Genomic DNA, 72,089 nt, shown 5'->3' with positions numbered 1-72,089 from the left:
GGAAGTGGAACGTGGGTACATGTCACCGGTGCAAGAAGGGTGCCCTGGTAAGAGCAGCTTCCTCCTGCCACGCTTACCGTGTTCCAGCAGTCCTGCCACAACCACATCACAGAGCAGTATTATGTGACTTTGCTGTCATTCTAGCTTTTAGCAGACTATAAATTCTCTGAAATGCAGAATGCAGATTTTAAAAAATAGATTGGGGAATAATGTTGTATGGAATGGAGATACAAAGGAGGAACTTGAAGATTGCATTGCTGGAAATATTTCCCTGAAACATTAATAACATAAAAGTTTCCATCAACTTATCTCTAGTTTGCAGTTATGGAGTACACTGTATTTCGTTTGTATCTGATTTTAAACAAAGAGATCAATTAAAATATCAGAGTGTGGCCTTGCTTGAGTATTTTTCTATTAACAGATGTAAAGCACCAGGAGATGATTCATTGTTCCAAGCATTTCCATATTGTTTTGTGGTTTCACTTTTTTTTCCCAAAATAATTAGCAGGCAGATGTTTGCAGTCAGGGTGTGAACGTGGAAATCCGTCCAGTATAAACTGGGTGCAGTAATTGTTTTTTTGTATTTAATCAGCTGCTGTGTAGATGTGGAGAAGCCTTGTTTATTCAGAAGCCAATGTTTAACCCTTTATTGTGCAATCAATATCGTTTTGGCTCAGTATCAGTAATGAAGCTAAGCCTCAGCTGCTTAACTGATGCTTAGATGTGTACATACAACATGTCATTTGTCCAGCATTCAGTGAAATGTCAAGGACTGCATTTATGTTACAGGGAAAACATGTTAGCATCCATCTCTCTTTAATCAATTGAGTTGGCTTTAGACAAAACTCGTTCCTTAACTGTATTGACAGGTCAATAATTTGAGAAGCTGATGACTGAATGAAGCAAGTGACTTATGCATGGGTTGGATGTAAATGCAGGGGCATAAATACCGTGGGTGCAGCCCTACCCGGCATTCTTTATTTGTTTGCTTTTCTTTTTTATTAAATCCAATACTTTCTTGACAAATGGGCCATTGTCTCATTCAAAAATTATGATCAAAAGCATGCCTGCTATAGTGCGTTTCAAACAATTATAATATGCATGCTTCAATTTGATAGTTTTTAGAAAAATGTTCCTACTCCTGGCAAGGCCTGTAATCATCACACTTACCATTTAATTAACACTTCATGTTGCTTGAAGGCTGCTCTATTTATAAAATGCCCCTCCCCAGGTATTTAAACAACCCCAAGTCATGTCATCACCCCCCTTCCCAAACCATTGCATGTCACAAGCAGCTGCACTTTAATCAGTGCTGGATTAGGGGGAAAGGGGGGGCAAATTAAAAAAAAGTAGGAAAATCAGTCAAAGTGGGCAAGCTTATGTAGTGTACAGTAAGGGTGTGTTCACATAGATACAACTAAATTACAGGTAGACACAGTCACTGATATGCTTGTCGGGAGACATATTTGTTGTGGGTGCACGACTCCTGGTGCAACGATCTGTGATAATAATGATGATCACCTTTGCTGTGTTAAAAAATAATTAAATACATTATTAAAATACTGTGCGCCACCCCCTCCCCCCCCCCTCCCTATAAAGTAATTCAAGCACCTGTTCTAATAGCCTGGGCAAGCAAACATCGTAGGGTCCCCGTGCAAGAGTCACATCCAGCACCAGGCTATGATAGGCATACCTCCCAACTGTCCCAATTTAAGCAACAGTCCCGATTTCAGACATTTAGGAGGTATGTGTCGTTCACATACACAGCGGTGACCACGTCCCACGAATGGTGTTGGCAGGGGAGGGGATCACGGGACAGCCTAGCATTTCAAAAGTGTTAGGCCCACCACCGGTGGTGAGACCACATCAACACTGTGATGCGGCCACGCTCCCGTCCCATTGAAAGAGAGACAAATATTGAGAGTTATAGATAGGCTGGGCTTGTTACACTATAACATGGACACCTGAAACATGTGGTCCCTCTATTATAGAGGAAAACAGCCCCAACCTATACAGCACATGGCTAAATTCCCTGGTAAATTGGGCCTGCAAAAAAATACGGCCGACCACCCCTCCTGTGCTGAAAGCACTGGAGATCCTCCCAACACCCATATGCAGTGGGTGTTAAGATAGTAATGTGTTAAAGTTGTTAGAAACCCTCACAGCCAGCAACACAAAACCCGGGCTCTACTCAGAAGTCTGGTTTTCGCTGGAGCCCCTAGTGGTGGGGACAGACTTGGCCGCAGACAGCTGAGGGTCGTGAATTGTGCGCAGACTGGGGAGAACCCAGCGAAAGAGGATAGGAGCAATAGCAGAGTGAGGTCCAGGCAAGGGTCGAGGCCGGCAGCAGACAGAATATCCAGTACACAAACCGGGGTCAGGGGTCACAGGCAAATCAGCAGCGTAGGAGTCCAGGCAAGAAGGTCAAAAGGGCACAGGCAAACAAACGAAGTCAGGAGTCAGGCAAAAGGTCGGCAACAAGAAATCTATCCAATGGTAACAGCAACCAGGAACAAAGCAGGCTAGTCAGCAGCAAAGCAGGAACTATAACCGACAGGAAGGCTTTGCCCCTTCCTGCCTTAAATACCTGCATGGTCCAATGGGAAAAAGGCAGCCCCAGGATGCACAATCAGCCAGCTGGCTTCTCTTGCCTTTGCGCACGCGCCCGGCTGTCCTGAAAGCCGGAACGCGGCGCAATATAGTGAATGCGTCCCGACCATTGCCTTGGCAACGGCCGGGACAACCCAGAAGTGACGTCCCGGTCGTCATGACGACGGCCGGGACGTGAGGGCAGAGAGGCGCGGCGGTGTCCGGAGCCGCCGCGGCTCATGACAAAAGTTAGGAAAAAAAAATTCTAAGTGGCACTGGGCCCAGCAAGCCTTGCAGGCAACAAGGTTCATTGATAAAATGTATCAAGGAACCTCAGTGGTAATTGTTATTCAATGTGTTTGTTATCATTGAGTAACCATTACCCTATGTTGTAGAACTTCTTCCCTGATAGGATAGGTGTCTTCCAGGATGATAATGTATTTTAGATCTAGACATCGTCAAAGACTTTGATTTATATTGTGAGCTGAGCAACTACATTACATTGACATTGAACTCATGTTCCTCAAACCATTCCTGAATTATTTTTGCAGTGTGGCAGGGCGCATTATCCTGCTGAAAGAGACCACTGCCATCAGGGAATACCGTTGCAATGAAGGGGTATACTTGATCTGCATCAATGTTTAGGTAGGTGGTACGTGTAAAAGTAACATCCACATGAATGCCAGGACCCAAGGTCTTCCAACATCAAGAACTGACTGTTCACTTGCTGCCTAATATAACCCACCACTTCGAAAGTCCATTCTAATGAGCAAGTTGTTCCCTTCACTTCTCAGTGGTTTTAATGTTGTGGCTTATCAGTGTATGTTATTTGGTGTTTCATCTTGTTCCATCAATAATGGTTTCATTGTTCTAAGAATTTTTCTGACTTCCACCATAAAAAAAATATTCTTGACCAGTATTGATATTGTAAAAGTGTTTATTTAACAGTAATTTCCTTGGAAATAGGTATAATTCCTTAATGCTGCTGAATTGGACATTGAAGAAAATGCTTTACCCCTTTTCTGAATGTTAATTTGTTTAGCTATTACTGGTATGTCAGAAAGACTTATGACCTCCAATGTATTGTGTTTACTGCTTCTTATCTTTTTTTCCTGCCTTGGTAATTGGGTATATATGGCTATACATTGTTTTTCTATCACCTAATAAGTGTCTTTCACCTTAAGCTAGGTACACACTACACGGTTTTCATCCAATAATCGGCTCAATCAGCCGACATACGACCGCTCGTTCAAAAGTCGGGTTAGTGTGTGTAGTGACACGATGGTCGAAAGTCTGCCCAAATGGACGATTGTCGCCTCATTTGGTTGGTCGTACCGTTTAATATTTTTGTTCCAATCTCGTTTCCGTTGTAGTGTGTATAAACTTCCGTCCGATCCATGACAATCCTCTGATACTTCCTCTACCAGGGGGGTTCGTGTTTGTAAATTTTTGATGTCTGTCCCAGTACATGTTTTGTATAGATGTATATGCACCTGTCTGGCTGCAGACCATTACACTTGTATAAAGCACGTGTGTTATTACCCTTTGCGTCTATGTTGGCAGTCTATTCATATTTACCCTTTATAAACTTTAACCTTTATAAACTATTAAATTTATAAAGTCATATTAACTTTATTTTACTAATATTTGTGAAATACCCAGAATAAACCACACAGGTTTCATGCAACATTTTTATTGCAGGAAAAAAAAGTACAATTTTTTTTACATACACAGGTGTCTGAAAGATCCGTGTGAGACGTGAGCGCTCCCATACGTGCTCAGAGAACCAATCAGAGCGCAGAGTATTGCAGAGCACTTCATCACAAAATAGTATTTTTAAAGGTGCTACTGGTTTGTGACAGAACAGGTCTTGATGTCGCTTGGGTTTCTATTCCCTTTGATTTCTTTACCTACGAAACAAGGACATAAAAAATGTTTACCATTTAACTTCTATATCTGTAATTTATATTCAACGACATAAATACTCTCATTTTCTCACCTTGCACACTGCTCAAGACCAGTTTATGTTTTGGTCCCTGTGGAGCAATCGCATTAATAGCTGGCTTAACCTCCATATATTCTGGAAAACAGGCACCATTTTGGTTATTATAACAGTGAAGGTATGTGCCCAAAGCATTTAGCTGTCTACACATGTTCACTGAAATAACTTTTGTGTCAAACTTCTTTTATATATTTTTCTTTTTCAGTTTTTTCTTGTTTGATAACAGGTGTAACATTAGTGGTATCAGTGGTATCTAAATAGGCCTTCTCACCATTAATTCTTCGTTCTGACATAAAGCAATGTAAACGCCTAATTTGTAACATAATTTTTTTTATGTGACACTAGAATGAAATAAAGTTCTTCAAGCAGGTACACTACATGTGCTACTACTTTTTAATGTCGTTGTCGTCCTGGTCCAGTACTTTGACCATCATCTCCACCTCTCTTGGGCTCAATGGATTTGCTCTTTGCTCTTCTTGAGCATCTTCACCCCCCACCTTAACTTTTTCGACATTTTTTGGCCCTTCCAGCACCATCTCTGACTCTGTTTCCGTCTCCATAGCTGCAACCCCCACTGACACCTTCTCCTCACCCGCAAGCCCCACTGACACCTTCTCCTCACCCGCAACCCCCACTGACACCTTCTCCTCAACCTTAACACCCACTGACACCTTCTCCTCAACCTTAACACCCACTGACACTTTATCACTCGCCATCTTCTCACACTTCTCGGCGCCAAACAGGTTCCTCTGTCATTTTATACACTCAGACATGGGCATTCGTTTCTGCTGTGGACCAAACAGCGATGATGCATGCCGAGAATGGAGCATTCCATTACATACGAAGGGATTTTATTATTAGGGAATATTCATTGCATTGCACTTTAGCAGTTAAATGTTTTTCTACATTTTATGTATGTTACTAAACTTCTATTTTATATGAATGAATGAAGAGACAGTGTAGCCTTCTCTTTTTATGCGACTTTGGGTGTTAACTATAGTGAAAGCTCTGCCCCTTTAGGCTAATGTCTTTGGTATATCATTACATCCCCCGCAAATGATGCTTCAGTGTGTACGAAATTAAAATTATTGCTCACGGCAAGATGGCTTTAAAAAGTCGCTAAAGGGACGTCCGCTCTTCCCTTTATCGTCTTAAACAAGGCTAGTGTGTATGCAGTCCATGGACCGAGCGATCGGACCATCAATCGCATGTTAAATCGATCGGCATAAAAAGTTGGTGGAAAATTCTGTAGTGTGTACCTAGCTTAAGGGATACCCTCTTTAATGTAAGATGTTTGTGACCAGATAGAGGACTGTCTAAATTTGGTGAATATTTTTATATGCTCTATTATTTTTGAAATCTTGGAAATGTGCCATTTTTATTTGTAAGTATTAATTTGTTTTCATTTCATCTAGCCCAAGGTATAATTTTGGTTACAAAAATTATTAATTTCTTTATGATAATCTCTAGTTTGTTTCCATCAGATCCAAATGGTAATTGCAGTTACATGCTATATAGCAGTGGTTCCCAAACTGTGTGCCTAGGCTCCCTGGGGTGCCTCGGAGATCTCACAGGGGTGCCTCGGCCAGGGCCTGTGGTAAGCAAGGCGGGGGACTACTTGGTAATTATTTGGCTTAGGGGTGCCTTGAAAAACATTTGGAGAGTCTAAGGGTGCCTTGAACTGAAAAAGTTTGGAATCCCAATCACGTTTAAAAGCAAACATCGTCCTCTGGGTGTGAAAGGAACACTTCCCTACTGAGGACTATATTTTGTTTAAAATTGTATTTCTTGGTACATTTGCATATCTCATCTTTCAGAGATGGAATCTGGCTAAATACTATTAGTAAACTCATAGTAAAAATAAATGCAGTTTGTATAAACAAGCCAACATCACTTGGAACCAAATACATGGCAGACTAATGAAGATCTAGTAAACCTGGATGACCAAACAGCACAAATTAGAAACACAATCATCTCATAGTAAGGATACAATCTAATGGCAATATATCATTCAACACAAAGAACATCATGTAGCCACCCAAGGCAGACTAGTTTCATGTTAGATTGTCATTAACAGTGTTAGAGCTAGAGATTTCAGCACCAAGGTATGTCCAAACAAATGATAACTTCACATGTTTTGCTGGGTCTTATTGGTCTGATTGAAAGTCAAGGTAGTCTGGACTATTTCCTAAAACACCCAATCCTGACAATTATCATTGGGCAGGAGATCTGGCACTGCTACTGCTGTTCTTGCACAAATTTGTGTGGCATTAACCTGAATGAGTCAATCCGAGAGCTTCCTAGAGTCTGCTCTCAATATGCTAATGTTCTAGTATCGGCAGCCGAGGTTTACCTTCTGCAACCCGAGGGGTTGTGCATCTAGAAGTTTTGTACTTTTAAAGAGCATTTAGTTGCAGTTTATATTCGCTGCACTCATCTTAAACATCTAGCCTGAATATAACATATCATCACTCTTTTTTATAATAATCATTAATATGCTTCTATTGTGCTTTACAATGGGTAGGCAAAAAACTTGTAAGACTTAACAAGGAAGAGTGACCAATACAGGATGAAAGGTCATGGTGATCAGGGCCTGATTAAGGGTTCAGGCCACCCTAAGCTGATACCATTGAAGCTAATACACTTGTGGTAATAGTTTATGGCAGTGGTTCCCAAACTTTTGCAGTTCGCGGCACCCTTAGAGTCTCCAAATTTTTTCAAGGCACCCCTCCAATATAATTATTGAGCAGTCCTGTTTTAGAAGTAGTTGGGTCAAAAAATTGTAATAAGTATTTAGCTCAGGACAGAAATACTTATTTATTTGTATGCAAAAATGCCCCCTCTGCATCCAGACACTCTGCCCCCTCTGCATCCAGAAACTCTGCCCCCTCTGCATCCAGACACTCTGCCCCCTCTGCATCCAGACACACTGCCCCCTCTGCATCCAGACACACTGCCCTCTCTCATACTGCCCCCTCTGCCCTCTGTCACGCTGTCCCCCCTCCTCTGCCCTCTGTCACGCTGTCACCTCCTCTGCCCTCTGTCACGCTGTCCCCCTCCTCTGTCCTCTCACACGCTGTCCCCTCCTCTGCCCTCTCACACGCTGTCCCATCCACTGCTCTCTCTCACGCTGTGTCCCCCTCCACTGCCCTCTCTCACGCTGTGTCCCCCTCCACTGCCAATCTCACGCTGTGTCCCCCTCCACTGTCCCTCTCACGCTGTGTCCCCCTCCACTGCCCTCTCTCACGCTGTGTCCCCCTCCACTGCCCTTCTCACGCTGTGTCCCCCTCCACTGCCCCTCTCATGCTGTGTCCCCCTCCACTGCCCCTCTCACGCTGTGTCCCCCTCCACTGCTCCTCTTACGCTGTGTCCCCCTCCACTGCCCCTCTCCTCTGCCTCGCTATGCCCCTCCTCTGCCCCACTGTCACTCTCCTCTGCCCCGCTGTCACCCTCCTCTGCCCCGCTGTCACCCTCCTCTGCCTCTCCTCTGCCCCACTGTCACTCTCCTCTGCCCCACTGTCACTCTCCTCTGCCCCGCTGTCACCCTCCTCTGCCCCGCTGTCACCCTCCTCTGCCCCGCTGTCACCATCCTCTGCCCCGCTGTCACCCTCCTCTGCCCCGCTGTCACCCTCCTCTGCCCCGCTGTCACTCTCCTCTGCCTCTCCTCTGCCCCGCTGTTACCCTCCTCTGCCTCTCCTCTGCCCCACTGTCATGATCCCTCTAACTCCTCTGCCGCGGGCCAGCCATATAATAAAGAAAAAAAAAAGAAAGAACACAGTAACTTACCAATCCGCCGGGCGTCGGGACCCAGCAGCCTGCTCTCTCCCGCAGCTGTCACTGAATATCGACGTCAGTGACAGCTGCTGCGGGAGAGAGGAGTCTACTGGGTCCCGACGCCTGGCGGATTGGTAAATTACTGTGTTCTTTTTTTTTTTTTTTTTTATATGGCTGGCCCGCGGCACCCCTGGGAGCCGCGGTGCACAGTTTGGGAACCGCCGGTTTATGGAGATTCCTCCTGACATCTAACTTTGTTATATTCCTGTTTTTTATTTCATATAATATTGATAATGTGTTTCGTATTTTGCAAAACATTGATGTGAATTTGCACAATCAAAACACCAACAGATAAAGAGAAGAAAAAAGGGAAAGGAGGCTGATACTTCTGGTTTTCTATATTTGGAAATACTTAAAAAACATGTTGAATATCAGATAAACATTACAGGAAAGATAATATATATAAATACAAGAATAGGACATTTAATTTGGGAACATGGCATGCAGAAATTTCCAGAAACCAGATAGAAATAAAAGTATATAATTACTGCTGCTTAATAATAATGCAATAAACAAAGATATAATCACCAAACGTCTTTAAATTGTTGACTTTTTTTGTTATCATTGGTGTTTAACCACATCCTTCACCATGGGAAAGGAAATAACTTAGCAATATTTTTATTTTATATGTTTTTAACATTGTTTGTTTACGTTCCGACCTCCTATCCATCCTGACATGTGATGTACTAATGACATGTCATCAGTCTGGTTAAATACTTCACTCACAGTCACACAAATAACTGCTCAAACAGAGCCACACAATGCACTCCTGTCAGTAGCTTGCAGTCACCCTAAGCCCACACAAAAGCAGTCATTCCAGTGACTTGGTCCCTTCAGCCACTATTATTCTTGCTTAGAGACATTGCATACAGGTCTATGTTCGTATATCACTTGTTCATTCCAAGGTGTGCAATGTTACACCAAAAGTTGGAGATTTATAATTAGAAATGATATGAGGGAATGCTTTTATACAGGTGACAGAAATGTGAGGTATCTTCTAATATCCATAATAATTTACAGTAGGGGCTGCGTTATTCAGATTATAAGTAATGACATCAGAACCAACACGTGACATTTTGCATGGATTCGTGTCAATTTTTCCTGCTTGTTTCTGCACAAAATCTCACTTACGTCTATAATATAAATATACTCTCTGTAACAATAATTTAATTACTCTTTGCACAAATATCTGACTAACATTGTTGTGACTGAGTAAGTCCACCCGAGCCAGCTCTCTCTGGCAGCAAGTGTTGGGGACAGCCAGGGCCGGATTAAGGGAATGGAGGCCCCTGGGCTAAGGGGCCCTCCATTCCCCGCGAGGCCCCCAATGTGAGCCGTCCGCCGCCCCCCACCCCCCGCGAGGACCCCCCCAAGCACTTACCTGTCAGTGCAGTCCTCCGTCCCGGCGCGCTGTAAGCTCCTTACTGAGGAGATCTCGCGAGAGTTCATGAACTCTCGCGAGATATCCTCAGTAAGCAGACTACAGCGCGCCGAGACGGAGGACTGCACTGACAGTACTCAGCAGCATCGATCGGGCCGACAAATTAAGAAGCCGTCAGGTAATGATGACGTCAGTTTTAAGCTGCACATTATGTTTGCTTTTCTTAACCTGGTATTTTAAGGAGCCGCTGCCTGTAAAATGTTATTTAGAAAGCCTAAGACTTTGTACAGGTCGCGCCTCCTTAAAATACCAGGTTTAATTTTTTTTACATTCTCAACTATAAGGGGGGGGCCCCATGAAGTTGTTGTACCGGGGCCCTGAATTCCTCTAGGCAGCTCTGAGTAGGACAATGCCCCAGGATCAATTTACATTGCTTTCACCCCTAAGTGCAACTTTCCGCCATACTTGTGGGGCATTGTAATGTTCCCAAAATTCCGTAGTAGTGGTTCATTAATTGTGCACAGATCAGAGTTTAGCAGTAGTATGCAGAGTATGTAGTACACTGCTGTTTGTTCCAAGGCTGGAAGTGTTCACCTTTTCAAAGGGCATGAAGATAATATATATGAATTATAGCTTCAGAAGGTCAACACTTATGACATAAATCTATATTCAGGACTAGCAGCTTTCTAGTGTACAATGGGAATAAAGTAATAAGAAAACAGCAATAAACTTAGCCCTTGACAGCTGTAACCTCTGTTGGCTGCACGAGGTCGCGGGAGGATTTGTGTCAGAAATGACAATTAACTTTGGTTGCCTTAATACCAATCAAACATTAAAACATATTTGTAAAACAACATATAAAGAATAAATATTGAATGCAAAATCTGATTTTAAACAACTAAATATTAAAGCTGTGTCATAATTATTTTTTTAAAAAATGTAGTTTTATGTTATAGACACATAAGCCTAATCCCAGTGAATAATGAATCAAAATGCAAGGTTTGAGGTTAGCAATGATATCATTAGATTAGATCATCATTTTGGTGCATCATTTCCAGTCAGAATAATATATTGTGACATGAATATAATAATTAGAATGCAATTGGCCCACGGAAAGTCTATGTCTAAGGCATGCATTTATCTGGTGACTGAAAATTTGGTTATAATATTAATTGTAATCATGGCAATTGCAGTGTCAAGATGGGTATATCTTATTAAACTATGTTCCATGTCTCTGCATTTGTCCCCTGAACACCAAATAGCCAGGGTATTGTTTGCCTGCTTACTCTTGTAAAATAATTATCTTTTATAATTTGAGGCTCAGATGTATTATTAGAGCTGACAAGCCTCTCTTCTTTACGTGCGTTCACGCCATACTGTCTGAGTGAACCCATTTAGTCACATTAAGGCTATTTAGCTATCTAAAGTTATAATTAGGGATGTGCACCGGCGACTTTTGAGGTCTCGTGTTTTGTGTTTTGGATCCGGATTTTCGTTATTTTTGAGGTTCGGATTTGTCTCGCAAAACACTTGACGAAAGGTCTCGGTTCGGATTTAAGGTATTGGATTCGGATTTTTTTTGAAAAAAACATAAAAAGTTTAAAAATCAAGTTTTTGGGCTTATTTTCACTCCTAGGCTATTATTAACCTCAATAACATTCAATAACAAGCATTTCCACTAATTTACAGTGTATTGTGAACACCTCACAATATAGTTATTAGTCCAAAACGTTGCAACAAGGTATCTTTCTGGACTGCGTAGAGGAGTGGGTCACCACAATATATATTAAAAACCCTGAACTTTTATGAATCGCACCAATAAATGTACCTGGACTGCGTAGAGGAGTGGGTCACCACAATATCTTAAAAACCCTGAACTTTTATGATTCGCACCAATAAATGTACCTGGACTGCGTAGAGGAGTGGGTCACCACAATATCTTAAAAACCCTGAACTTTTATGATTCGCACCAATAATTGTACCTGGACTGCGTAGAGGAGTGGGTCACCACAATATCTTAAAAACCCTGAACTTTTATGATTCGCACCAATAATTGTACCTGGACTGCGTAGAGGAGTGGGTCACCACAATATCTTAAAAACCCTGAACTTTTATGATTCGCACCAATAATTGTACCTGGACTGCGTAGAGGAGTGGGTCACCACAATATCTTAAAAACCCTGAACTTTTATGATTCGCACCAATAATTGTACCTGGACTGCGTAGAGGAGTGGGTCACCACAATATCTTAAAAACCCTGAACTTTTATGATTCGCACCAATAATTGTACCTGGACTGCGTAGAGGAGTGGGTCACCACAATATCTTAAAAACCCTGAACTTTTATGATTCGCACCAATAATTGTACCTGGACTGCGTAGAGGAGTGGGTCACCACAATATATTAAAAACCCTGAACTTTTATGATTCGCACCAATAATTGTACCTGGACTGCGTAGAGGAGTGGGTCACCACAATATATATTAAAAACCCTGAACTTTTATGATTCGCACCAATAAATGTATCTGGACTGCGTAGAGGAGTGGGCACTGGGCACCACAATAAAATATATAAAAAACCTTCAACAGATCTGCATTACACTACACATACGGCTGCTCCTCCATCCTCTCCATCATATACATGTTGGAGTTTTAGCGTGTGACAACCTCTTGTTTTTGATAATGTCAGTGCATTTGGAATATTTTTCAATTTGCCCCACACCACTGAATGTACTTTATCTATGATACGCAATACGCATCTATCTATCTTGACTGCGTAGTGTGGTGGCCCCGGTACACAATTTGGTACCGAGGCCACAATATAATTAAAAAACCCTCCACGTGTCGGAATTCCACCAAACAAGTATCTGGACTGCATAGTGGGGTGGCCCCGGTACCCAATTTGATACCGGGGCCACAATACCTCCTCCAAACATGCTACAGACAATTCATCATTGAGAGACCCCAGACAGACAGGGTCGAAGTGTTATTGTTTGACTTTGTAAACCCAAAAAAATGTCCCTGTTGCACATAGTTGTGCAATGAAGACTGACTTTTTCATTTAAAGGCACGATCTTTAAAGTGTAGTGTTTGTAAGTCTAAGTCATATTATACTTTTGGTAAAATTGGTTTTTTTTGTTCCTCTTTATGGTAATTAATTAGTAATAGAATTAAAGTAGGAAATAGAATTAAATAGAATTAAAGTAGGAAATAGAGTGGTATAGAGTTGTAGTGTGGTATAGATAGAGTGGTCCACACAATATAATAATAAAACCCTCAACTGGTCTGAATTCCACCAAACAAGTATCTTGACTGCGTAGTGTGGTGGCCCCGGTACACAATTTGGTACCGGGGCCACAATACCTCCTCCAAACATGCTACAGACAATTCGTCATTGAGAGACCCCAGACAGACAGGGTCGAAGTGTTATTGTTTGACTTTGTAAACCCAAAAAAATGTCCCTGTTGCACATAGTCGTGCAATGAAGACTGACTTTTTCATTTAAAGGCACGATCTTTAAAGTGTCAGAAAGAGAGAGAAGACACAGGAGAGGAGAGTTGTAGCTGGGGACCTGGGGTGGAAGCTCCCAGGCTCCCCCAGCATTGCCTGGAAGTCTGAGCGTGGTGACTGAGCCAGGGCAAGGAATGTGTGCCCTGGATGAGGGGGAGAACTCCATGCCACTATAGTGAACCCAAGAGAGAGGGGGACACTGCACATGGAAGAGGCCCTGGAGTGAGGGCTGCTACAAGAGGCATGGTAGCTGTAGTGTCAGATCCTGAGGCTGAGAGTACACAGAGTGACGTGTCAGAGCACAGGAGACATTATCCCCGCAGAGGAGGGATGAGCTGCAGTTGAGAGGTATGTTGTTGAAATAGGACATGCACACTTTAACAAACCAATCATTTCAGCGACAGGGCCTACCAAACAACTTTGACTGAAATGATTGGTTTGTTTGGGCCCCCACACCAAAAAAGCTATTCATCTCTCCCTGTACAGACTAAACAGGCTCTACTGAGGCAAGATGTCGTCCTCATCCTCAACCTCTGATTCCTCTCCCCCTACAGTGTCTACTTCCTCCTCATCACACATTATCAATTCGTCCCCGCTGGACTCCACAACCACAGGTCCCTCTGTAGTATCTGGAGGGCAGTGCTGTACTTCATTGAGGAATTGATTATTCATTTTTATAAACATCATTTTTTCAACGTTGTGAGGAAGCAACCTCCTTCGCCGCTCACTGACCAGGTTCCCCGCTGCACTAAAAACTCTTTCCGAGTACACACTGGAGGGGGGACAACTCAGGTAAAATAGAGCCAGTTTGTACAGGGGCTTCCAAACTGCCTTTTTTTCCTGCCAGTAACAATATGGACTGTCTGACATGTCTACTTGGATGGTGTCAGCAAAGTAATCATCCACAATTTTTTCTATTGTCACAGCATCCAATGCAGCGAGAGTAGACATGTCTGCAATGGTTGGCAGGTCCTTCAGTCCGGACCAGATGTTATCAGCATCCCCGCCAGTGCCTCTTTTGGGAAAACTGAGCTTTTTCCTCGCAGCCATAGATGTGGAAGAAAATGAGGGTGGAGCTGTTGGCATGTCACGGTCCTCTTCAGAGGACAATCTCCTGACCAGCAGGTCTTTGCACCGCTGTAGACTTGTGTCCGCCGGAAACAGAGACACAACATACGCTTTAAACCGAGGATCGAGCACGGTGGCCAGAATGTATTCCTCTGACTTTAAAAGAGTGACCACCCTCGGATCCTGGCAAAGCGTACGAAGGGCTACATCCACAAGAGCTACATGCTTGCTGTAATCGCAATGGCTTACCAGCTCCTCCCTCACTTTCTCCAGCTGCTTCTGCAACAGCCTGATCAGGGGAATGACCTGACTCAAGCTGGCAGTGTCGGAACTGACTTCTCGTGTGGCAAGTTCAAATGGCTGCAGAACCTTGCACAACACGGAAATCAGTCTCCACTGCGCTTGACTCAGGCGCATCCCCACTCCTTTGCCTATGTCGTAGGTGGCTGTGTAGGCCTGAATGGCCTTTTGCTGCTCCTCCATCCTCTGCAGCATATAGAGGGTGGAGTTCCAGCGCGTCACAACCTCTTGTTTGAGGTGATGGCAGGGCAGGTTCAAGCTTTTTTGATGTGCCTCTAGTCTGCGGTAGGCACTGGCTGAATGCCGAAAGTGTCCAGCAATTTTGCGGGCCACCGCAAGCATCTCCTGCACACCCCTGTCACTCTTGAGGTAATGCTGCACCACCAAATTAATGGTGTGGGCAAAACATGGGACGTGCTGGAAATTGCCCATATTTAATGCCCGCACAATGTTACTGGCATTGTCTGACACCACAAATCCCCATGAGAGTCTAAGTGGGGTAAGCCACTGGGAGATAATTTCCCTCATTTTCTCTAATATGTTGTCAGCGTTGTGCCTCTTATTAAAGCCTGTAATGCACAATGTTGCCTGCCTTTGCATGAGCAGCCATTTTGTAGATGCTGCTACTGATGCAGCTGTTGCTGTTGCTGCGGAAGGGGATGCATCTACCCAGTGGGCTGTCACAGTCATATAGTCCTTCGTTTGCCCAGAACCACTTGTCCACATGTCCGTGGTTAAGTGGACAGTGGGTACAACCGCATTTTTAAGAGCACTGAGGACACTTGATCGTACTTCTCTGTACATTTTTGGTATCGCCTGCCTAGTGAAGTGGAATCTCGAGGGGATTTGGTACCGGGGACACAATACCTCCATCAACCCTCTAAATCCCACTCCACTGATGGCGGACACCGGGCGCACGTCTAACACCAACATTGCAGTTACAGCCGCAGTTATACGCTTTGCAATAGGGTGACTACTATCGTATTTGGTGGTCATGGCAAACGACTGTTGGACGGTCAATTGTTTGGTGAAAGACTTAGCGGTCTTACGACTTCCCCTCTGGGAAGATGACCGACTAACAGCAGCAACAGCAGCAGTGGCAGTAGTAGGCGTACCGCTGCAGGATTCCTCGGATGAATCCCGTATTGAGGAGGACTCAGTCTGGCTGCTGACTTGGGCTGCAGGACTGAATCTGATGGAGATTGTGGAGGAAGTTGACGAGGAGGGTGTTGCTGGTGTGTATCCAACTGGACCACGGGATTTAGGTGTCCCTGTACCGATGAGGGTCCTAGCCCCAGTTCCTGAACTAACCACTGAACTATGAAGGTTATTCAGGTGACGTATAAGGGAGGATGTTCCTAGGTGGGCAAGATCCTTACCCCTGCTTATTTGAGCTTTACATAAGCTACATATTGCCATACATTGGTTGTCTGGATTTGGATAAAAATAACTCCAGACCGAAGAGGTGCATTTTTTGGTCTTCTGACCAGGCATGACGATGGGCTTTTTCATCCCATGGACATCAGCTGTTTCCCCCCCTGGTGCCTCATTTACAATAGCCACATCACCATCCTCATCATCAAGTTCCTCCACAGCGCCAGCTACATCATCAATAGCCTCCTCCCGAGCCACCTCTTCCCGTACAGTGATGGGAAGGTCAGGCTTGACAACCACCAACACCCTTGGACTCGCCTTGGGGATTTGTGATAATTTCTCTTTAGAAGGCAGAGTTGTTTGCTGTTTTGTTGCTGACAGCATAACTCTCTTCAATTTTTTGTAGGGGGGGGGAGGAGGAGGAGGGCTAAGATCCGTGGGTGAAGCTGAACCACTAGTCATGAACACGGGCCAGGGCCTAAGCCGTTCCTTGCCACTCCGTGTCGTAAATGGCATATTGGCAACTTTACGTTTCTCCTCAGATGATTTTAAGTTTCTCTTTTTGCTACTTTTTCTTAACTTGGGCTTTTTGGATTTTACATGCCCGGTACTACGAGATTGGGCATCGGGCTTGGAAGACGACGTTGATGGCATTTCATCGTCTATGTCATGACTAGTGGCAGCAGCTTCAGCATTAGGAGGAAGTGGGTCTTGATCTTTCCCTACTTTATCCTCCAAATTTTTGGTCTCCATTATATGTAGCACAAGATACTGCAGAATGTGTGAACTTGGTAATATTGCAGTACCAATGGACTTATACTGCTGGATTGGTTTTGCAAATTTGGTTATAATTATTATTTTTTATTTTTTTTTTAAATTTTTTATTTTTTTTTACTTTTTTCTTATTTTTAAAAAACTTGGGAATAGTGGGGAAATAACTATGCCCTTAGAAGCACAGAGCACAGGACACAGCACCACTGGACTGAACAGGACACGGCACAGGACCCAGCAGTACTACGGAACTCAGCAGGACAGAGCACAGGACACAGCACCACTGGACTGATACTGCAGAATGTGTGAACTTGGTAATATTGCAGTACCAATGGACTTATAATGCTGGATTGGTTTTGCAAATTTGGTTATAATTATTATATATTTTTTTTTTTTTAAATTTTTTTTTTTTTTTTTACTTTTTTTTTATTTTTTAAAAACTTGGGAATAATGGGGAAATAACTATGCCCTTAGAAGCACAGAGCACAGGACACAGCACCACTGGACTGAACAGGACACGGCACAGGACCCAGCAGCACTACGGAACTCAGCAGGACAGAGCACAGGACACAGCACCACTGGACTGATACTGCAGAATGTGTAAACTTTGTAATATTGCAGTACCACTGGACTTTTACTGCTGAATGTGTGAACTTGGTAATATTGCAGTACCAATGGGCTTATACTGCAGGATTGGTTGTGAAAATTTTGTGGTAATTAAAAAATATTAAAGTAGTTTTTGGTATTTTTTAAAAAAACTTTTTTTTATTTTTTTAAACACAGGGGAATATTGGGGAAATAACTATGCCCTTAGAAGCACAGAGCACAGGACACAGCACCACTGGACTGAACAGGACACAGCACAGGACCCAGCAGCACCACTGACCTCAGAAGGACAGAGCACAGCACACAGCACCACTGGACTGATACTGCAGAATGTGTGAACTTGGTAATATTGCAGTACCAATGGACTTATAATGCTGGATTGGTTTTGCAAATTTGGTTATAATTATTATATATTTTTTTTTTTTTTTAATTTTTTTTTTTTTTTTTACTTTTTTTTTATTTTTTAAAAACTTGGGAATAATGGGGAAATAACTATGCCCTTAGAAGCACAGAGCACAGGACACAGCACCACTGGACTGAACAGGACACGGCACAGGACCCAGCAGCACTACGGAACTCAGCAGGACAGAGCACAGGACACAGCACCACTGGACTGATACTGCAGAATGTGTAAACTTTGTAATATTGCAGTACCACTGGACTTTTACTGCTGAATGTGTGAACTTGGTAATATTGCAGTACCAATGGGCTTATACTGCAGGATTGGTTGTGAAAATTTTGTGGTAATTAAAAAATATTAAAGTAGTTTTTGGTATTTTTTAAAAAAACTTTTTTTTATTTTTTTAAACACAGGGGAATATTGGGGAAATAACTATGCCCTTAGAAGCACAGAGCACAGGACACAGCACCACTGGACTGAACAGGACACAGCACAGGACCCAGCAGCACCACTGACCTCAGAAGGACAGAGCACAGCACACAGCACCACTGGACTGATACTGCAGAATGTGTGAACTTGGTAATATTGCAGTACCAATGGACTTATAATGCTGGATTGGTTTTGCAAATTTGGTTATAATTATTATATATTTTTTTTTTTTTTAAATTTTTTTTTTTTTTTTTACTTTTTTTTTATTTTTTAAAAACTTGGGAATAATGGGGAAATAACTATGCCCTTAGAAGCACAGAGCACAGGACACAGCACCACTGGACTGAACAGGACACGGCACAGGACCCAGCAGCACTACGGAACTCAGCAGGACAGAGCACAGGACACAGCACCACTGGACTGATACTGCAGAATGTGTAAACTTTGTAATATTGCAGTACCACTGGACTTTTACTGCTGAATGTGTGAACTTGGTAATATTGCAGTACCAATGGGCTTATACTGCAGGATTGGTTGTGAAAATTTTGTGGTAATTAAAAAATATTAAAGTAGTTTTTGGTATTTTTTAAAAAAACTTTTTTTTATTTTTTTAAACACAGGGGAATATTGGGGAAATAACTATGCCCTTAGAAGCACAGAGCACAGGACACAGCACCACTGGACTGAACAGGACACAGCACAGGACCCAGCAGCACCACTGACCTCAGAAGGACAGAGCACAGCACACAGCACCACTGGACTGATACTGCAGAACACAGCACAGCACAGCACATCACAGCACAGAACTAAACAGCACAGAACTAAACAGCACAGAGGACCACCTAACACACCCTCCCTCTACCCTGATCAATGCCCGAGTGAAGATGGCGGCGACTAGCGGGGAATTTATAGGATCCGAGTATCGCGAGATCCGACAACGGGATTATGAGTCAGAGCCTCAGTTTCACTTTTGAATTTGGCGCCAATACCCGGATCTGTCTCGGATCCGACTCGGATCCGCAACGTTCGGGTGGGCTCGGATTTCAGAAATCCGAGTGCGCTCATCCCTAGTTATAATCTACCGTATTTGCCGGCGTATAAGACGACCCCCAACATTTCCACTCAAAATAAAGAGTTTGTTATATACTCGCCGTATAAGACTACCCCCTCTTCCGCACACCTTCCACACACCAAATAAAACGTAAAAGAACATCAGATTTGATTTCAACATGTTAATTTATATTCGAATGCCTATGACATGCAGAAAAACTGTCACAAGGCTGTATGTTATCAAACATGTACAGTAAACATAAAACAGTGCAAGTTTATTAAACGTAATTCACTAGTCAATGATAGAAGGAAGATAACAAATAGAGGGACAGAGCAAGTGCACACTTACCCTTTGGCATAATCTTTAATGCTTTTTCATTTGATTTCCAGCCCCAAACCATCTTTTCTGTTCCTCCATATTGTCTTGCAGCACAATTATTATGTTCCATGGCAAAGTTTACAACTTTAAGTTTAAAACTTGCATGATATTTCTTTCTTTTTGCTGGTGCCATGATAGGGTTGATAGGGGTTTGACTGCTGGACATTTTCTGTGCTGTATTGTACTGTACAATGGTGCTGCACTGTGGTTGGCTGTTGGCTGTATACAAAGCCTGATTGGATTGGTCCCTGCTCCCTGTCTGCCCTCCCTGTCAACAGAACGGGCCGGTCACGCCAAAAAGGCTGGCACCCCTGTATCGCTGCTGATGCTCGACGCAGCCACGCTGATGACCCGTCGCGGCCGCACTGGATACCGCGCGATACTGGACCCAGTGTATAAGACGACCCCCCCACTTGGAGGCATGTTTTTCAGGGCAAAAAAGTAGTCTTATACGCCAGCAAATAGGGTAATTTAAAAGGATTTTTGTAGAATTTTTCTTTTTTTTCTTTTTATGGAAGAATTTTTAATACTTTTGAAAGAAATATGCACTTTGCAGAACAAAGCACAGGACAAAATGCACCGCTGGACTCAGCAAGGACAGAGCACTGGACTGATGCACCACTGGACTCAGCAGGACAGAGCACTGCCAAAAGCACCGCTGGACTCAGCAAGGACAAAGCACTGGACTGATGCACCACTGGACTCAGCAAGGACAGAACACTGGACTGATGCACCACTGTACTCAGCAAGGACAGAGCACTGGACTGATGCACCACTGTACTCAGCAAGGACAGAGCACGGGACTGATGCACCACTGGACTCAGCAAGGACAGAACACTGGACTGATGCACCACTGGACTCAGCAAGGACAGAGCACTGGACTGATGCACCACTGGACTCAGCAAGGACAGAGCACGGGACTGATGCACCACTGGACTCAGCAAGGACAGAACACTGGACTGATGCACCACTGGACTCAGCAAGGACAGAACACTGGACTGATGCACCACTGTACTCAGCAAGGACAGAGCACTGGACTGATGCATCACTGGACTCAGCAAGGACACAGCACTGGACTGATGCACCACTGGACTCAGCAAGGACTTTTTTGATTATTTTTTTTTTATATTACCGTATTTGCCGGCGTATAAGATGACTGGGCGTATAAGACGACCCCCAACATTTCCACTCAAAATATAGAGTTTGTTATATACTCGCCGTATAAGACTACCCCCTCTTCCGCACACCTTCCACACACCAAATAAAACGTAAAAGAACATCAGATTTGATTTCAACATGTTAATTTATATTCGAATGACTATGACATGCAGAAAAACTGTCACAAGGCTGTATGTTATCAAACATGTACAGTAAACATAAAACAGTGCAAGTTTATTAAACGTAATTCACTAGTCAATGATAGAAGGAAGATAACAAATAGAGGGAGAGAGCAAGTGCACACTTACCCCTTGGCATAATCTTTAATGCTTTTTCATTTGATTTCCAGTCCCGAACCATCTTTTCTGTTACTCCATATTGTCTTGCAGCAGCACAATTATTATGTTCCATGGCAAAGTTTACAACTTTAAGTTTAAAACTTGCATTATATTTCTTTCTTTTTGCTGGTGCCATGATAGGGTTGATAGGGGTTTGACTGCTGGACATTTTCTATGCTGTATTGTACTGTACAATGGTGCAGTACTGTGGTTGGCTGTTGGCTGTACACAAAGCCTGATTGGATTGGTCCCTGCTCCCTGTCTGCCCTCCCTGTCAGCAGAACGGGCCGGTCACGCCAAAAAGGCTGGCACCCCTGTATCGCTGCTGATGCTCGCCGCAGCCACGCTGATGACCGGCCGCGGCCGCACTGGATACGCGCGATACTGGACCCGGTGTATAAAACGACCCCCCCACTTGGAGGCATGTTTTTCAGGGCAAAAAAGTAGTCTTATACGCCAGCAAATAGGGTAAATTAGAAGTCAGATGAACATGGAACATGAATTTTCATAACTGTATACTGAGGAATTTTCAGGTATTTTTAAATTTTACAAAAAAATATTATAGATTACATTTAAAAGTTCCTAAACTTATACCAAGCTACTTCAAATCGACAAATAATCCCCCAATAATTGGATAGTATGTATGTCACCCCTGTTTATATGGCCACAGAGGTCTGGGGATAGGGTGACAACCAGCAGAAGAGGCATGATGTTCCTTATCTTCCATGTACACACAACAGAAACAGCAGGTGCTCAGTAGACGTGTAGAAGATAGAAAAAGTCCTTTAATGCAAAGTTATAGCTGTGACCCTTAGGCTTGCAGATCAGACCTTCACCAGAGACTGGTGCTGACATCAAAGGAGCCTGTGGGTAATATGAAAACAATGATGGTGTTTAGGATATAGGCAATGCATATCTGTCTGTATAAAAAATGCCTAATGTTTATTTACTTGCAGTAAAAATTATTTTAGGCTATGTGCACATGGATTTAATGGACAATTCCATTTGTTTTGTGGGACAATGTAGATTTTAACTCTCTTTAGAGATGTCAGTTTTGTGAAGATATTTCCAAACCAGATAATACAGAACTAGGGATAGATACATGGTCTACTTTCCCCTGACATTGCACCGCCATCCATCTTGCTACGACGGCCATGTGCACTGCACCACTGTCTCTTCATTGAGAGCAATGATCTCTATGTTAGCTTCTGTCACCTCTTTGTACACTTGTCACAAATGGAATGAAGGGTAACAGACTTAAAGCTTATTTGCACAAGCTGTTATACAGAAAGGATGAGAGAGAAGTTTAGGATCTATGGAAATGGGAGTGATGAAGGAAGAGTAAAAGGGATCAACAGGTTGAATTGTTTTATCTGGACCAGTTGCTGTTTGGCAGACCAAGTTATGGTGTCTTACACTAGACCATCCTCCAGCCCCCTTCGTCTCCATTTGCCCACTAGAATATATATAACCTGCATCTGAGCACAAACCAGGTAACGCTCCCCCCATAATAGCTGACAATCCTGACAATATATTTATTATAATGCTTATAACCCTGACAATATATTTATTATCTGACCAACACACATGCAGGGTCTGTAGAATGGTGTGGGAAGTAGTAATGTAGCTGTGAAATCTCCACGGGTAACATATGGAGGGGGAGGAGAAGGTGGATGGAGAGGGAATGGAGGGAGGTGCAGAGGAAGGGATGAGGGGGGGTGATCCTCCGCACAGTGCTTACAACAATGTTGGTGGTCCGAGTGAGGGGCCAGGCCCCAAGAAACGCAGCAATGCTCCATCCTCTCAGCCTGACCCCTCTCCTAAAAAATAAAGAACATGGAAGCAGTTAGGTTTGCCATGCCTGGGTCTGTTGCTGATAAGACGCAGCAGTCCACTAAATGACCAGACCAGGGGGCATATACCACTCTGTTCCCTGGCCCAGTCTGCACCTTATCTGGGCCTAGTGATTCTACTGACAAATGGATATCAAATAACCACCATATTATTCTGGGTATAAAAGAGGTTAGTAGAGCAGTAATGTCAGGCGGTGCCTCCGCACTGTCTCTATGTGCAAGAGGCGGCCACCTGTTTCGGCCGATCCACACGTCGCGTTGTCGAGCATCGGGATGCTGCCATCCACTTCCGGGATGCCGTGCGCTCTGCACGGTCCCAGCAGCATCCTGTTGCTAGGTTTCGACCTGATTTGATTGACTACGCTTTACTACTCTGATACTACGCTGGTCCTGTCTTGCAGAACCGCAACCTGCACACCCTCTGCAGCGAAGCCCAAACTCCCTTGCAGGGTTCCCTGGTGAATACTGGGGGTGCGTTAGACTCCGCGTCTCCTTGTTCGGCTGTTCAAATACCAGCTAGTAACCTGAACGTCACAAGTAAATTAATTGATCCAGAGTAATACAGGAAAAACTAACCCGATAACAATGTTGTCTCCAAAAGCAATTTCCCCCGGCTTCACCCTGTACATCCACTTAAAATTTACAAAAATCTTAAGTAGTCTACAGCAGACTGATAATGCATTGTGCAATGTCACAACATAGATGATATTAGAATATTGCATGGGGTTATGAATTTGGGGTTACCAGGTTTGGAATTGTCAATATTTTCTGAAATAAAATTTGAGATTCACACCCTTGTAAAATAAGGGGAGAACTGAATGTTGACATTTATGTCAGCACGAGCTCCTGTGTGCTGCACATGGATCAGAAAAGAAGTGTTGACTCTGTCTACTGTCATTAACACTACAGGTTGAATCAAGCAACAAATGGAATAACATACAATAAGGTGCAAATTAAACATTTATACTTGGGTTCAGCTGCCATGTAAACAACTAATCTAGTTTTTTCCATTTCTTCTACTGTAATCATATTGGGATTATATTGGGTTGTTTTTCCTTTGCATTCATCTATTTAATGGATTGAAAAAGCTGATGTGGTTTGGAGAGATTCAGTTGCTAAATGTGTTGAAGTCATTTGTGGGAATACATATTTGAAAATGAGCAAATCCAGAATACATGGTTTCTTCCTGGCTTTATTACCAACATATGTGAGTTCCGGAAAAGTATTAACATGCCATAAGACGTATATAGAAAGGGGATACCTACTTAAGATATCAAGCACATATAGGGGCAGATTCAATTGGCCGCAATGTTCCCGAGAACATCATGGCCATGCTTTATTACCATTTATATGGTAAAAAGTAATGCTTACCTTTGCTCGTACCTCTATGGGGCGCAAGCAAAAGTGGTAGTTTCACTAAAAAAAGTTGCTGCATAGTGTCTCGCGACCTTTCTGGTACACTACGTGGCGGTTATTTTTAGAACTGATTCTGCCCCATAGAATCTAAAAGAATTTATTTTGCATATGAAATAATCATTGTTGTTTTTTTAAGTGTCCTCTGCTAAAAAGTAATCATGTTATAGCCTTCAGCACCGTTTTAAACTGCTAGTTCACAATATGATATCAATTGACAGCAAATTTAATCAAAAAAGGTCAACGAGAACTTCATAGAGCAGGATATCATAGTCTGGTCGCAGTGCATAAATCGCTTACACCACCTGGCAATGTACATTTAGACCTGTAATGTGGAGGATTTGGGTGAAATGAGGAGCTGACCTTCACAGTATGGTTCAGGCCATTCTGGAAATCTTAGCATAATTCAACTACTTATTGGTCCACCAAATATTGGAACATTACGCCCATAAGTAACATCATCTTGTGTGTGAAGACAATACAAGTCATGATGTATTTATATTATATGTATGTTATGCATATATAAACAGTATAACTTGAGAAATATTTAAGGTGACATCCCATCATAAAAGGTCAATTTTGTAAATACAAATCCTTGCGTAACTCTTTTTGTTGGTTAGTTATACTTTCATGCAGGCTATATATATATATGAAGATACATCTCACCTTGTAGGCTATCCACTGCCCCAACTGCCCATCAGCAGCTTTGAAATCACTGGCACATATAGCTTTTCCCATTGGAAATAGCATCGACAGATGACATAGAGGTGACATGGATAGGGGATAACATGTAGAAGGTATTCAAAGGATTGCAAATGATCCTCCTCCACCTCAGGAAAACTCTTTTAGGTCCAGGCAATGTTAGCTACATTATGCTACAGAATGTATCTAACCATACAATAGAGCTAGGTGGGTACTTTGTTTTGCATATTTGATCCTTTGTACCTATCGAGCCTATTTAGTGGGGGGGAAAAATCCACATCATGACCTTTATCTATCCCCACTTCAATGCACCTCTTCAACTCACTCCTGTATCTCCCACTGATGTCCATTCTCTGTGCTCCCTCACACTTCTCAAACCCATTCTCAGCATCCGCACTGCCCACTCTATCCCTTTTCCATCTCATCCTCTTCCTTTCTGTACAGTCCCGCTATCAACATGTCCCATCCTTCGCTATCACCATCCTGTGCCCCTCATCATCATCGCCCTCCCCTATCATATCTCCCCTCCCCTTCATCATTCAAATTATAATAATTATAATAATTAATCCTCATTAAAGTCATCATTACCCCCTCATCCTCATTAGCTCACCCAATCCTAAGTCATTATTTCTGCATCATCATTAATCCAATCACATTCAAATAATTATTTTAATTGAAAGGCCACACACAATTTATTGAATTATAATGGATGCATAATGTACTAATAGATGTCAAAGTAAAGAAATCACATTCATATCCAAAGATGTGAAACCCTCAAGTGTCTCCTTGTGACATGATCCCTTCTCTAACCACCTCTGACACATCAGAATGATTCTTCAAATGCAGTAATAAATATAGGCTTTGAGTGTGTGGATGGCAAGTTGTGTTTTATTTTTATTTATTTCATGGAGCAACTGTCAAAGCTGCTAAAGAATGTGAATAAAATATACCCTAATGAAGGAATAGCTGGCAGAGGCACAAACAATGGCACAAGCAATTATTGGCACAATAATTGTCCGTTCTTGTCTTTTCTCCTTTAATTATCAAATATGCCATTAATTTAAAAGGAGCTCTCATCCTCTCATTATTTAGTGCACACTTTAATGTCATTAAAATCTTCCAAAGGACACAATTTCTCTAAGAGCCTTATCTCTGCATTACTAATGGCCAGCTTTTGGCTTGGCTCCCTGTAAGAGGAAAGCAAGCAGTTGTTTACCGGGAATATAGGAGTACATTACAAAGGGAATTAGCTCTGAGCTGTTAGTCTGATTAATGCACTTAACTGTTCCTGACCATCCCCTCCCCCTGGTGGTAGATAATGCATGGGGATCAGCTGTAAATGGAAAGGATGTGGGGTCAAATTGAATGGAATGGATGCTGAGGAGACCGACCTGTGTGGATCTTGGTGTTTTGCAAGAAAATAAAAGAAACACAGAAATCATTTCCTGGACAAGAGCTAAGATTGACAATTAGGGCAAATTCCATTAGGAAACTTGCTGAATTTCAGACAACATTTTCATTTAGCCAGAATAAAATGAAGAGCGCAGGGAGAGAAAAGGCATCCAACATAGGCTGACATAACTGAGAAATAGAAATATCATCACCATTGTGGCAGAAGGATCACTAGTCCTTGTCTGTAAGTTGCACAGACATAATTTTCAATGATTACATTTTAATAAAAAGGAAATAATAAATATTGAGTTTGTATTGGAAAGGTCAGTCAGATGGTTGCACAGACTCCAATAACACTGTGCAGTTTTATTGATCAACAGAGGCGATCCTGCAGAAGCTGACATACAAATGGTCCACCTTACATTGTTAAAGATGTGGTTGATGACATTTGAACTGAAGTGTGATTTTGGTTTTCTGTTCCAGTATCCTTTATCATACCTATAGGTTTGATGTCATATCATTGGTAACTAATTACAGCTCTAAGTCATTTAGTTAGAGTAAACCTACTGCAGAAAAACACTGCAAAAATTGTTTGTGAAGATGTAGCTACAAAATATTAATTGTGTGGTAATGTACACAATCTATGGATTGCCCCAATCCTTACTAGTAACCACCAGACATAATATCTGCTACAAATTTCCTTGTGTAGATTTCCACATGAGTTAATGGGTTTGTGGAGCCTGATGGTGACATTTTCAAACAAGCAGAACTTTGTGTGACTGGTGGGAGTGAGGGTGATCCTTGCTAAATACAGGGTAGATGCTCCTGTGTGCCTAGATTTTTTTCCAACAATAGTTTTTATTATAAATCTTTCAATTAGTGGTACAGTAAGCAAAAACAAAATGGGGGGGAGAGGGGAGGGACTACACACGGGGAGGGGAAAGGGTACCGTCCACACATTTCAAGTCAGACCTGTGTGCCTATTTTGGAGTAGAAGAGCAAAAACAAGATTTTATTTGTGGTGTGAACTTATTGAAATGAGATGGAGAGCAGTTGCGCATTTAGGGTGGGTTTCCAGTTGCTTAGAACTCCCCCTTCTGTCCAGGCCCGGGAAAGGGGTCATCAAAGACCTAGACCAGGCATGGTATGCATCCTGTGCCAGGCCCCTTCCCTGGGTCTAGCCACCTTACAGCATGTGGCCATGATTCACCATGATCCTATCCTCCCCTCTGTCCCCTACTGTGTGTAGGGGACAGAGGGGAGGATGTGTGCACGTCCTTATCTCTCCTGCTCACAGCATATGTGCAGACAGTAAGAGACAAGATACAGCAACGGCAGCAAGAAACAGTGGAAGTAGGTAAGGGTGGGGGTGATATGTTTTTATTGTAAGTGTTGGGGAAAGTGTATGGCTCTTAATGTAATGTGGGGATTCATTTGATGGTAGGGTGAAGGTGGAGGCTAATCATTTAATGGCTGGTGGGAGGTGATGGTGGGGCTTTTTCATTTAATAGTGGGGTTATGGTGAGGCCTCTTAAAGTTAGGGGCTATTAATTGAATGTGGGGCTGTGTTTGTGGTGAAGTAGGGCAATGTATTAAATGTGAATACTAATTATTTAATATCAAGGCATGTTGTGGGGAAATAGTTATATTTATTAAATGTGAATACTATAATAATAATTTTGGGACTGGTTAGGGGGAAATATAAAATAATGTTTGAGCTAGTAATATAGATGCTGTAGGTCTAATTATCAATGTGACTCAACTGCCTTCAGTGTAAAACTATCAAATTCTATTCGCTTTCATTTTTCTGTCACTTCTAAATTTCCACTTCGACCACTGATTTGAATACTGTTAATTTAATGTTGGTTCTGGCTGGGGGAGGAGGATTAGTGTATTCATTAAATGTGAATGTCACTAAATGTTGAGCTGATTGCAGAGAGGGAAGCTTAATTATTAAACATGGGTGCTTCTGATTTAATGTCAGGGCTAGTTAGGGATGACTGAAGTCTATGGGTATATTCACTAAACTGCGGGTTTAAAACAGTGGATATATTGCCTATATCAACCAATCAGATTCTATCTGTCATTTTGTAGAATCTACTAAATAAATGATAACTAGAATCTGATTGGTTGCTATAGGTAGCATCTCCACTTTTTAAAACCTGCAGTTTAGTATACTCCTTAGAGTCTTCACTCAATGCTAGGCTTTCTATATTTCATGTAACTATCCTTTATCCAAACAGGATTCAACATTCCAGGATCCAGATAAGCAGTGCTGAGCTTAAGACACCAGCAGCAGTTAGTGAAATCTGCAAGAACAAGTTGAAGAGAGCTGGACAGTCTGCTTACTGTCCTTATCCTGGTATGGCAGTGCAGGATTTAGGTGTCAGTCTGAAGACATGTCCTGCTTTACAATGATCTGCTCATGAAGGGGGGCTGTGTGCACCTAACAGTATTGCACACAGCAATGCCTGTGTATTTGTCATGGGAACAGCTGTTTACCCCTCGAGAGGGTGTATTTTTAGAAGTGTTCCTTACATACATAGAAGATGAAAATTAATATTTTCTTCAAAGTTAAAGTTGGAATCCCATGCTAAAATTGTTACCCTGCCCCTGGTTCCATTGCATGTAATAAATTCCCTGCTGACTATAAAATACATTTGATTTCTTTTATGAAGGACACTCAATTTGCAGGGAGAGCAGCCATTTCCACTTCCCAAAATAACTTGAATTTTGAATCAGCTCAGAGCTGTGAGATCAAGTCTAGTCCTATACTTTTAAAAGTACATATTAAAGAAAAAGCACAGTTACAATTGCACTTGCCCAATGTACAAAAAAGCTTGAAACACACAAATACAATACTCGCATTATTCATTTAAACCAAAATGAGACTAAACTGAGGAATATGTTCAGAGAAAAACTGTAAGTGTTTAATTAGTGTTAGGACTTTTGTTTTGACTTTTACACTTTTGCACCCCTTAATGTTTTCCACTCTCCTGCAAACACACATTTGTGGAGGCGTCTCCCAAAAGGGAAGAGCAGGTGTGAGCTGGGAATTGCACTGTGCCGACCCTCTAGGCTCACCAGATGTTCTGTAATGCGAAAAAAATCAACTTTACATTCAGCAGGGAATTTCTTACATGCAATGGAACCAGGGCTTGGCCCACACTTTTAACATGGGATCTCAACTTTGACTTTGAAGAAAATATTGATTTTATCTTCTATGTACATGCACAGCGCGGGCTGGGAGAGTGATGGTCGGGGGGCACACAGACGGCCGCATCGCATGAAACGGGATGCGTTCCCCTGTCATGTGATGCGGCCGCCTGTGCGCTGACGCGGCAGCATCTGATGCACCCAGGGGGCAGCCGGCTGGACTACCCCCGGCCCCAATAGCGGTCTGACCGAGCCCCCCTGCCCCCCGGGCCAGCCCATGCATGCGTACAAGTATGACAGACAGTATATAACATACATATCAATTTCTGAAAACAGAAGGGAAAAAATGTTGGAGACACTAAATGTTTCAATTGCTTTGATGAGCTCTACTTAATATTTTAATAAGGAAGGATATGGTAGTGTGTGAAAACTCCAAGAATTTGACGTAGACCTTAGGCATGTTGCTCCAAATTGGAGAAAAACAACCCCCATCTGGAAACCCACCATAGCAGTTCGGAAAACACATCCTGTAACTGTATATTTGTCTAACTCTCCAGGGTATGCTTTTAATCATGGTTTTAGGACATTTTTTTTCTAACAATAGGAAACCTTTAGGGGTCATCAAAGACTTTTTTCATTTACTACTAATATACCTAATGCAAACGGTATGTATTAGTAACTGCAATAGCAGTATTAGATCTATGTTAGTATAGCACTATTATGAATGAATGCCTTGCTGGGGATAGAATGCAAGAAGGGATATCCTGATGATGGGCACTAACATCTGAAATACTCTGTTGTTTCTGTACAAACAACTATGACTGGATCACTGATAAATAACTTCTGGTATAAATGTGTTTAAACGAAATAGCGCAGTGCGCTTATTTATATAATTGCCAATGCACTTATTTTTGATTGTGTATATTTTGAGATAGGAAATCGTTATATCTGAGACCAGGGTAGAAAATGTGTTCTTTCTGTTTTAACCTTTCTATGTATATATCTAATACAATAAGACTTTGTTTTGAAAGCCTTTTGCATATCTTGGTGTAAGGAAATGCTTTGTTTGGGGTTGTACCTTTCTTTGGGAATGTGTATTCTGCAACTGAAGAAAGGATTCATGTTGATTGGATCTTTTGACGTGTGAGGGTTCACTTGAGGACAGGAAGGCTTAATTAAAGACATGCTGCTAGATTTCCTGCGTCTAGAACAAGATGCAGGACATCACAGAGTTTCTAGAATTTCTCAGATAAGTGTAAATATTGTTAGCTTTGCAATACATGTAAATCTATATTTTGGTAAACAGGTTACATCCTGATTCTAAAAATACCCCAAATCTGTATAAAAGCACTGTCCTTTACACTGAAATGTATCATTCTGATGTTCCATCTGACCTGATCACCTGGTACCTTAAACCAGTGCAAATAAACATCACTTGCTTCAAAGACCTGCTTGAAAACATCTTCAATATTGCTGCTATCCTGTGACTTGCAGATTAGACCCTAAATCTAATCTGTTGTTTATGAGGTTGGACCCAGCTCTCCAGTACCACCGCTCTGCCTGCTACCCTGCAGCCCTGGTCAGTGTGATAGGCCAGGGGGGATCCATCCACAGCAACTCTGATCTATAGGAAGAGGTCAGGAGTACACTGGCAGTGACAGTTACCCAGAAGGAACGTGGTTCTGAGCACCATAAAGGAGCTCAGTGGTGGCAGCAGGCTCCTCCTACTGTGGCAGGAGGGGCGTATTCGGAATAACAAAAGGGGGCGGTGGCAAAGTAAGCCCAGTTGGTTCCCAACAACAACAGACAGGGTGGCATAGGCGGTCCATCCTGTCACAACAACATTCTAATTTGAAGTTAGTTTATACATTTCCAGCGCCAGGAACTAAACAAAATGTTACTGGCCTCGTTGCTGGACTTGTCATTTATAGTTATGGTTGGGATGTGTCAAGCGCGGTCCCCGCTGTTTGTCTGTGAAAAAGGGACAGCAGCCAGGTGGTTCCGGTGTCCCCAGCCATCCTCACGCCCCAATCACCACCTTGCTGCCTCTATTTAAACTCGCCTCTGTCACCATTAGGGTGCCAGAGTATCAGGTCTCCTGTCTCCAGCAATTGTTCCTGTGTACAGCTATCTCTTGGTTTGACCCAGCTTTCTCTGACCATACCCCTGGATTGCGATATTCTGTCTATTTGTGGTGACATCGGTCTGTCTGACCTCTCTTTGGATCCTCCTTTGGTACCGTCTCCTTCTGTTTGGCTTAACCCGGATCATCTGACTTCTCTCTGTCACCACACTGGTAACTGTCTTGGAGGACCGCGACCTGCGTATGCCGTACAGCCAAGTCCAAACCTCCTTGCAGTGAACACCAGGGATACGTTAGACTCCACACCTCCTTGTTCAGTGACGCTAATAATAGTTAATGAATCGGATATATCCCAGAGTCTGTTCTGATGTTTGATTGGAAGGTTGTTTAAAAATGTCATACTGCATAAGGAAGTTAATTTAATCAACCAAAGTGAATGATTGCTTCATACACATCACCATCTTGATGTGACAGAGCATTAAGACATTTACATTATGTGTAGGATAGTTGCTGGATCATTAGACTTTAATTGCATAACTCCATTACATATACTTTAATCTGTATCAATCGCTTTCAGATTCAAATTTTCCACCAAATTCTATTGTAATTTGGCCATCTACTTTGCATTGCATTGGACGAATTGTCACCAACATGTGTAATTTTAAAGCAATTCCATTAAAAAAACAACGTGATTGAATGATTGCAATCTGTGTTAGGAGGGAAGGCAATTGGACAAGCTGCAGTTGTTATAGTTGGAAGGAAGGGAGTTTAAAGAAAATGTCTGGAGTTAACTTAAAATGTGCTAAGTCAACAGCTTGGAAAGTGAATAACTAAACCGAGTAATCAGGGTTATCAACTAAACACAGCACAAAAATCATGAAAAGCAAATCCTGCCATTGTGTCAATTGACATGGCTGCCAACAGTCCGTTGATACATTTCTTTCTCCTACTAGTGTGGGTTGATTTCACACATGCAGCTGCATTTTTGATACCCATTTGATATGAACCTTTTATTCACATAGATGTCTGTTTGAAACAGACAAGTGGTGTTAGAGAGGGGTTCATCACTGGGCCCCATCAGTGCATCGGAGACCCACCACATCAGGTGAACCACATATCAGACTGAAGGTAGGTAGAAATGTGTATTATATAATATTTGTTGACCTCCATCGAGAAATACATTTTTGGCTTTAATTTTTCTTAAATGTGAGCAAATGTTACCAGCAATATATGCTTTAGATTATATATATGCTAAATATAATACATGATGTGCTCATCAATATAAATCCATTGTGATTTTTCTTTCTTTGGGAAACTTTTCAAATGATGGGTGTTGAGTACAGTAACCTGTGAAATGCTGTGATCTGTGATTGGAAAGATATCTCATGTTTGTTTCAGGTTGTGATTTAATCTCTTTTGTCAATGTATGCTACAATATTTGCCCTGTCAAACTTACTTTGAAATACCAAGAAAAACTGATGACTTGATGCAATGTAATGATCTAAATACTTACTAAAATATTGCGTTATTTAAATACATGTACATTTATTTGTCTTACTTTCCTGAACAAAGTGCACAATAACATTATTTTCCCCTGGAATATTGAAGTTTTTTTTTATTTTACACATATATAATAATATACATATACATTAGGTCATTGCACAGCTTACTTCAAGATAGCAATGAGCAAATATTTCCATATGTATCCTGTAATAATTTATTGAACTTGAAGGATTCTACAGCTTGTTGATTTACAGTTTTAAGATATGAATTATAAGTGATAAACAACCACTACTCTGACTGTGCTAATTAGTCACTATGCAGACACAATGTAATAAAGACAGGTTATATCAGGTAATAGTAATTATTACATACTGCAATGCTGAAGGCAAAGTAGGTTGGCCACATATTGCTGTGTATATGAGCCCAAAATGACTGACAATAGCCATCAACATCTGTTTGGGACTTAGATACACATTGGTTTGGGGGGGGGGGGTGGATTTCAACCTCCATCTATTTAATGTAATGCAAGTGTGCTTGGGGGTAAAACAGTATGGCGAAAGTGGTAGTACTTGAGAGCAGACTCACAAAATGCATCTGCTCTCAACCAAGACCGATTACATTCTCTTCATAGGGTCTCATAGCGTCTCTTCCAGAGACTGGCTTCTTAATAAAAATATGATCATCCAAATCATCCTCAAGAACTTTATGTTTTACTTTCATATATGCTAAGAGGAAAGCCCGGCTAATCGGTTTCATTCTCCTCGTTTTTAAGAATGATTATAATGTACAAATATAGGCTAATTAGCAAAAGCTCTTCACAATGACAGTGTCTGTATTATTATTCAATACAGCCTGCAGTTAGCAGTAACAACAAACACTGCTTTTTATGAAAGAAATATAGTATGTCCAAAGTTCCTTTCACTCTTCTTTTCTCTGCTATAAAATATATGTAGGTATATATTTGGGTGTGAATGCCCTCTCAGAAGCAACTGTCCTGCATATACAGATTCACTGAGAACACCAATCTGTGTTGCCCATAATACTATACGTGCATCGACTTCCTCCTTCTCCTGATACCTGACACATTTCACTAGTCTTCGCAGTGGGTGGGCTTTGTCTTGCAAGCCATCTTAAGTCTTTAAGTCCAAGGTTGAAAAACACATCTCTGATGTTATTGTCCAGGTGCCTTTCCTATTCCAGATGAAGAGCTGTGGTTACTGTGCTGTTGTGTTGATTTGAATTGCAAGCCCCCCCTGTCTTCTCCCATATAAATTACAACACTCTCAAGAGCAACACAAATAATTCCATTAGTAGTGTCCAAGCCAAAGATGGAGAGGAAACACTCAACGCTGCATTAGATGGCAGTTTTCCCCTGGCGGGAAGCACCAACAGGTTATTTCTTTCTGCCACCTGCAAAATGATACAATTTAAAGAAACATTATGCTAAAAATTATTTATGTGAAAAACATTACTTATTTTCTCATATTTGATTGATATATTGGTAAATATTATTCTTTAATAAAGACAAACATTTATTTTCGTGTTTTACAAGACATCTGGGGATGTTCCATTTATGTTTGTAGCTGATATATGGTGGATGAGACAAATGTACTACAACATTCTTTTAGCCATTACCCTCACAATGTCTTTTGTTATATGTTTAATTGTCCCCTTAAAAAAGAAGGGGACCTGAATATATTATGCATTACAACTTAGACAGTAGCTCTCACTGGTCATACGCACACACACATCTCTCACCTGATCACTCCTAGTAAGAACATATAAACTCGTATCATCGTTGTCATCAATAGGAATTGTCATTTCAGTGTCTTCTTTGTTTGGCATACTCTGATAAATTGCATTGTCTAAAAAAAATGTTTGTTATTATTTTTTTATATGATCTTGAAGGTATCCTATATATGAATACATTCTTGTATACTTTTTCAGAGAATAGTCTATACTATGTATAACCAGTCAAGTAACAAGAGTCCCAAGGTCTGCAAAGCAAGTTTTTGCCCTAGGGCACCTATCATGCATGCATCTCTAGTCTGCCACCCCAACAGTATTTATTTTTTATCTACTGCTGATATCGGTGTTATTATTATTATTTTTATTAGTTTGCTTTTTTCTGTTATATTTTTGTTATATGTTTCTAATTTTCCCTTTAAACAAGGTACCTTAAAGAGTTGCACAAGACCAACAGGTCCTCCTTATTTAACAGGAATAGATTCAGTATACTGTAAATGTAATCTAGTAGCAGCTATTATTATATCACAATTATATAGATGTATTAATTAGTGCTGCCTGGCAGAGGAGACCTGACTCTGCTTCTACCTAGGTTACCCTGCTGTATGGGTCGTACTGTGACATCATCATGTAACATCACTGGAAGAACTAAAGGAGGCACTTATTCCTCTAGCAATGAAAAGCTCATTACAAAATTATTTATTTACTTTTTATTATTTTTAGGCAGATGTGTGTTTAGGTACCCGGCGACACCTTGTAGTTATGACCCCCTGCTCCTCAGCTATGTTTGTGTGAAGCTGCAGAGTTTTCTAAAGTAAATGGGAGCTGACAGTCACTAATGATACCACTGCATTCATCCCAACAGCTCATTCATCTGTAGAAGATGCAATGAGAGGGACTAAGAGGTGTATTCATTATAGAAAGATAACCCTTTTCTCTGGCAAAACCCCTCCCGTGTCTGTGTGGTGAAAGCTTCCACATGGGAGAGCCTAATTACCATGGACAGTAGTGGTATTAGTACCATCACTATCCTTCTATCGCTTTCTCCATTTCAGGATGGTGATAGTGGCATTCAGTAGCTGAGAAAATGCTTTTTATATTAAACTAGGGCTATTTGTTTTTCCTATTTTCACTTTTTTTTTAAAAAAAAAATGAAACTGGTAGCCCAAGAAGAGTAAAATTGTAATAATTAAAGTATTTATGCATGTGCTATTTATGATCTAATATTGCTGAGACTATCCATGAAGTTTAGGAATAAATGTGCTATTCTACATTTCCTTGACCAAATATTTTGTTGCCTATACTTAATGGGGTTCAATAGCATAATACATTTGGATATTTTTCACCTCTTTGAAGAGAGGGGAGCACTCACTGCCATAATAAATTATGTCATATTACTGATTGTCAGCTACTCCCACCTCTATGAAGCTGGTAGAACATGATCATATCCCGTAGGCATTTAATGCTGCCTAGGTGTTCAAACCCTTGTTCAAAGGTGGACAAGTAATGTCCAACAGCCTTAGATATCATTAAATCCAGAGACTTGAACTTACACAGACATCTGTTAGACGTAAACATTGCCAGGATAGTGTTGCACTTCTCCTGCTGGTTACTGCTACCTTCACAGGTGCACCATATGGACATGTCCATGCTAGAGTTGTTGATGAAGTTTGGAGTCATTACAGTACCTGTTTGAAAAAGATAATAACATAAGTGTTTTAATATATGTGCATAGACAGTCATACTCTAAATGTTTAAAGGTATTTAAACAGATCTTTTTTTATACAAATTTAATTAGCACATATGGGCAGCACTGTGGCACAGTGGTTAGCATTGCTGTCTGACGGCGCTGGGGTCATGAGTTTGATTCTGAACGGGGCTCTATCTGTGTGGAGCTTATATGTTCTCCTTGTGCGTGCATGGATTTCCTCCTACAAGCCAAAAACATACTGGTAGATTAATTAGCTTCTGACAAAATGGAGAGTGAGTAAGTGAGTGAGTGTGATAGAGAGTTAGACTATAAGCTCCAATGGCACAGGGGCTGATGTGAAAGATTAGATACAGGACTGCATAATATGATTGGCACTATATAAATAGACAATACTAATAATAATATTAGCACCATCAGGGGCTGGGGGTCCAGTCCGAACCCATAGTGAGCTACTTTGGGCTGGGTCACTGGGTTACCTGTATTTTTTCCCCCTTAAAACGTTTCTAATAAGTTGTTGAGCCAAGTGTAATTTGCTCCCTCAGAGTATCATATAAGTCATCTTTAGTGTCTCACCAATCATCCCCATATAGGTCAGTATGCAACGATTGTGCTGTTCTGGAGGGCAGATTCCTTTCTTATTGTCAAACAGGTGGCAATGTTTCCGGTAGTCTAACAAACGAGATCTGAAAAAAAGGAAAGTTTTGCCTCAATAATAAATTGCAGTTACCTATTATAACGGAATGTTACTTATTGGATATTAAGTACAGAATTTGTGGTTCTTAATTTTCGCCTCTGCACAGCCAGTCAATAAATCTAGATTTGGAACAGGCTACAGGCACCACTCAGTACAGGCAGAGCACACTAAACGTTAGTTAATGTTCTAGTATCACTGTGTGTGAGGTAACTATGGTTGCTGGTATTATTGCTAAATACTCACTATGATTCAACAACAAAGGATAATTGAAAAGTTTTCAGAAATAAAGATCCATGGCAGATCTATAGGAATAAATAGACCACAGCTCTGCCTAATATCCAAGCAATATCTAAGGTTTTTAAGATTCCCTCCTGGAACCATCCTTTGTTTTTTTTAATATTGACATTCTACACGTTTCAATTGCTATTAGTTGTATGCAATTCTCACTAATCATTCTTATATTCTGGACTTTATAGCATAATATTTATAGAATATTGGCATTGAAAAGCAAATCAATAGCATTAAAAAATGTTTATATGTTGTAAGTTCTTCAGCACTTGAAAATAACGTTTCTGCTTTATTGAAATCTGTTTAGCTTTGCATTAAAATGATTTCAATGAATTGCAAATAATCAATTTAATAATAACTAATTGTATGTGTGACATTGAGTCACCAGCCTCAGGGACCAGTGCCATAGTGAGCTATCTTGGGCTGGGTCACTGGGCCACCTGCATTTTTTTTCTTTTAAAATGTTCCTAATAGGGTAAAAATTGCCACCCTCCCCTGACCAGCCTCCTTCTTAACAATGCTCTACACAATAATTATTACAAAAATGATTACATTTTATGTATTAAGCTGTAGACATACTGGCTCCCAAATCATACAGTTACATAGTAAGAATTAAAACAAACTTGTAGCCAAATTTTCCAAAAGAAGCTGGATAAAGAGAAAAGAACTGGGAAAATCCCCAGTAGAGTTACTTCTACATGAAACAGGCACATCACATTGAAAGTATTCACTATTCCCAACCCAAGCCATTATGTGGTATTTCTCTTACTTCGATCTGTTTAATGGTCATACCTTCTAACAAAGTGCTTTATAATTTGTATTGCACTAAATACATCTAATTATTGTGGAAGTGAAAGAGCACTATTTCTATTTGTCATACTACTATTAGGTAGCTGTACACTTATTTAATTGTCTGTATCATTGTGTATCCCATTGGTTTAATACTTTATGCTTGTGCTCTCTGAATGTTACTGTATCAACAAGAAAGTCCACCGGACAATTATAGGTTCCAGTATAAACTTTAGCAGTTTCTAATTTTACTGTGTGGTTTAGTTTTTCATAAAGTCAATCAAAATAAAGCATTTTCATTGTCATGTTTGTAATAATAATAATAATAATAATAGCTTTTTAGTAGCGATATTTTTGCATCATCTTTGTTCTGAGTATATACAGCATATCTATACTACTATTCAGTAGCAGAGGGGTGAGGTTATGTACCCATGTACTATCAGATTAACAATATTTACATCATTGTAACCAGTGTAGTACTGAGTTCCACCCCTAGGAGCGATAATATGGGACTGTGTTCCTTGGAGAGGAGATATATATAGGGGTTTTAATGAGATATTAAGTGTCCTGAAATAGACCTATAAAATGATAGAAGGTTTGGACACACAATGAGGATAATCCATTATACCTATACATATTGAACTCAATATCAATATTTGATTAATGTGATATTGGTACAGCTTATTTCTTAACATTACCGATAGAACACAGTGAGACAGCATAGTTGTCTTTTTTACTACTTCTTAACAGTGTTCTACCTAGTACATTTGGTCATCATTTCCATTCACTGAGTGTTTTTAATTATTTCGCTAATGTATCATCTGTTTATTATAATAAAGTTATTACTTTTAACAGAAATCTATTATATATACTGAACTAAAAGAGTGCTCTGTATACACATTTTCCCATCCCTCCCCTTTTCCTTATTTAATACATATATACAGCATTTTTCACATTTAGTTTTTTAATAAAGTGTTTTATTTCTTGTGTTCACCACAAGTAACTGGTTTTAAGCATTAAAAGCACATGTGTTTTACTCACTTGCATATGTTATCATTCATGCAGGAATCGAAGAGCTGCAGGCAGTTTTTTTTGTGCTTTTCCTCAAAAGAACAATTAGGCACTATATTGTTGCGCCTACGTTCTCCACAGCTACTATCCTGGCGACATGGGCAGAAGAGGAACCGTTTTGTGAATGCTGCAGGAACTCTTTTTAAAAAAATTCTGAGGTGTTCGTGACACTTGTGTCTGTCACAAGAGCCATCAGCATTCACTCTACAGTGCATGGCATAGTTATTCTTGTGCTGATCGCACCTTTCGTTTGAGCTGCAGACATTAGCCTCCATAAAGCACTGGTTATTACTGTAACGGGTCCGGTCCAACCCTAGAAAGAAATATCTGCATCACTAAAACAAACATGTAATACATTCATTTCCAGGATATGTTTATGTATTTGTAACTAATAAATGCCATAAATTGAATAAATCTATTTTCATGGATACAGCAGTGTAGTCTTTTTCTATTTTTAACTTAAGGTCTTCTTGATCAAATCAAGTTGTTCCTACCCATAAGAGGATTCCTGTAATCTTAACAACTTTAAGTTTATTGATTTACTCTTTTTATTCAATCTTTACAGTGAAAAAGCAAAAACTCTCCAAACCCTTTAGACTCTCCCCAACTTTTAGTTATACAGTGAAATTGGCCCAACAAGTGTTGTGCTGAACTGTTCTGCTACTATTTTGATTAACAAAACAACAAAAGGGGAAAGGGCATCTGAACCTTGTCACCAGGTAAGTTCCCTAATAATATGAGGTAACAGTGATACTCCACCAGGACTTCTTATTGAAGTCCTTGAGAATCTAAAAAAAAAATAATAGCTTTGAGTTGTACTGTAAGCAGTGGACATTTTGCAGTGGTGGTATGGAAATTTAAAAGTGGCGGTATGAAAAATGTAATGGGAATGTGATAGTTTTACAATGAAGGAAGCAGGAGAAGTGGCGGTATGGCCTACCACTGTATACACCCCCACTTCCACCACTGGATGTAAACTTTTTTTTTTAAACAGAGCTGCAGTAGTAATTTTATCATTATGTTATAAAAAGAAAAAAAATCTATATTGGGTTTACTGAAATAGTGATCATTTGTTTTTTGCTCATTACTTACTAATTCTATCTTCAATAAGTACACATGATTTGTTTGTTACATGAATTTTGATAATTTTATAATGTTTTAGAGCAAACTTAAACAAAAAATACATGTATGTATTAAGGGTTAAACATAAACAAGTTTGCTTATATTTTATAACTATATGCAGTGGTCGAAGTGGACTTTCAGAAGTGGTGGTATGGAAATTAAAAAATGACAATATGTAAAATGTAATAGGAATGGTGAATAGAGTTTGGTATCTTTACAATGGAGGCAGCAGGAGAAGTGGCAGTATGGCATACCACTGTATACAGACCCATGACTATATGATTTTTGTAAGATAATTTGAATGACAAGCTTTCCTTGAATTTAAAAAACTAATATGCACTTGTAGTTGTAAAATGCAATTTAAATAAGAAAAGATACATCTCAGTTTATCAGATGTGAAATAGTTCAGGCATCTTGTTATTCCAGAACTGGAATGCCCCCCCCCCCCCTTCTCCAAACTCCAGATGGGATGGGACACAGACATGTTGCTCCCTTGTGAGCTCTATTCCACTGTACTGTATGTGTGTGTATGGAACATAAGCGGAATGGCCCCTATTAGGAAAATAGGGAAGGCTGACCCTAATAGCATATTAGCATGTGTGAAAACAGACCATTCAGAGACAACACATGATCCAATGAGCATATGGAGCTGACTTGTCACATGAACTTAGACACAAAAAAACCTAACTCAATTAATTGACCATAACAGTCATTTAGACTTTACAAAATGTGGGTGGTGTTCGCTCTAAAACAGAATTTAATGCTGTTACCAGATATTTGAGAATCATCTGGTATTGAATATGTTTATCAATATTTTAAAATAATTTTACTGCTGGGCTTGCATTGAATTTGACTGTCCTACTGCTGGTGAGCCTTCTTTTGTCTACACTGTTTAATCTCCTATAGAAATCCTCTGCTCCTCCCTGGATATTTATTAACCACAGTACATGCATTAGCCACTATCTTGGTTTATTGATGAATTAATGGAAAATACAATCATTGTGTCCCTATCCCTCCTTCAAACACATCATACAGTCTGGAATAATTACAAACAGAGTGATAGACTGAATATGATATGAATTGTAGGTAACAATTCAGCAAAATATACAGTTTTCCTTCATCTGCACAAGGATATAAACCAGTGGCGGCCTTAATGAACCCCCCTTGTTAAAATGAACTCTCAGCAACTACATAATTGAACTGTCTGGCTGCTATACTGCACTTTGTCCAATCAGTGACTGTGTGACACATCTATTTATTTTATTGTATGTCTTTGAAAGTTAACAAGTGTCCTAATCAATAGAAATATATTAACTCAGGCTTAACCCATTTGGATCATTGACCTGCATTATGGTATAGCTATATCATGCTTATAGTGGCTGTATTGACAAGCATGTTGCTGTGCTGAGAGCCTCACATTAGGTAGTGACCTGTGGTCTGATGGATTGAAGGTGATCTCTACAAGTACTGTAATACATTATAGACATCATGGCTATGTGATATGCATAATATATTGTAAACATATACTCAGCATTGCTTCAATGTTTCTATTTCCATTTAAACATACAAATATGCAGTTAAAGAAAGATTTAATGTAAATTATACCGGAAGGAAGGAGGGTTGGATGAATGTTGTCTAAATCCTTCATGGTGTCCAACTCCTCATCTTTATACGGAGAATTATATGAATCCAGGTAACCTGTGCACAGAATACAGAACATTTGAAATGATTAGTGGTTGCAGATTTGCAGACAGCATTTTGTAATTTGCTTCCTTTAGTTAAAACACTTTACAATATCCCAGGGGCGTTTTAAGAAATAAAGTACACGAGCCACATTGCCGCCAATTGAATCTCCCCTATGTGTTACTTTATGCTATATTTGCAGGACATATCATGAGATGAGAGGATGTACACACAGCAAAATTAAACTCACCATGTGCATAGCCAGAATGTACAGTCCAATATATGGTCACACAAATCTCTTCCTTCTTCATACGTCGTTGGCATTTGCAGTGCATTAGGGGTGTCCTAGAGATAACCCCAGCTGCTTCTTGACACTCAGATATATTTACTGGAACCATTGCATCTGTACGGGAACAATTCTTTAATAAACGGTAGCTGGAATTGCAGTGGGAATCATTCTTACACAGCTGCTCTGCAGATATGCAATCCCTTGGTTCCAGAGAATTAGCAGACAAGAAGGCTAAAAATAAAATAACAAAAAAAGATTCAATGTCATGTGACCTGTTGCCTGACGTTTTCAATTGTTATCATTCAGATGCAAATCTGCAGTTTAATATATTTATCCCTTAGATCAGTGGTTCCCAAACTGTGCGTCTAGGCTCCTTGGGGTGCCTCGGCGATCTCACAGGGGTGCCTCGGCCAGGGCCAGTCGTAAGCAAGGCGGGGGACTACTTGGTAATTATTTTGGCTTAGGGGTGCCTTGAAAAATGTATGGAGACTCTAAGGGTGCCTTGAACTGTAAAAGTTTGGGATCCACTGCCTTAGATTGTTTGCTCATACACAGTATTCAGTTTGGTGATATCATTCTTACTGTGACTTCCCCACATTGATCTCCATTTCAAACTTATTTGGGTATATTGAAGACTTTGAGAGGAGTACAAATGTAATCACCAGGGTAAGAAACAGGTGCCATCTCCTGGGGTAGATGGTAGTGGACAGCAGCAGATAAGTCACACAAGTCCAGGGTTTGGGTACAACTGACCTCAGGCAGTTTTATTAGACAGGAGAACAAATAAAACTTGAAAAATAAACACCTTGCCTGTCTTGCACTAACACACAGGAAGACCTTCTCTTGTGAAGGACTTTGTGTGCCACACATATACAAAACCTAGAGGTAATAGCTCACCATTTGCAGAGTCTCTCAGGAGGCACCCAACCTCCGCCCCAGGTCTGAGAGACTGTATAGTCAGCCTATTTTATAAACATCCACACACAGGTGCAGTTACAAATTAGCCTACACTTAGGCTGGAGGCCCAGAAGACCTGAAATGGACCTGGGGGATGGTGCCCACTATCTCTCACCAGTCATAACCCCCAGGGATCCTTACCATATTGTCCTAGAGCTGAGAAACACACAAAGCAGAAAGCCTTGGACACATACCTCTGCCATTCAGCACTTTCCCAGTGCTTCTGTCACAATATATATAATGTATATATATATATATATATATATATATATATATATGTATAGATATATATACACACACGCACACACACACACACACATACATATATAGATACATGTTATGTTTTGGGGTGGGGTTTGGCAGGTCATGAGCTTTTTATGTCCTGATTCTGCATTACCCAATGTTGAGAGGTTTGATGCCTTTTCTGGGCAAGTCTCCCATGTTGAGTGATGTAAGTGTAAACTTATAGTACAGCTTTATTTCTGAACACTTTTTTTCTTTTCCATTTGTTAATATACACAATATATCTTAATTAAAGAATACCTCCCAATTTTTAGAATTGCTAAATTAGTATACAAGCACGCCTAAAAGTGGGGGCTAGTCGTGACATGCTTGGGTCACGTCACAATGAATATGGTCACAGCACCCAAGGACCAACATCCCTCCCTTCCCTAAATACCCCATTCACTTGTCACAGGCACCAGAGACACCTGCCTCAGGTGCGCACAGAACCTGCTCACCATAGGAAATTTGAGCGTACTTCCAAATCGTCCTGAACCATCCCATGAGTCGACACATTTGTCCTGACTCTTGGGACTACTGGACGGTCCCCTCAAATCAGGTCTATCCTGTTGAAATCGGGACAGATGAAATCAGGATAGTATGATTAAGCTTCAAGGAATTACATTTTCCCCACTACTTAATTAATATATATTTTTAAAAAAATAAAAATACAAAAAACATTTACATATTAATATAAGGTTTAGTATATATCATAAAATGATGGTATTGATGCTGTAATCTGTTTCTGAATAGTTTTATTCATCAATTAAAGCATGTTATATGGCAATATAAGTGACATTTGCTGTTTCTAAGAAGCTTTTCACTGAATTTGCAAACAGAGGGATTGATTCATTAAGGAACGCAAATGCTGATATGTGCCGTATTTGTAATAAAATTACACTGTGCATGCCCAGAAATGGACAGTTCAACAGTCCGCGCAAGTACATTGAATTAATCTTTGACCACAAAGCACACTTCCAACAGCCTACGACTTTGTGGGCAGCACGGGAGAGGGAAGGGGTGTGTGCACATAGCCAGTGTACAATAAGTACATGCCCAGGTTGAGCGCACGCACATCTCTAAAGTTCTGGGCTTCTCCCAGGTACTCGATTTTCAGCTGTATCACTTGCACCAGCTATAGAATGGTATAAATGCCGAGGGATAGTGGTGATATATTATTTATTAGTAATCGGTTTTTAATCACATTATTATTTACAAATATTAATTTATTACATTCACTGTTGTTTGGGCAAACATAACGTAAAAAGAAATGTCAAACGTAACCCTCTAAGGTGCGTATTCAATTGTCAGCGTTAATGCTGCAAAACGAGCGCTCGAAAAATATTACCGTTTATACGGTAATATTGTGCGCGAAAACCGTTAATACGGTAGTTTACTCGCGGAATTTCAGGGGAGCTGCGAGCTGAAATTCCGCGAGTAATTACCGTATTAACGGTAAGATTTTTAGAGCACTCGTTTTGCAGCATTAACGCTGACAATTGAATACGCCCCTAAGACTTTTCTGTGCACGACCCCCATTATTACCTAACGCTGGAAACTCCCCCATTCCTGCTGAGCAACAATACACATACAGATTTAATAATCAGTTAAAAATGGACACCATACCATCTCTTGATCAAATCTTACTCATTTATTTGTTCCTTCAGCACTTTGCTTAGTTGCAAGACATAAATAATGTTGACATTGGATCCCAGGTTTACATCAGAGGTGACACTGATTCGTCTTGGGAATTGTCACTCATTCAGTGTTTACGGCGTCCCCCAACCATTGGCACCCTAGACGCCACCTAGGTTCGCAAAATAGTAGCACCAGCCCTGGGCTTTTGTTGCTTCACTTTGTTAAATTGTCTCTGCACTCTCTCAGCAAGCATGACTGCTAATACTCTCAGTCTCTTCTCAGCTCTGTATGGTAATCTTCAAACCTGAAGCTCCACTGTTGGGTGTCAAACTAGCTTGTTTCTCAGATACACTTCACTGCCCCTATTGTTATGGATAGGACTATAGGTCACCACTCTCACTACCAACAAGGTAATGCTATCTTGAATGGCCTGAACCTGGATGTAACGTAAGTCTTGGACATCAGCACTTGAGGGGAATGGAACAGTGTAATCAAGGGTAACTCTCATCCCTTGCTCCATTTCCTGATGCATTCCACTTGATACAAAACATGGACAACATTGTTCTAAACCAGGGTTACACCGGATCTACATTCTATTTATTTTGATTGACTAACTCATTTGTCTGAAACCCTTGCAGAAAATACCCAAAAGAACACTAAGACATCACATGAACAAGAACAACACTTATTTGAGGCAATAGTAATCAGTATAAGTACAACATTTAAGCCCGGTTGCTGCATGCATCCCCAGGTCTTGTTAGTGCAACATCAAATGTAAATACAGTTGCCAGGGTACAACAAGGCAACAACATGGATAGAAAACCTTAACAACATTTTACATTTCTACAATTTGAAACACCCCCACGTATTTTGTGCTCATACTGTGTTTGATGAGATTACTTGCACTGATAAAGGTACAAATTCACAAGGACATAACAGTAGGTTACTAAGGTTGTATGTGTGAAATTATCTTTACACCCGCTCAACCACCTCTGTTTCTGCTGAAGACTTGGAAATCCACATTGTAACAAAAGGAGGCATTTAGATGGCAATATGCAGAGAAAGCAGGGAAGTAAAGTAAAACATTTGTGCAGCAATGCACCTAGATTGAATGTAAAGACCTATGTGTAACAAACAATAGTTTAAGTTTGGTTAACTTACATGCAGAAAAATCCTTCCTCTCAGCAAACAGACAGGATGTGTCTCTTTAGTGCAAACAGAGGCATCGATAGGGCGTTTCCTTTTAAAGAGAAGGTGGGTGTGTCACCTGTCCATCAAGGTAAGGCTGGGGGAGGAGTATCAGGTATAAAAGCTTGTTTGTGTCATTTGTGCACTGAGATCAACGCTGGGGAAGCTGGCTGGTCTTGAGAGAGCTGAGCTATGTCTAGCTAGCGTTTAGGGACTCCAAGTATTGCTGTGAAATCTGTACGGTGTCAAAACATTTGCCATCCTGACAATTAAACTACATAAAAAGGAAGAAGTTGTTCGCATGTGCTTCAGCAGTAGCGGGCTCTTGCCACAACATATATAACTATAATGTCAATGTACTGAGAATCCTGTAAACAGCAATAACCAGGATACACAAGCTCTTCACATACAGTAGTCTACTTTCCCATAGAGCTAGGCAGATATATAAAATGTCAGGACAAACAATCAAGTGTCAACAATCACATAAGACATCAAAGTACAAAATTGACAGACAAAGACAAAATCAGGAGACGCAAAAAGTCAGGCTGGCACAGCTCAATCAAAGTTGAGTGTTCAGACTTACCCAGATACCAGCAACTTAAACCTACAATGTGCAATGAGTATCTGTCATGTGCCTATCATAGAACAGAAGGAGTCATGTTACCAAGGCCTTGGTAACATGAGTCCTTCTGTTCTCTGATAGGCACACCCACTCTGCAAGGCACATAAGTAATGGCAATAGTTGTATTATAAGGCATGTACATGCCTACTTAGTCATTCAGGTAAGTCACTCACAGTACTTCCACCCCCACCCTCCTGATGAGGAGTCTCAAGATGCTGTAAAGGAGGTTTTCTAGGAAACTACATATGAAAGTTGTGAGGATACCAGGAGGTTAGAGCCTGAACTCACTAAATACTCCTGGAACCTTAGGGTTCTTTGGATCACATAGGTAAAAAGAGAAGGATACTACGACAAAATAATTTAAACAACCATCAGCACCTTCACTAAACTCATATGAACTCCTACCATATCTCAGAGTCAATATGACATTAACCTTTATATAAATAATAGAAATTACTTCACCGGACCAAGTTGCAAAATCCTATGGGGTAACAGTTTAGCAGTGTCTGGTCAAGCTGCAACTATGAAGATTAACTGACAAGATGTAGTCCTGAGTCTTGTGTCTTGGTGGTCCCGAACGCTTGGCAAGTTTTCCATCACTGTGGTAGGAATCTGGAACCCTGTCACCCTCCTCAAGTAGACACACCAGGAGACCAGACTCATGAGCAGCTTCTAGATAGAATAGATTCAGCATTATAGGGCTAGTAATGTCACTAATTACATCCAATTGTATAAAGTTAATATAAATAAAAAGAGCAACAGATCAAAATACATCAATAAACATATGTTAGCACAATAGAGATGACAAGACCCAGTAGTTATTGTGATAAAGGTCTCTCAATGTTTGTGCACTGTTTGATTGATGGAGTGGGTATCCAACTCGATAACCAAAAATTTCCAGTAGTATAAATACTGTCCCAAACACTACTATTTATACAGATTGAAGTAGGAAAGTATAACATCAAATAAGGTAGCTAATAGCACCTAATGTGGTTATATTGTTTCAGCTGTAGTGTCCTGATAATCCAAGTCCTCAAGGAATTCTGGAGGTGTAGAAAAGGTAACAGCAGTATCCTGTGTGCATGTGTGTTTAGTGTAAATAATAAAAAATCGGGGTGGGAGAGGCACACTAATCTCATGAAATTAAAATGTGTCCGAAACAAATCACTTTATTTATAATACTACTAACACAAAAGACATATCAAAATAATTAATTGTCCCAGATGACTGTAGACTTAAAAGGAAACTGTCCGGGTTCCTCTATTATCTAAAAGTCTGGTGGTGACAGCATGTATTGTGGGTCCCGTGCGCTCCACTCTTGGAACGCAAGGATGAAGTTCCGGTATCCGTCTGTAAGGTCGCATGGTCACAAGCAACTTTGGTTGGAGCAGGGTTTTCCCTGATAGAGAATGTCCAGCTAAAGATGAGAATAAGATGCAGGGTTTAAATTAGGAACCACAATTGAGCTGGTAAGAGACAACAATCTAACACCAGGCTCCTTAGAATCCCAAAACAATCTGAATTTGGCCCTGCAGAGTCTCTTAAACGGCACAAATTTCCCACAATGGTTATCCCATGCTGCAGGGTTATCTTCAGGTCAACTGCATCGGGATTGGCCGGGATGGGTCTAAGTGTTGGAGATGGGCAGGTATCAGGATCATCCCCACATGCAGTTCTTCCCTGCTGAGATGGTGCCTGTTAAACTGGTTAACGAGCATCCTGATCCAAGGTAATGAAGGGAAACTCACCATTTTAACACCTTACAAGCATTTGAAGTTGCTGGCTTCCTGGTTATCGAATCTTGTGGACACATCTTCAATATGAAATTGACTACCAAAGAGATGACAATTACTGATCACATAAAGTGACACACAGCAGTAGAGGAATAGCGGGAGAGAAAGATTAGTTGTGACACTGCTGTAATGAATGCTGCAAATAAATTACAGCTAATGATCTAGGAAATTGGCCCCAGTAGTTGGTGGCTGTGCAAGGGTTAAAGATAATTGTAATGAACCAACAAAGGGATACAATTATTGGTGATAGTCCATATTGTAGCTAATGTTAGGAAAAATCCAGATCACTCACTTAATGAGATATATTGGATACTGTAGAAATAAATGCCGCAATGTCAGTCTTCAGATAAAGTTTGGGAATAGATGAGAATATTATCCAGATAAATTATCAAACTGATCAAGAATATTTTGAAAGATATCATTAAAAGGTGTTGACAAGAAGCTGGGATGTTGACTATATCTGATAGTCAGTTTCCATTCATCACCAGGGTATATCCAAATCAAATTGTAAGCCCAATTAAGTCCAATTTAGTGAAGAATTTGGCAAACCATAACCTCTCAAACAATTCAGAGATAATATTCTTTACTTATTAGGTATAGTGATGGCATTCAAAGCTCAATGGTTCACACAAGGTGCGAAGTACTCCATCTTTTTGCTCACAAAGAAAATGGTCAAAGCTGCTGGTAAAGTCTAAGGTCGAATAAGACTACTTTTTTGTGATATCATTAATGTATTCTTTAAGAGTCATCATTTCTGGCTCGGATAATGAGTATATACTTCTGAAAAGAGTAGAATTTTCAGGTTTGAAATCAATTGGGCAATCATACGATTGATGGGGCAGGTAACGTCTCAGTATTTTATCAAAGACATCCTAACATTTCTGGTACCTACAAGGGATTTGAGATGAACTTGAGGAAATTACAGAAAGCAAACTATGAAGTTCACAATATTCTCAGGAAAATAATAAGTCTTTAGTGATCCAAATAAAGGACTGTTCGTGAACTGAAAACCAAGATTATTGCCATGATCACTGGAAACCACATCCAAACAGAGTAATTCACAGTATCCCACAGAACTTTCCAGCACCAATGGCACCATTTTTTGGTTCACTGGTGCAAGTTAATGGGTGACCCGTTTATAGTTTCCAATGGAATAATTTCAGCCATGGTTCAAGTAGCAAATTGATGTCTATTTGACAAACTTTCTATTGCTAAAATTCCCCATAAAACCAGAGCCTAGCAAAGCAGGAGTGGGTATTTTACAGTTTCTGTGGGCCATTGAAAATTGCAAAGAAACATAGCAATGTGGAATGCTATCAGTGCTTAATCTACAGAAGGGTTGCAGAAGCATGACCCACGTCTTTAAGGGCCTGGGCATTTCCTGACAATTCCAATTCTTTCCTAGAAGAGGGCATTTGGAAAAAGATGTTCTTAACTGGCAGAATAAAGGCAAATGTTAGTTCTTGCCCTCTGGACTTTTCTTTGCTGACAATTTTCTTTATTTGCTGACAATGGACCTCTAATGCTGCCAATCTGCATAGAGTCAATCTCTGTGTTACTTATACAGGTTGTTAAAGTCTTAACTATTGATGCAAGGGGTAAAGATGAGCTTCCCGAACACAACTATCTACTGCTGTCTTAGTGACATTGGCCCTGATTCATCAAGGTATGCAAACTCATGTTTCATACTTTGAGTGACGCAAACCCTTATATTTGCGTTGGAGTTTGAGATTGAGTTGACTGTGAGTGCCATATCTGCTCTGTTTGCGCTGCGTATGTGGTGTTTTACGTAGCTCAAGTCCCATTTAGCAGATGAGTATGCGTTTGCGTACCTCGATGAATCAGGCCCAAAGGAAAGGAAAAGGTCGAATCTTGGCAATGCTGCAAAGAAAAGACTCTTGATACATGAAAAAATGACATTATTGAAATAAAGCATTTTTCATAAATGAAATAAATGATTTTTTTTTTGCAGTTTGTAAATTTTTTTTATGGAAAGTGGAACTGGAAGTCTAAGTTCATGCATGTGCACAAGCTCCCACACTGGTCTAGCGCAGCAGTAAGTTCAGACTTACCGCTGCCAGCCAGTGTTGTTGTTGAACTGAGCATTGCTAACCTGCCCCAGCGAAAATGTATTAATAAAATACCTGCGAGAAAGATTTTCTCTCTCTGTGGTCTATTTATGGCCCTTCGTTTTTTTCACTTGATACTTTTCAATCCTTATCTCCTTGATAAGGATAGAAAAGTAACGGCAATGTATTAACAAATTTCTCAGGGACAGCAGTGCCGATAACCTGCTGTCCCTAAGAAATGACTCACCTGATCATCGCAGTCTTTTCTCAATTTTGAAGGCTGCGGTGATCTTCTCTTTTTTCTTATTCTTTTTTTTTTCTTCTTTTTGTTAGTGCGCATGCACCGACCGAAAAGTTGGTTATGGGGAGTGCTCAGAAAAACGCTAATAGATGCAAAGCAGCAGATATCTGAGATATCTGCAGCAATGCTACTATAATACATACTGATTCACCGGTAAATCCCCAAAAACAAGTGTTTTCGGGGATTTTCAAGGGGGGGGGGATTACTTTGATAAATAGGCCCCTCTGAGAGGAAAAAAATTTACATTTTATTTTTGCAACATTGATGAACAATAGTGGACTTTTAAGTAAATATGGAGAGAAAAAATATATATACGGCCAATGAAACACCCACCAACATACCCTCCTCATACTGTAATTAAATGCGTTCTTTACAGGTAATGGAAGGAATGGGACCTTTAGGTGGGCTACTTACTTTGTAAGGCTAATTAGGCTACATGGGCAGGGCTAACTACGTAAGGGGTTTTGTCCAAAAGTGTACAACTCTTTTAATTAGGTAATAGTAATTTTAAAAGCTTGATAATGTTATATTATGCATATTGTGATGATAGTTCCCCTTAAATGTAGCTTTGTCTTAAGTGGATTTCCAAAAAATATTATTCACAGCAAATGACATACAGTGACCTATTAAAAGCTATGAATTAGTATGGACATTCTTTAAAGGAAAATATATTCTTTATTCCAGTGTGAGAAAAGAAGTGCTTCTTAGATCACACTTACTTCTGAAAACCAGGTCATCAGGTTTGAGTAGAAGTCGCAGGTAATTAGGGATTTGCAGCAGCTCATAACTGGTGGACCTCAGATCTCATCCTTTTTAAAGGGACCTATTTTGTGCCTACATGTACTTTGGTGTAGAATCGGATATCCAGGCACACTCTGAGAAATGCACAGACTAAATAGAGCAGTATTTTACTTTAAAAACAGAAAAGTCCTATCTCTGACGAAAGCAGATTTGATGGGCTTCTCCTGTGATAACAACAGTAATAGCAGGATATATTTATGTAAAATAATGTTTTATTTATTTATTTATTTCAATAAACCTTTTTTTCAATACAGAATTCCTCCAAATTATTATTTTTAAAAAATTTTTGGAGATATTTGAAAACATTTTATTTACTGGCAAGCTGGGTCACACATGCATAGATGTGTCAAGACTAAATTGTGCTGTTGTAAGCGGCGATAGAAAATCACTGGATAATAATAATACATAGGGCTCCAAAAAGCAATAAATTCCAGCTTCCTTTTTCCCCAGACAAAAACTCATTCTGCTCGTTCATTATTCAATAATATTATTTATAAGCAGCAGAAAGAATGGCAAAAAGATGGAGGCAAAATTCAATAATCTGTTCTAATCACAATCTTTACTTGGTTATAGTAATACGAACAGACGGGCGAACCTCCAGGACGTTGAGAAGGGAGTTGCTACATTTTATACTAAATGAGGCCCTTATAAGGAGAATTGGAAGGAAGACCTTCAAAACAATATAATGCACATATATGAATCCACTACTTGGTTTCTGCATAGGTGTTTGGGTGATGACTAACTCTGTGTTTTTGTAGGTAAGCAAAAACACAGCTCTGATACTGATAGAACCCCCCATTCTGCACCCCCCCTCCGTTCCTCCATTCGTCTACACATACACAGTCTACAGAAGTTTTCCAGTGGTTTGCGATGCTGAGACATACCTGCATATTAATCCTTCTACCGCAAGTGTCGGGTGATTAGTTGATGTTGTTATTTTTCCTAATTATTTTATTTTTTCCCTACCCCTCCTTATGAGTGTACCTCCCTCATCTTGGTTATTCTTCTAATTCTTTCAGATTGATAACATGTGTACTCATAACTGGCAAGGCATTCCATGTGTTAAACTGTGATTCAACCGCAATGTAATTTGTTACCTTTATTTATAACCTTTGTGATGTTATTGCAAGATTATTGCTCTGTCTATCTATTGTAATGGGATGATCAGTTTACATTTAATTTTTTTGATTGGTACTCTCCCTGTATTTTTATTAAAAAATAATAAAACAGATGTTTCAAAAAGAAATTAAGTAATAGGAACACAGCTGTATAAAATAGTTCCATTAGACAAATAAAAATGATGAAAAAATATGTTTAGGGTACCCTTAAGTCAGGGACAGCATGTGGGCAGCACGTTGGCTCAGTGGTTAGCACTTCTGCCTCACAGCAAGAATTTGATTCCCGACCATGACCATAACTGTGTGGAGTTTGTATGTTCTCACAATGTTTGCATGGGTTTCCTCCTATCATCATCATCACCTATTTATATCACGCCACTAATTCCACAGCGCTGTACAGTGAACACACTCACATCAGTCTCTGCCCCATTGGAGCTTACACTCAATTCCCTAACATACACACACAAACACAGACAAACAGAGAGAGACTACGTTTGATTTTAGTAGCAGACAAATAACTTACTAGTATGTTTTTGCTTTTTTTTTTTTTTTGAAGTGTAAGAGGAAACCGGAGCACCCGGAGGAAACTCACGCAAACACGGGGAGAACATACAAACTCCACACCGATAAAGCCATGGTTGGGATGCGCTAACCACTAAGCCACCGTGCTCCTAGTGCTCCATTTTCCTCCCACACTCCAAAACATAATGGTGGGTTAATCATAGTTGCCTACTCTTCCGGAATGTCCGAAAAGACTGCCAAATTTTTGGGAGTCCTCCCAGACTCCCGGCAGAGCAGAGCAACCTCCCGTTTCCTGTTCACTGCTGTAATTAATTGGCGGGAGTGGGGCTTAGAGACGCGATTCTCGCATCATAGTGGCCCCATAATATGTGATGCACGACTAAGGGCAGGGCCACATGATGCGATTCACCGGCCCCACCCCCAAACACCCACCTGCCCGCGGACCTCCCGGAGAAGAATATGCCAAGTTGGCAAGTATGAGGTTGATTGGCTGCTATTACATTGACCTTAGTCTCTCCCTCTCAGTCTTTGCGTGTGTATGTTAGGGAATTTAGACTGCAAGCTCCAATGGGGCAAGGACTGATGTGAGTTCTCTGTACAACGCTGTGAAATTAGTGGCGCTATATTAATAGCTGCTGCTGCTGATGACAGCATAAGTCAGGCATATCTCACCTCTACCTTCTGAGTTGTTCATGACACATACACCTGTTCTACCCTATGTTATACTGTGTTCTATACTTCACTCTTTCCATCTCCCACCCACCACCTACATAAGGCCAGATGGAAGGATTGTTCACTGCATCCCTCCAGATGGAAAAGCTTTCGTTTACTTAACCACGAATCAGCTGTTACGCTAGAATATATTGGTTAAACTGCCCTTATCAGGAAAACAATAGGGTTAATTTATAACCTGTGATCAGTGTGTTGTGCATATTTGTCCTGTACTCTGGGAAGTGACCTTTGCTGATATGGAACTTTGAGCACTACCTCTGTATTTTCAGATCCAAATGTTATCAAAGTGTTATTGCAGCAAGGTTCAGCGTTTGTTTAGGTTATTTAGTTTTTCCTTTTTTCTGACAAGACAGAAAAGATTGCTTATTGTACAATATGTCTCCTGTTTGCACATGTTTTACTGCAGCTGTTCGTAAAACAGTAAAAGGTTAAAATAAAATTACCAGGTGGTTGTTATCAGTTTTAAATGATTTTTATTACTTGTCAAGCTGGATAAATATACATGTCTGTGTCTTTCTTTATTCAAATACTATGCTTACCTGTCCCATTATAAACTGATGTGACATTTTCATGCCTGGTGAATGGCTGGCCAACTGCAATACTCTCACTCAATGTAAGTATAGACAAATGCACAGTGCCACTTCCATATTTCAGTGTGGTAGGGTTCATTCACAATTAAGGGGTCTATTTATGAACAATTGTAAATTGTTACGTTAATATTAATTTATTGCGGAATTAGTGGCGTTATATAAATAGATGAGGGTGAATGATAAGCAATGAATTATCGTGCCAATTTAGTAAAACTGATTAGCTGGGAGAGCGGCTCCGATAGCAGCCTGTCCCAGGGAATAATCTATAGTAAAATGATCGCAATCAGGATCACTATACTAACAGGTTCTTAATAGCCTGGCTGAATTTGCGATGGGGAGAGAATGAAGCCTGCTGGGCGGAATCAGAAGATCCCTCTCCCAGAATGCTCTCTCCATAGGATATAACGTCTAATGCCCTCTTCAGAATAATCTTGATAGGGTAAAATCACAGTCCCCAAAGACACTATAGCACTGGATTTGTGATTGAAGAGACTGTGGGGTAAATGTATTAACTTGCGCTTTTTGCAAGTCACCGATATTCGGCAACTTTGCAGGGGAAATTTAAAGCGGCAATAGCTTTAAAGGCAATACTTGCCATTAAAGCTATTGCCACTTTAAATCTCCCCTTCAAAGTCGCCAAATATCGGTGACTTGCAAAAAGCGCAAGTTAATACATTTACCCCTGGGACTACAGCAGACATCCTCTATTGATAAATAGTCCTGAAACTTGCAAATGTGGCAATCCCTCTTTGGAGGTTGTTAAATAGGCCCCTACGTTTTCTCAGTTTGTGTATATGGACCACTACACAAATATACTGAAGCTGAGTATCTAATACACAATAATATAATTATTGTCATTAGTATTATTATTATTATTTTTATATACCATGCAACATTCCTGATTGGAAAATTTAGGATATGTTAGCCTGTGCCCTCAATCTGCCAAAACCACACCCCAACTATCTAGCAATTTCAATCTTTTCATCTGCAGTACTTGACCATAAACTACATCTCTCAACTGTGCTGCCTACTCGCCAGTCAGGAATGTCAAGTTAGAGCACAAGCGCTATGGTAAAGTTACACAGTGCTGATGGCTTATAATAACAGTATTAAAGCTTAATTTTAATTCAGAAGTGATCCCTGATCAATTCCAGATGAGATATTAATAAAATATCATGTTTTCCAATTGGTCATCTTTATTTAAGCAAAATTTGCCTTTCTAAATCTATCAGGTTGTCTATCACTGACCTAAATAGGGATGTTGTCCTATGCAAATCCAATTCTGTGATGTCACAATGGCATTTGCAATCAGCTTGTACTGTGCTGCCAGTTTGAGAATGAATCCTTTGTGAGATGCGTCTTTTGCTCTTTGTAATGGACAGAAGCAGAAAATATTCCATTAGAGCTTTACTTAACAACACTGCAATGGAAAATCAGAGTAACACTAAAAATGTAATAACTAAAACACAATAAATCACACTCTCTTATTAGTTCTCCCTATTTAGGGTAAAATCTGCAGTAAAACACTAAAGAGAATAATAGAGTAAAGTGATTGCCTCTCTAGATTTAGGTTGTGACTTGCAATTTCCTTTAGTTCCCATACCTTTGGGAATTGCCTAGCCAAAAACAAAATGAACAAAACGGGCACACCGTTTTGTTCATTGGCATTTTTCTTTGCTGCCCCATATACACATCTCTGCATTGCCTTTCCACTGTAAAAAACAAAACAAAACAAAAAACACTGAATTCAATTAGTATAAAACAAATACATCAAAATAATTCAGTTCTATTTAGCCCATGGATAATTTAACCCAAAATTGAATTATCAGTAAAATCTGGTTCCAAAGGGTTACTTTCCTTTGGGTCAGGATTCATATTATCCAAGGAGTCCCCAAAAAAATCTACATACTCCCATTTGTAGCTTGTTGTACCTACAGAACACACCATTAGTCTGAAAAAAACACTAAGGAGTCTATTTATTATTGGGAAATAACTCCTTCTGCCAATGCATCAAGGTAGCCTCTTCATTCAAACAGTTTCGTTGGGATTCACCAAGAGGCTATTTAGGAAGGTTCCTAGAATAGCGATAGGAGATAGCATAACCTACAAGGAGGGATTAGGAAGATATTCCTATGTATTGCCAGCCCGACCTGCAAGTCCAGAAGATAAAAGGAGGTGATTACATACACATTTGCTAAACAGGATTTTGCTAATTTTGTACAGGCCTACAAAGCCTACATTCTGCAGTGGTCTTACAATATGGACAAAAATGACCATACTGCATACTTGACAACTGTAAAAATCTCCCCTCTGGAAGATCCCGGAGAGAAGTTCAAGCGGTTTTCAGTGAAGTCTTGTCAACGATTATCACTTGCACAGTTTTATCTATAACCTATGACCAGTCCAGATCTAAGTTTGTATAAAAACAAAAATACATTAATAATCTGTGTTCACCAAACCTTTATTAAAACTATTAGAGCTACTCCAAGCTTAAGCCTGTAGTAAACACATTTTAGTCTGTGCTCTGTATTAAAAACATGGAATGCTAGTTCCACATATTATAATATATCTTAAGCTGACCAGCACACAGCAAAGTCTTCCTATTCTGGCCATTCATATAAGCATTGCTTTATTCAGCCACATGTTTACACTAAATATAAAAATTAAATCAATCTGAATTTCAACATTTCAACTGGGTTGAGTCTCCCATGTACACGTTTTAAAGGTAAGTACCACCCAAGCAATAACAACTTTATTAGACATCTAGGGAATCTTAGACTAGAAGATTAGGATATGTTTAATGGACGCACTCCAATCAATGACTGGAGTGCCTCCATTAAAAACATCCCAATCTTCTAGTCTAAAATTAGTCTTTAGCTAATTTCAAGACAGCACCCCTCTAATATAACCCATATGATTAACAATAGGAATTTAAAAGATAATAAACATATATTATATATTGTGCATTGAAAAATAAAGGAAATCCCCTTTTTACAGTGCATATTTAAACCATATGCTTGAATATATCTAGGGAATTGCCTGACACAAGTTGGAGAGGGAGGGGATCTACAGAAAGGGTTTGGCCATAAAATATTTTCTTTCCACTTACTTAGTAGTGAATTCTCATAAGGGGCTATGTTGTACATATTTATAGCTTTTTTATGTATTTCACTGATTGCCCACATTAAACAAACTAAGCCTTTGGTCTTTGCCACTTCCACATTTTCAGTTGCCGTGCTCTGCTAGAAGATCCTGGAGTATTTACTTGAGCTTACCTCCAAGACAAAAGTTGCTGGCCATTCCCTAGATTAAATGTATATTGTCAAAGTAACGGTTCTATTTTCAAAGGGAGATAAGCCCTAAATTCATCAGAAACCAGAGTTCTGCCTATTTATCAGACACCCCAGGCTGACAAGGACTATTGACAGCCAGGGGCAAGCTGTGCTGAGGGGCAGGGGGGCATCTGCCCCCTGGGCTGGTCTCAGAGTGGGCTACCTGGGCTGGGTCACTGGGCACCTGCATTTTTTTCCTTTAAAATGTTCCTAATAAGCTGCTGAGTTGAGTCTCCCAGGCTAAAATTTGCAGACCCTCCCCTGTCGACAGCTGACTTTCTATTACTGTTATAGGCAGTGATGTAAGATCTTCAAAATACCTGAGTTTTGATAAATAGAGTCCTAGGTGACCATCCTATTGATTTCCCTACATTTTTATTAAAAAAAAAAACACTGAAGATGAATGAAGTTTGTGTATGATATATCCAATCCAACAATCTTATAACAGTTCTCAATGGAGCATGCACTGTATATGACTGACGTCTGCTCCGTCAGATCAACGTTCTAACGTGTGAAGCTATGGCTTGTTTTTTAAGAATGATCTTATTAAAAACAATTGTTTTGCTAATAATGTTATTGTAGAGTATGTGCCTTGATTATATATCAATCTGACTCTGTGATCTGTGAAAATGATTTTGTTCACAACAAAATTGATGGTGTGTGTGTGTGTGTGGCCGGCTTCATATTAGATATTCCACATTCTCTTTCCCAGTCATTCCAAAAAGAGCTTTTTATGTCTGCCATTAAGAGGGTCTGAGAGGAGAAAAAGTAACATCCCTGACCTTTCTATATCACACCACTCTAAGCTTCAGAATAATTACATCTGGTGTTCTTTAAATGATCCCAACCTGTTACTGCTCCAGTCCCCAGTGTAATTCTGTATTTTATTGTGGCGCTATTGGCTATAAATTCAATGATACAAGCTCTCGATTAGGTTCAGTCGCACAATGACATATTCTATGTTTCCAGGTGAATATTATGCTTCATCTGTATGTTCAGCTGTTCACATTGCAGTATTTGCTGTAAATAAGTCCATCAATAATACATAATAGTGCATTATGAATAGGTAAGGTTGTTTGTCAAATAGATTTCACTTTGTCCTTCCTACTTAATGGGCGGTGATGTAATTTACTATGTGAAATGAATTCTTCCTTCACAATGTAGCAATACAAAAGTCAGACAGTTATTCAGTGGAACAGACTGTTCCAATAGGCACTATTCTTTTCCATTACTGGTTCCACATAATTCTTTTACTCCTAGAACAGGAACATATGGGACTGTGTGGTTACTATAAAGTACAGTACTGTATAGGTTATTTACCAAAGCTGTGATCTGAGCCAACCAGCTGTAAATCATGCATCAATTACACTGTATTAGCCACTAGCAGACAATTGTTATATTGTTTGTAGATGTCACTAAATTAATTCATAAGCCACAATTAAATAAGTTTCAATGAAATATCATGACTAGTTTATTTTCATTTAATGTTTACATGTTCTGTATGAAGGTAATTGCATCAATTATAAAATCATAATATTATATAAAAGTCTTGTAGAAACCAGACTTATTATTTTACAGGTTTCTTTTTGCATGAAAAATAAACAAACATCCTGGTATTTTCTTTAATAAAAATTAAACATGCGACTACTTCTATCATTGCTTTGTAATTTTTCTTTCTCTCAATAATGGGAGGGGTTTATTACGAATATCTGGACTTATTTTGTTTTGTATCAGCGTCTCCTTAGTGGGGTCATACTTGAGGTATGGATCAATACCACGGCTTCTCAATGAAATTATAACCCGCTTACCTATACCAGCTAGGCAGCCGGTGGATATCCACTCCTAGTGGAACTAAAAGTCTCAGCATGTCATGCCAATTACATGCTGCCAGAATATGGAGAGATGTCTACCTGTAGCCTATCAGTAAGAATATACACAAATATAGATAAGTCACAGAACCCCCAATTACATCGGGCACCTGGTCTATATACATCTTACCACCCAATAGAACAAAGACCATTGTCTCTGGATAGCGTGAAACAAAAGATGTGATTTCATAAAAACAATTTACATATCTCTCGTGCAGTGAGAGTTGTATATAACAGGTAAGGACAATTTTTACATTGATGATTGAGACAATATTATTAGTATTCCAAATAGCTACCACTGTCCTCCCAAAAGTGATCACTGGGGTCCTTATGAAGCCTCTATTACATCCGCTAAAATTCCTGGTAAGCAGAGCTGTCAATCTGGGACTTTTCAGCACTGAAGGGTCTCGAGGAAATAAAGTGATTGATAGATCTCTTTCTGTACACAGAAAGCCATGTGTAGATGAAGTGTGATCTGCTCACAGAACACGGCATCATTTACACAAATAACTGCCTGCACTGATTGACTGACAGATACGTCGAAGCTTATAGTGATTTATCATAAAACACACTGTATGCATATAAATTTAAAATAAAAAGAGTCTGTAAACTATCCAACAAGACTACATCCATCGGATCTCTGATCCGTGATTGTTACATCCTAGGACACGCATATAATAGAGCCTAAGGACCCTTTTAATGCTGTATTTATATTTTCACTGTTCTCTGTATTTCCATTATATTACATAATCATTTTTTACAGGTTAAATGAACCTTACTTGTGGACCATTACATACAAAATCGTTTTATTTAGCTCATCTCATTTATTTGCATGCCCAACTCCTTCGGGCTTATGTAACCTAATAATTTAAATGAGACATTTACCAGCGTGTGAAAGAAACAGCATTATCCCCAAGGACCCCATGTTGGAAAGGACCATCCAAGTCTTCTACAATCCACAGCTTACTCCAGGCATTGCCTCCAGCTTTACAGATAGGATGCGTATAATGTCACTCCCAGTAGATCTTCTCAATCATCACCCGCAGGATATTTGTCAACAGGTAAAAACCAGAAAGAAAAGAAAACCAATTTCAGTCAGCTGGTTATCTGTAGGAGAACTATGTGAGCTCAAAAATATCCACAGCCCACTAGGAGGGCTTCCAAGTCTTGCCAGACCACCGGACCCGGAATGAGGGGGGTCCGTACCTAGCCCCTCAATAATGACACAAAGTTCAATAGTTTGTTCTCCGCTTTTCCTCAATGGTCTGGTGAGGTCTTGCAGTTGTATAATCTCTTGGACTGTTGAATAAACTCTTTTGTATTCTGTCTGTGCAGTCAGCGCTAAAGTAATTGATCTATATACTTTGCGCTGTAGTGGATGATCCAGTCTCTTGTGGGAAGTATTGAGATGAACTGGCTTGTATTCACTGCTCCCCTCCCACATGGGCCTTGTCCCTCCCCTCCTATCCCTGGCTTGGCTGCCTTTACTCTATCGTCGCTCATTTCACACAATGCTTTTCAGGATCTTTTTATTTAAAACAGCCACCCATACACCGGGTGTTATATCTTGCAAGATGATTTTTTTTTTATTTTTTTTTGGAATAAAGGTCGATTGAGGCAGAGATTCTAGAGACTAGTGAACAACAAACCATTGTTCCTAGTATGTGAACTGCACGATTGGGACTTGCCTGTATTGGCTTTGTATGTTACTGAATATATGAGGATAGAGAGGATTTCTTTGAAATGATTGTGATGATTATGTGAACCCGATTATATTAATTGTGCACAGTGATAATTCCATACAAAAGATGTAATGTTAATATTCATATTAATTCATATACTTATTAATATTGTTTTGGAAAAAAAATGATGTTATATAAATATAGATCGTATATAGATAAACTGTCTATATGGCAAATTTACACTAAAGACAATATACGGAGTGTCTACTATTTTGTGAGAGGCACTAAACTTTAAAAAAAAAGTCCACAGCATTTATAGTATTTTGTTGCTAAAATACAAATCAGTTAGAGAATATAGTGTACCTGTTGCAGAAGAGGTACAAGCATCATCTTAACATATATGCCATTCTCACTCCAAACTAAGTTCCCACAATCAGGGTCCTCTCTATATTCTGTCTCATGTCTGCACCTCCTCTATCAACATTTATATGTGATTTGTGTTTCGTATGATTTGTAATTCTGACTGTCCAACACTGCAGAGTTTAGTGGTACCTTACAAGTAAATATATGCCTTAAAATGATAATGTGCTTTCTGTTGCAACTCTCTTATTTATTTTTGCCCTTGCAGTAAAGTAATATTTAACAGCAGTGTCAATGAATTAAGGGAACTACCATACAATTTATGCATAATTTACATTTATGTTAAATTACAGCTTTAGAGATCACCATTTGCAACAATATACAAATATGAACCCTGACAATGAAATAGATTATTAAGTGTAACACAGCATCTTTGGTAAAAAGCAAAGTATTACCTCTCCACTCCATGAGGCAGTTGAAGCTCCTCCCACATCCTTAGGAGAGTGACCTGTTTGGATGTCAAAAAGGTCAAAAAGCTTAGAAAGCAATTTCAGTTAACCTAACATCACCAGTCTTGCCAATGTGTATGAGTCACCCAATCAACAGCAAGTCTAAAATGATGTCACTCAAACTCTGCCTGCTCAGTTAGAAAACACCTCCCTCCTAACCTGGCAAACTGCTGCTGAGAGAAAGATGGGCATATTTAAGAAGTATTAACAATACACCTTTGTCATATATACTATTCAACTCACTAATACACATTCCTTGATATATATTAATTTTAAAAGCTGGTGTTACTTGTTCTTTAAATAATATAAAGTTATCTATTTAGCTTAGATGCATTTTTTTCTGCAGTAAAGTCTCAGTTTTTACTCTTCTTAGAATAAAATTACCCTGAATGTTATAATTGTAGCTGTTATCCCTTTAGTTTCTCTCACATAGGGGGCCTATTTATCAACCTATAATCCCCCGAAAACTGCAGTTGCCACAGTAATTCATGTCTTACCATTGCGATAAGAAATTCAAATTAACCTTAGCAATTTAACTTTGGTCATAAATAGACATCTCAGTCTCAGGGTCTTGTCATTCTTTCATGCACTGCAAACATTGGGACTAGTTAGCTGATAGTATTGTCTATAGGCTAGGTAGTCTGAATCAGACAAATTGAGTGAATACAGTAAAAGATACCATCAAGTGAGACCTGGCAGCTGTAGGAAGTTCTGGTAGAGACAAAGTGCACTCTCAAATCCAGCTTCCATCCTTCCTACACACCTCAGCTTGTGGAATTGCTCCTAGATACCTGCCTAGAACATGAGTTTGCAAGTTGGTTACGGAGAAGAAGAAAGTCACACAGGCCAAGAGGAGGAGTGTTATATAGTGTATGTGTGTGTACCTTGCAGCATCGGTGAGGCTTGTTTTGTGGAACAGTGCCATATATTCAAATATGATACAGGGATGGAGTACATTGTATAGGTGCATTCCTTGCTATGCGGATAGGAGCACAACAGTTTCCACTCCACATAAGGGCTTGTATTTTGTGTGGGCTCAAAGCTGGCTGTCTCCTGTGCTTGTCCTTTTTTTTTATTATCATGATTATTAAGTTATTTTTTTGGGAAGTTTCCATCTTGGCATACAAGTAACATAAATGTCATGTAAACATTGTGAACAAATAACATAACAGACAATAAACATATAACCTGAGTATAACTATAACAGAGCATGATACCAGTCTCAAATAAATAAACAATCCTGTCTAAATTGTTCTTCATAATTGAATTTGTTTTAGCACCATGAACACGGTCACTTATTGCACAATGACAATATAAAATGTTTAATGATGACATAAACAGCAGTTTTACCAACCCATAAGTTAAAGCATAATGGAAGAGGAAAGCTTTTAGGAGAAGATGCTTTGTGTGTGCAGCCAACATATTACTATATGGTGAGCAGGTGTTAAAAAAGTATGATAGTTGTCCATTCGACCACCATACTCAATCTAGGTAAATCTGGCAAAATCTACTCACATAAAATTACATTTTGTTTTAATCAGTTGCTATCATTAATAACAACAACATATTAATTCCAAATTTGATTCACTTCTCTTGTGTGGATATTACAGATTGCCCAGTCACTTGTTAAAGTAAATAAAATGTTAAGTGATGATGTTATGTCGTCTGGTACAGTTTCCCAAAATTCCTGTAGTTTTAGAAAAAACATTTGCTTCAGGTGTTTGCAACAGTTCATGTCTACTGCTGCGCCAATAATAAATATCAGTTTTGACGTGGGATAGGTTCTGTGTAGTATTTTAAAGTTAATCACCCTGTTTGAACTAGACACGAATTGTTGAATTTTTCATTTTTAAAATCGTTTTAAGATCTGTATGTGGAACAATTACCTCCATTTTGCCATGCCAGTACTCAAAGTATTAGGGTCTATGACATATAGTGTATTTAGGTATATCAGGGAGGTCAATGAGGTATTTAGGTTTTGAAATTGCAGATCATCTATAGTGTATTGTTTTACTATAGAATTGAAATAATATAAAACTTTGTTAATATAACTTGTCACCTCAAGATTTGCAGATAGTGGTAGGACTTATCTGTGTGGAGTCTATATGTTCTCCCATGTTTGCGTAGTTTTTCTCTGGGTGCTCCGGTTTCCTCCCATACTCTAAAAAAATTAACCCTAGTCTGTGTGTATGTTAGGGAATTTAGACTGTAAGCTCCATTGGGGCAGGGACTGATGTGAATTCTCTGTATTGCGCTACGGAATTGGTGGCGCTATATAAATATATGCTGATGATGGTGACGATATGCTGGGGATTTTATTAATAGACTAAATGAGCAATAAAAGCTTTTCGTTCATTGAAAGGAGCAAAGTGGAAGGAGGTTGGATTTAGATGTGACATTTACACTTTTGTACCTCTGGATTTTCTACCTCTCCATAAAACCAGGCTTAGCTCTAGTATGTTGAAGAGTCTCCTGAGTGCATAGGGATGGCATACACGTTAATGTGCACTGGGCACACCATTCAGAAGCATTGGTGCACTGGTGTGTCGCGGCATCATGAGCAGCAGAAATGATCATTAAGGGAAAGATATTATACATTGCTACATTGAACATTTTGTGAACCTGATCCACAACAATAAAAGTCAAGCAAATGAACTAGTCATTGACATAAATCTATTTGATCAATGTTCATTTCAATTCATCATCATCACCATTTATTTATATAGCGCCACTAATTCTACAGCACTGTACAGAGAATTCATTCACATAAGTTGGAAGGTATAATTTGGAGTAAAATTGTAAATTAAATAAATGATTTGTTCATTTTCAAAATTCATTCTTTTTGGATGATTTGTGAATTTTGAATTAAAGTAGCTGTAGACGTCCCTTGTAGTAAATGTTGAGTGCGGCTTTTGACAGTGATCCATCGGGAGGAGGTAGAAGTGCTTAGAAATATAGAGAGTGGCATCTGGTTGACTTTGAGATACTCTCAACCAACCACATGCCTCTCTTTACAGTACTGACCACCCAACCCCCTTTTAAATGTCTCTTGTTCAGTTGCTGTCAAAAGAAGCCTTTCAGCTAGTCAAATAAAAGAAATAAGAATAATAGCTACAATTTATTGCACAGTATATTTCGTGGGAAATTGTACTTATATCTGAATTGAACATATGTTAAAGAACTTCATTTCTTGTTAGTGACTTTGAAACTAGAGTCTACTGTTTTGCATAGGTAATATATTCTCTCTCACAGTCTGAAATGCTACACATATCTGTAACGTGATTCATTAAGCGCCATCCCCATACCCTCTGAGGAGGAGGAAAAGGTAGGTGTGTTGAAACTATTATTATACTGAAGCACTTTCTGTAAGTTATGTAAAATCCCCTGCAGGGGACAATGCCCTTTATTCTTGTTTACACTTCTCAATAGGCGTCACAAAGCACGAAAAGAGAATTCAAAGAGAGAATTATTTCTATTTAAAATAATTCATAGTATTCTTTATACAGATTACTTTTTTTTTATTTATCTGTCATTGTCAGAATTGTCTTTTGTCATCATGATCGTACTTCAAGATTCTGCTATCATATGTCTTTGAGAACATATGCACCCTCTAACAGGCATCTGGCATCGTGATAAATACATGTTAATCAATTGCTTGATTGGTTTGTCAAGAAAAAAAACCTATAAAAATAAATATATAACAGAAGAAACTGTAGAGCGATCACTCTGTGTTAACTGCAGACATTACAGCCTGTGTACACTGATAAACATAGATATCTCTGGGACCAAACATTTAGTTGTGGGAAATCCACCGATTCTTGCAAAGTTTTCTGTATGTCAATCTGACTACTGTCCATTGCTTGAATGTGAACCCATACTGTCACAAGCACCAACGCCATTTTGCAAATCCACATGGATGACCCCTCCACGATATCTTAATATTTCAAAATTAAAAAGGAAACCATGAATGTAGAAACAGTCATTAGACAGGTGGTGGGGGGATAGGTGTTCAACCTGCCATCAGGAACCAAAAACTTAATTATTGGTTTGTCAGAGATGGCTATGCTGTTCAGCAGGTATATATAAAAAGACACAGCAGATACAGGAATGGAGTACACTCAGCAACACAATGTAGATAGCAGCCAGTGGAACCAGGCACATCAAATGCAGGAACAGAGCACAGCAATAGTTTAATGCTTGATAGCAGCAGAGAACACCGGACACAGTTCATGTAGGAAACCTGTCCTTAGGAGCCAAAATCTTAATGGTTGGTTTGTCAGAGATGGCAATGCTGTCTTTTTAGACAATTTGTCCCAACACATCATTGTGTGTATGGCAGAATGATAATTTATACAATAAGTATTTGATCAGCAAATGATTGCATGTGAGTGATCATTGTCTGACAGCCAACCTCTGTCCCACATGCATGTTAGAATGCCTTATATTTCCAGCCTGAAAAATAAGACATTTTTGAAGCTCACACAGTGACACTTCACCAGGCGCGGGCTGGCATATATCAGCCCGGGGGGCGCACAGGCGGCCGCATCACATGACACGCGATGCGGCCGCGTCCAATGACACGGCCGCATCGCATGATATGTGATGCGGCCGCCTGTGCGCTGACGGCTGCATTCCAGGTCATGAGATGTGGCCGCCGGTCAAAATCAGGAGATTTTGCAACCGAGGGGTGGCCGGGGAAGGCCGACCCTAACAGCACTGAAAGTGACCGGCCCGGGGGACCGATGCCCCCCTGCCACCCGGGCCAGCCCGCTCCTGAACTTCACTGTGAATGGCAAATGTGATTTCCTTGTCATGCATTCATTGGCTGCTAAAATCTGGATGTGAAACACTACCTGGATGTATATCCTGCAAATAGTGTATGTCAAATGAGGCACAGTTGTAAGAAATTGAAGGGGGAGTTATTTTTTTTCATTAGAAATAGTGGGACACCCAAAGAAATATTAAAACATTGCACATGCATTTAGCAGCGCAAATAGGATTATTGCCACTAAAAGTAAGACATAGAAGAGTCTGAATAGAATACTTGGCCAGCTCCTGTCATGTGTGTAATTTGAACATGAGTCTCCTTGGGCAGGAATTCTAATGAGCAGGAAATCTTCAGGTTGGACTTGTTGTGGGGCATTCTTTTCAGTGGCTTAAAACAAAAGACCCTTACACCGGCTTACTGATGCTGGACCGCTGTTTGGAAACTTACTTTCCCAAACATACACACTCTACCTGGAGTTATAAAACACAGATGAAAGAAATCTGGGCCAAATATATAAACTGTTCAGCCTCATGCCGTTGAATGGTTGGGAGGGTTTTGGCTTTTGTTCCTTCCAGAACCAAAGGATAAGCAGTTTCTGGAGGGACCGGGGTAGCAGGCAGTGCTCCTCTATCTTTCCACTGTTTTATAAACTGTACATGGTAGATCTGTTTTGGTTTTCTTTTCCCCGGCGTGTATACCTTAACAATAGGTAATAGGACAAGCAGACTTTAATAATGAGGCCTGGGAGCCTGGTCCTGACACTCAGGCCTGGATGCATAGTTGTCAGATGCATCTTTACGAACCCCTAGCCAGAAGAACTGCTGCAATTTTTTGTCTGAGTTTTTATCTACCACTAGATGCCCTGCAGTTATGTAACCATGGGCCAGGTCTAATACTGTACTTCAATAAGTCTTAGAAATTATCAACCGTTTCAATATATCTTTTCCTTTTTTGGACATTTTATTCAGCAAGCCTTGACTCATTGCCATATAATGCTATGCAACCTACTATTAGGCTCTACCAGGTATCCGTCAACCACTTTTACATTCTGTCTAGCCTTTACCCGAGTATGGTCTTTTAACGGTTCTGAGGCAAAAATATATTTTCTTATGGGACTTATGAATGGAGTCTGCCCTCCTCTCTCCATTCATAAACCCAGGGACCTATACATCGGTTTACTGAAGCCAAATTGCTGCTTGTTAACCTACTTTCCCAAACATACACACTCTCCCTGGGGTTTTAAAACACAGATGACAGAAACCTCTGCATATGTATCTCCTATTTACCACTTTTCCAGTGAGTCTGTCCATTGTCTGTCAAGAGTCTTTACTCCAGTCTTCTGTTTGAATGTATAGGCCAACAGGCGCAGTGCACTCCCCTTACAATCAGTTCCATTTTGAGTTTTAGACAGAAGGGCAGGTAGGGGCTCCTCTCACTATTTGTATGTCCGCAGCCAGCCTGACAGGCTCATATACCCTGTTTTATTTTCAGTTCCTTTTTACAGTGTTCTGTCTGGTAAGGATCTGCTCCCCTCTCAATCACTTTCCACTTAGTCTCTGGCACTTTCAGCTTATTCCTGTCCTTTAGAGTAAATTCCTCTCTTTCCCAACTGCTGCCCCCCTAGAGAAAGTGGGTTGTCAGCACAATCAGAGTAGCCCAGAAAGGATTCTCTGCTACTGCTAGGGGGGACGAGTGCCTCGATCCCCTCCCCCCTCGATTCACCACTAACTGTAGTAGTATGTACAGCAACAACTTTGGAGTGAAAACATTTCAGGCACTTGCTCTCCATCAATCCCCAATGTTCAGCAGGTGTAGATAGCCAGACACAGCAGAGACAGGAACAGAGTACAGCAGCAACACAGCACTATATAGCAGCCATTCGAACCAGAGACATCCAATGCAGGAAATAGAGCACAGCAATAATTCAGCTCTTGATAACAGCAGGTAATAATGGAGACAGTCGATGCAGGAACAGAGCATAGCAATAGTTCAGTGATTGACTGCAGCAGATAGCACCTGACAAAATCAATGCAGGAACAGAGCAATGTTCAATAAATATTAGCTTCAGTATAAAATAATATACAAAGGCACTAATAATAGAACATTAAGCAGCAGTGTCAGTACAGAGCAGGATCAGGATGCAGGATTGCTGGACACTGGTCTAAGAGACTCAGTCATCTAGCAAGTGATCCTTGTGTGATATCAGAAAACTGCTGGACACTGCTACCTTGTGGAACCACACTATGTCACAGCATAATACAGCAGAGAATCTAGGACCCAGGGAAAGCCCAGGCTGTGAGGCTGCTGTAAAGTTCCACGTTTTTTTGGACGGGACTATTGAGAGGTGGAGCATCAGTAAGTGAGGACTGAGGAGAAATTGTAAAAAGATACACATTTTTCTGGATGCTGTTGCGAGGAAAGAGAGGCCAGGGTTGCTGCTTAGAGTTAGACTGCTGCAGAGAGCTGGGGATAAATGTATCATACCCCGGTTTTTGCAACTCGCGGGAGATCGGCGTGTTTCCCTTTACAAGGCAGCACCGCTTTAAATTCAAGCTGCAAACACGCTGATTTCCCGCGAGTTGCAAAAACCGGGGTATGATACATTTACCCCCTGATGTGTGTTGCAAGCCAGAACACTTTGCGTGCAAAGATTTCATTATAGTGGCTGCAGTTTGTCACTGTTAGATCTAAAATCTGGTCCAAGTTTGCTTGTGGTGTCAAGTATATCTGGAAGCGCTTCAAACAGCTGGAGATAATAGACACAGACAAAGTTCTGTATATAAGGAATATTCTCTGTTTATTGATATCAAGATACAAGTCTTTATAGCCTACTGAATATATGAATCCTACGTCATAAGCATACAATAGTCTATGTGATGTGCTGCGGATTAACTATCTCACGTATAACGTTTAACTTTCTCCCCCTTCTCAGGACAGATGTGCAATTTGTTCTTATTCCAAGGGGGGGCTGGAGGTTTATCTCCTGTGTGCTATATCCAAAGTCATGGGCACAGCTCCCATACTACAAGCTAAAAATGAAACTACTTATTGTTCACCAATCTTGCTACATCCTTACAGGAGTTCTCTATGTCAGCTTAACCTCAAGGCCGTGGGTTTACATCTTGCAAAACTGCATTTCAGCAGAAAAATTAATAATCTCTTTTAGCAAATAATATATCTATGCGAGTTACAAAAATGGCTGAACAAAGGCTTTATGAGGCCTTAACAAAAATCATATTTAACATCCCTAAAGACAAGAGCGAACACAAATAAGTCAGAGTGAAGCTGAAAACTATCTACACAGCAGGAAACAAGTTTGTGTAATCAAACTGACTGTGTATTCTCACTCACTTCATAGTATATCCTACATTTTAAGAGCTGTGAGATAAATTTATAGAGACATTTGCTTAACAAGTGAGGTACATTGCCTCATCTCCTAGTACATACATGAAGCATTGCCCCAGTTATAACTGAATTACAGACTGAATCACCAGTGCCCACTCTGATGTAAGCCCTGGTGAAGGAATCATTTTTTAACCCACCATAACTTGAATATGCTAGCAAAGGAACAGCATCATTCCTGACTTTTCTCCAACAAGATCAGTTTAAAGCAGGCCTGTCCAACCTGCGGCCCTCCAGATGTTGTGAAACTACAAGTCCCAGCATGCCCTTCCAGCTATCAACAGGTTGTCTACTGGCAAAGCATGCTGGGGCTTGTAGTTTCACAACACCTGGAGGGCCGTAGGTTGGACAGGCCTGGTTTAAAGCATAGTGATAATAGCAGGCAATAGTTGGCAACACACTGCATTGTGTTATACTTGAGACAGTAATAGTCTGGTTTTGATCGCTGTACAGAAGTTACAAGACTGCCATTATAATTGTTCACAGAGGCACTCAGCCAAAACGGAGTCTCACAATTGCAAGTGCCTCCTGTCCGGTTCTAACATGTACACTTACAAGTCTGGCCAGTGAAGACACATTGTAAAGCGCTACGGAATATGTTGGCGCTATATAAATAAATGATGATGATGATGATGATGATGCTTAATAGCTCTGCTGAGTATGGACTTCTTTAAAGGGGATTTATTGACTGTGATATTATTTGCTTGTATGAAATGAATGTTCCTTATGGTATTAGGGACTAGAACTGCACATTACTGTATCCTTAGACAGTTTATGTGACCTCACATATTACAGTGTAAGAGTATTACAGCTGCAGCGCACCTGCACAACATCAGTGTTTATCAAGACATCATCACATTAATCCTTGGTGTGT

General features: G+C 40.1%; 1 protein-coding gene across 1 annotated transcript; it reads right to left on the bottom strand.

Annotated features, from left to right (window-relative positions):
• Positions 1 to 33,383: 33,383 nt before the first annotated feature.
• Positions 33,384 to 61,895, bottom strand: LOC142150048 (GDNF family receptor alpha-2-like). The gene is made up of 8 exons (XM_075205299.1): positions 61,380 to 61,895; positions 42,643 to 42,912; positions 42,315 to 42,407; positions 39,558 to 39,900; positions 37,319 to 37,428; positions 36,588 to 36,722; positions 35,047 to 35,153; positions 33,384 to 34,698 (listed from the first exon to the last, which is right to left on the bottom strand). Exons 1-8 carry the CDS (start codon positions 61,432 to 61,434, stop codon positions 34,561 to 34,563), a joined length of 1,251 nt encoding a protein of 416 aa, XP_075061400.1. The 5' UTR covers positions 61,435 to 61,895; the 3' UTR covers positions 33,384 to 34,560.
• Between the last annotated feature and the right edge of the window lie 10,194 nt (positions 61,896 to 72,089).

This window comes from Mixophyes fleayi, chromosome 4, assembly GCF_038048845.1.
Source record: "Mixophyes fleayi isolate aMixFle1 chromosome 4, aMixFle1.hap1, whole genome shotgun sequence".
In the NCBI taxonomy this organism is placed as follows: Eukaryota; Metazoa; Chordata; class Amphibia; order Anura; family Limnodynastidae; genus Mixophyes; species Mixophyes fleayi.
This window is presented reverse-complemented; position numbering and strand designations above follow the sequence as displayed.

Bases quoted from the DNA above. Each gene is read 5' to 3' on its own strand.
- LOC142150048 (XM_075205299.1), bottom strand. From the start codon at position 61,434: ATGGTCCTTTCCAACATGGGGTCCTTGGGGATAATGCTGTTTCTTTCA. The intron at 42,408-42,642 runs GTGAGTTTAATT...TTCTGTGCACAG, and splicing joins ACATTCTGGCTATGCACATG to GTTACCTGGATTCATATAAT. The intron at 37,429-39,557 runs GTGAGTAAAACA...CCTTTTTTTCAG, and splicing joins ATGAATGATAACATATGCAA to ATCTCGTTTGTTAGACTACC.